General features: G+C 44.8%; 2 protein-coding genes and 1 long non-coding RNA gene across 3 annotated transcripts; 2 read left to right on the top strand and 1 right to left on the bottom strand.

The window, feature by feature from the left end:
* Positions 1-13,182: 13,182 nt before the first annotated feature.
* On the top strand, positions 13,183-14,482 carry LOC141020944 (uncharacterized). The gene is made up of 2 exons (XR_012180940.1): positions 13,183-14,038; positions 14,111-14,482. It is a non-coding gene; the product is annotated as an uncharacterized lncRNA (long non-coding RNA).
* Positions 14,483-17,723: 3,241 nt separating this feature from the next.
* Positions 17,724-21,939, bottom strand: LOC109739344 (cytokinin dehydrogenase 2-like). The gene is made up of 3 exons (XM_020298432.4): positions 21,199-21,939; positions 20,677-21,113; positions 17,724-18,664 (listed from the first exon to the last, which is right to left on the bottom strand). Exons 1-3 carry the CDS (start codon positions 21,818-21,820, stop codon positions 18,080-18,082), a joined length of 1,644 nt encoding a protein of 547 aa, XP_020154021.1. The 5' UTR covers positions 21,821-21,939; the 3' UTR covers positions 17,724-18,079.
* Positions 21,940-23,602: 1,663 nt separating this feature from the next.
* LOC109739343 (uncharacterized) lies at positions 23,603-24,466 on the top strand. The gene is made up of 2 exons (XM_020298431.1): positions 23,603-23,851; positions 23,984-24,466. Exons 1-2 carry the CDS (start codon positions 23,603-23,605, stop codon positions 24,464-24,466), a joined length of 732 nt encoding a protein of 243 aa, XP_020154020.1.
* The last annotated feature ends 47,623 nt before the right edge of the window (positions 24,467-72,089 follow it).

The raw sequence follows: 72,089 nt of genomic DNA, 5'->3' as shown, positions 1-72,089 counted from the left end.
TGTTCGATGATCCCATGGCTTGATGAGAATTAGGGTGAGTGGAGATGCCATCTAGTGTACCCCTCTCGGAGGCCGGAGGGTGAATCCCAAAGGGACTTTCCTCTTCTTCCTCCATAGCAACCTCTTCAGCTTCATCCCTCCTCAGATCTTCCTGAACCAACCTTATGTCTCCTTCTACATTGTTGAAGGGTGAGGAAGACATGACGTTGGTCTTGTTGAATCTGTCAGAAAACAGCAAGAAAAGGGAGCAAAGGATTTTCTCCATGATACGGTGGTTAACAGGGTCAGGAAGTATATATAGATTTTTTATCTCAGAGGACAAATATATGGAAGAAAAACGGAGTACGGGAGGTGTCCCAGGTGGGCACAACCCACGTGGGCGCGCGAGGCAAGCCTGGCGTGCCTTGGTGTCTTGTGCCCACCAGGGGACGCTTCCTGGAAGTTTCTTTATTTCCAAATTTCTAAAATATTCCAAAACTGACAAAAGATATTTTTCCGGATTTTTTCAAGTCCGTTTACTTACCGTATCATGTACCACTTTATTTTGATGATTCTGGAGTGTTTCGGAAGGACTCTTTTATGTGCTCTTCCGGTGTCAAAGTTTGGATAATATTGCTTTCAACATTAATAGGCGTACCTGAGATATAATGCTTTATTCGTTTCCCATTGACAACCTTCGGGTTAGTACCTTCGGAACTATTTATTTTGATGGCTCCAGACCGGTAAACCTCCTCGATGACATATGGGCCTTCCCATTTCGAGAGGAGCTTCCCTGCAAAGAATCTAAAACGGGAGTTGTACAAAATAACATATTCTCCGACTTTAAACTCACGCTTTTGGATTCTTTTGTCATGCCATCTTTTAACTTTTTATTTGAATAACTTTGCATTTTCATAAGCTTGGGTTCTCCATTCATCTAATGAGCTTATATCAAATAACCACTTTCACCAGCAAGTTTGAAATCATAGTTGAGTTCTTTAACTGCCCAGTATGCTTTATGTTCTAACTCAAGAGGCAAATGACAAGCTTTTCCATAAACTATTTTATAAGGAGACATACCCATAGGATTTTTATATGATGTTCTATAAGCCCAAAGTGCGTCATCTAATTTCTTAGACCAATTCTTCCTGGACCTATTAACAGTCTTTTGCAAAATTAATTTTATTTATCTATTACTAAGTTCAACTTGACCACTAGACTGAGGATGATAGGGTGATGGAATTCTATGGTTAACATCATACTTAGCAAGCATTTTACGGAAAGCACCATGAATAAAGTGTGAACCACCATCAGTCATTAAATATCTAGGGACTCCAAACCTTTGGAAAATAACTTCCTTAAGCATTTTAATAGAGGTGTTGTGATCAGCACTACTGGTTGGAATAGCTTCTACCCATTTAGTAACATAATCAACAGCAACCAAAATATGTGTATACCCATTAGAGGAAGGAAAAAGTCCCATGTAATCAAATCCCCAAACATGAAATGGTTCAACAGCAAGTGAATAATTCATAGGCATTTCTTGATGCTTACCGATATTACCTATTCTTTGGCATTCCTCACAAGATGAGACATACTTACGAGCATCCTTGAAGAGAGTAGACCAATAAAATCCAGACTGCAAGCAGTTCTATCTCCAGCATGATGCCCTCCATAAGCTTCGGAGTGACATTTCCGTAGGATTTGTCCCTGTTCATGCTGAGGTACACAACGTCTAATAATACCATCTACTCCTTCTTTATAAAGATGTGGGTCAGCCCAAAAGTAATGTCTTAAATCATAGAAGAATTTTTTCTTTTGTTGGTAAGTAAAGCTAGGTGGTAAATATTTAGCAACAATGTAATTAGCATAGTCAGCATACCAAGGAGTACTATGAGAAACATTTATTGCAGCTAACTGCTCATCAGGAAAACTATCATCAATAGGTAGTGGGTCATCAAGCACATTTTCAAGCCTAGACAAGTTATCAGCTACGGGGTTCTCAGCTCCTTTTCTATCAACAATATGCAAATCAAATTCTTGTAACAAGACAACCCAACGAATAAATCTAGGTTTAGCATCTTTCTTTTCCATAAGATATTTAATAGCAGCATGGTCTGTGTGAACAGTTACTTTGGAATCAACAATATAAGGTCTAAACTTTTCACAAGCAAACACCACTACTAAGAATTCTTTTTCAATAGTAGCATAATTTCTTTGAGCACTGTCTAGGGTTTTACTAGCATAATGAATAACATTCAATTTATTATCAACTCTTTGTCCTAGAACAGCACCAACAGCATAATCACTAGCATCACACATAATTTTCAAAAGGCAATTTCCAATCAGGTGGTTGAACAATAGGTGCAGAGATTAAAGCTTTCTTGAGTGTTTCAAAGGCTTCAAGACAATCATCATCAAAAACAAAAGGAATATCCTTTTGCAAAGGATTAGTAAGAGGCCTAGAAATTTTAGAAAAGTCCTTAATAAACCTCCTATAGAAACCAGCATGGCCAAGGAAACTACGAATACCTTTGATGTCCTTAGGACATGGCATTTTCTCAATTGCATCAACCTTAGCTTGGTCCACTTCAATACCTCTTTCAGAAATTTTATGACCCAAGACAATGCCTTCATTAACCATAAAGTGGCACTTCTCCCAATTCAAGACAAGACTTGTTTGTTCACATCTCTGCAAAACTTGATCAAGATTGCTTAAACAATCATCAAAAGACTTCCCATAAACAGAAAGGTCATCCATGAAGACCTCAACAATCTTTTCACAAAAATCAGATAATATAGCCATCATACATCTTTGAAAGGTAGCTGGTGCATTACATAAACCAAAAGGCATACGTCTATAAGCATAGGTTCCAAAAGGACAAGTAAAAGTGGTCTTTTCTTGATGAGGTTGAGAAACAGGTATTTGTGAAAAGCCAGAATATCCATCAAGGAAGCAAAAGTGTGTGTGCTTAGATAATCTTTCAAGTATTTGATCAATAAAAGGCAAAGGATAATGATCTTTTATAGTAGCTTTATTTAATTTTCTAAAATCAATTACCATTGTATAGCCTGTAACAATTTTTTGTGGAATAAGTTCATTCTTATCATTAGGAACAACAGTAATACCTCCTTTCTTAGGGACACAATGAACAAGACTTACCCATCTACTATCAGCTATAGGATAGATTATACCTACTTCCAGAAGTTTTAATATTTCCGTTCTTACCACCTCTTTCATCTTCGGATTTAACCGACGTTGGTGATCAACAACGGGTTTAGCATCAGGTTCCATATTAATTTTGTGCTGACATAGAGTGGGACTAATGCCCTTTAAATCATCAAGAGTATATCCAATAGCAGCTCGGTGCTTCCTTAGAACTTTCAATAGTCTTTCTTCTTCATGTTCTGAAAGGTTAGCACTAATAATAACATGATATATTTTCTTTTCATCGAGATAAGCATATTTCAAAGTGTTTGGCAATTGTTTTAATTCAAACACAGGATCACCTTTAGGTGGAGCAGGACCTCCAAGAGTTTCAATAAGCAAATTGTGTTTAAGCAGAGGACGTTGTTCAAAGAAAATCTTATCTATTTCATTTCTTTCATGCATATGTAAATCATTCTCATGGTCCAGCAAATATTGTTCTAAAGGATTAGTAGGTGGCACAACAATAGAAGAAAGACCAATTAATTCATCCTTACTAGGCAATTCTTTTTCATGATGATTTCTACTAAACTTGGAAAAATTAAACTCACGAGACTCATCACCAAAGCTAACACCAATAGTTTTCTTCTTGCAATCTATTAACTGTGTTCAAGAAAGGTCTACCAAAGATAATGGGACAAAAGTCATCTTGTGGGGAACCAAGAACAAGAAAATCAGTAGGGTATTTTATTTTCCCACACAAGACTTCAACATCTCTAATAATCCCACATGGTGATATGGTGTCTCTATTAGCAAGTTTAATAGTAACATCTATGTCTTCTATCTCTGCAGGTGTTATGTCTTTCTTAATTTCTTGATATAAAGTGCAAGGTATAGCACTCACACTAGCACCCATGTCACATGAACCATGATAACATTGATCTCCTATTTTAACTGAAATGACAGGCATGCCAACAACTGGTCTATGTTTATCCCTTTTATCGGGTTTAGCAATTCTAGCAGCTTCTGCACATAAGTAAATAACATGCCCATCCATATCTTCTTCCAAGAGATCTTTAACCATAGCAACATTAGGTTCTACTCTAATTTGTTCATCTGGTTTAGGTGTTCTAACATAGCTTTTGATAACCACAGTTGAAACTTTAGCATGTTCCTTTATCCTACCAGGAAAAGGGGGTTTCTCAATATAAGCAGTAGGAACAACTGGATCAACATTATAGAGTATAGTTTCTTCTTTAACTGGTAATGGTTCTTTAATTTCTTCTTTAATAGGTGGGTGATATTTAAATCACCTCTCTTTAGGGAGTTCAACATGAGTAGAAAATGATTCCCAAAAGGAGGCTACTATCTCGGAGTCAAGTCCATATTTAGTGCTAAACTTTTGAAAAGCATCGGTATCCATAATAGATTTAACACAATCGTACTTAAGCTTTATACCTGACTCTTTACCTTCGTCGAGTTCCCAATCTTCAGAGTTGCGTTTAATTCTTTCCAAAAGATCCCACCGGAATTCAATAGTTTTCTTCATAAAAGAACCAGCACAAGAAGTATCCAGCATGGTTTGATCATTACGAGAAAGTCGAGCATAAAAGTTCTGAATAATAATTTATCTTGAGAGCTCATGATTGGGGCATGAATATAATTAAGCCTCCCCCAAGATAGAGCGATACTTTCTTCTTCACGAGGCCAAAAATTATATATATAATTCCGATCACGATGGACTAGATGCATAGGATAAAAGTTTTGGTGGAACTCCAATTTTAAACGATTCCAATTCCATGATCCAATATCATCGCATAGCCTATACCATGCCAATGCTTTTCCCTTCAAGGATAAAGGGAGAACCTTTTTCATCACCTCATCTCCGGGTAAACCTGCAAGCTTAAACAATCCACAAATTTGTTCTACATATATCAAGTGCATATCAGGATGTTCGGTTCCATCTCCTACATAAGGATTAGCTAGCAGTTGTTCTATCATACCAGAAGAAATTTAATATTCAATATTTTCAGTAGGTGCAGTAGGTTGAGGGGTAGCTAATTGTGGTACCGGACGAGGTGATGATACCCCGAACAAACCCCTCAAAGGATTGTTTTCCATAGTAACAAGTGACAATAAATTTCAGCACACTATATAAATGTTTCCTTACCAAATTCCACTTACCAAAGGCGCTTCACTCCCCGGCAACGGCGCCAGAAAATAGCCTTGATGACCCACAATTATAGGCGATCAATTGTAGCTCTTTTCAATAAGTAAGAGTGTCGAACCCAACGAGGAGCAGAAGAAAATGACAAGTAGTTTTCAGTAAGGTAATGTCTGCAAGTGCTGAAACTGTAAGTAGCGAGTAGTTTGATAGCAAGATAATTTGTAACGAGCAAGTAACGATAGTAACAATAAGTATGCAGCAAGGTAGCCCAATACTTTTGAGGCAAAGTACAGGCCAAAACGGTCTCTTATGATAAGCACAGCGTTCTTGAGGGTACACGGGAATTTCATCTAATCACTTTCATCATGTTGGTTTAATTCGTGTTCGCTACTTTGATGATTTGATATGTGGGTGGACCGGTGCTTAGGTGTTGTTCTTACTTGAACAAACCTCCTACTTATGATTAACCCTCCCGCAAGAATCCGCAACTACGAGAAAAGTATTAAGAATAAATTCTAACCATAGCCTTAAACTTTTGGGTCCAATCGGTCCCTTACGGAATAGTGCATAAACTAGGGTTTAAGCTTATGTCACTCTCGCAACCCACCATCTATTTACTACTCCACAATGCATTCCCTTAGGCCCAAGTATGGTGAAGTGTCATGTAGTCGACGTTCACATGACACCACTAAGGGAATCACAACATACATACCATCAAAATATCGAACACATATCAAATTCACATGATTACTTGCAACATGATTTATCCCGTGACCTCGAGAACAAAAGTAACTACTCACAAATAATAATCATGCTCATGATAAGAGGAGTATTAAATAGCTTCATGGATCTGAACATATAATCTTCCACCAAATAAACCATATAGTAATCAACTACAAGATGTAATCAACACTACTAGTCACCCCCTAGAAACAATGTGTAGTTCCGGTAACAAGATTGAATACAAGAGATGAAGTAGGGTTTGAGATGAGATGGCACTGGTGAAGATGTTGATGGATATTGCCCTCCCCAAGATGGGAGAGTTGTTGGCGATGACGATGAGGATGATTTCCCCCTCCGGGAGGGAAGTTCCCCCGGCAGAACCGCTCCACCAGAGGGCAAAAGTGCTCCTGCCCAAGTTCCGCCTCGAGACGGCGGCGCTCTGCCCCGAAAGTCTTCCCCTTATTTTTTCTAGGTCAAAATGACTTATATACCAGAAGATGGGCATCAGAGGTGGGCCGAGGAGTCCACAACCCACCAGGGCGCGCCTGGGGGGCCTGGCGCGCCCAGGTGGGTTGTGCCCAGCTGGTGGCCCCCTGGTGATTATTGGCTCCAATATTTCTTAAATAATCAATAAAAAATCTCCGTGAAGTTTTAGCTCATTTGGAGTTGTGTAGAATAGGTGGCCTGACGTAGCTTTTTTAGGTCCAGATTTCCAGCTGCCGGAATTCTCCCTCTTGGTGTGTACCTTGCAAATTATGAGAGAAAAGGCATTAGAATTACTCCAAAAAGCATTATTATGGATAAAAAATTAATAAATAACAGTAAGAAAACATGATGCAAAATGGACATATCACAAGACCACTAGTTTCAAGAAAAGGGGCAAAGGGAAGAAGGGGAACTTCAAGAAGAACGGCAAGCAAGTTGCTGCTCAAGTGAAGAAGCCCAAGTCTGGACCTAAGACTAAAACTGAGTGCTTCTACTACAAAGGGACTGGCCACTGGAAGTGGAACTGCCCCAAGTATTTGGCGGATAAGAAGGATGGCAATGTGAAAGGTATATTTGATATACATGTTATTGATGTGTACCTTACTAATGCTCGTAGTAGCGCCTGGGTATTTGATACTGGTTCTATTGCTCATATTTGCAACTCGAAACAGTGGCTACGGATTAAACGATGATTGGCTAAGGATGAGGTGACGATGCGCATGGGAAATGGTTCCAAAGTCGATGTGATCGCCGTCGACACGCTACCCCTACATCTACCTTCGGGATTAGTTTTAGACCTTAATAATTGTTATTTGGTGCCAGCATTAAGCATGAACATTATATCTGGATCTTGTTTGATGCGAGATGGCTATTCATTTAAATCGGAGAATAATGGTTTTTCTATTTATATGAGTAATATCTTTTATGGTCATGCACCCTTGATGAGTGGTCTATTTTTGTTGAATCTCGATTTTAGTGATACACATATTCATAATATTGAAGCCAAAAGATGCAAAGTTAATAATGATAGTGCAACTTATTTGTGGCATTACCATTTAGGTCATATTGGTGTAAAGTGCATGAAGAAACTCCATGTTGATGGGCTTTTGGAGTCACTTGATGCTTGCGAACCATGCCTCATGGGCAAGATGACTAAGACTCCATTCTCTGAAACAATGGAGCGAGCAACTGACTTATTGGAAATAATAGATACTGATGTATGCAGACCGATCAGTGTTGAGACTCGCGGCGGGTATCGTTATTTTCTGACCTTCACAGATGATTTGAGCGGATATGGGTATATCTACTTGATGCAACATAAGTCTGAAACATTTCAAAAGTTCAAAGAATTTCAGAGTGAAGTGGAAAATCATCGTAACAAGAAAATAAAATTTCTACGATCTGATCGTGGAGGTGAATATTTGAGTTATGAGTTTGGTCTTCATTTGAAACAATGTGGAATAATATCGCAACTCACGCCACCTGGAACACCACAGCGTAATGGTGTGTCCGAACGTCGTAAGTGTAGTTTATTAGATATGGTGCGATCTATGATGTCTCTTACCGATTTACCGCTATTGTTTTGGGGTTATGCTTTAGATACGGCTACATTCACGTTAAATAGGGCACCATCTAAATCCGTTGAGACGACACCGTATGAACTGTGGTTTGGCAAGAAACCTAAGTTGTCGTTTCTTAAAGTTTGGTGCTGCGATGCTTATGTGAAAAAGCTTCAACCTGATAAGCTCGAACCCAAATCAGAGAAATGTGTCTTCATAGGATACCCAAAGGAGACTGTTGGGTACACCTTCTATCATAGATCCGAAGGCAAGACACTTGTTGCTAAGAATGGATCCTTTCTAGAGAAGGAGCTTCTCTCAAAAGAAGTGCGTGGGAGGAAAGTAGAACTTGATGAGGTAACTGTACCTTCTCCCGAACTGGAAAGTGGTCCATCACAGAAATCAGTTCCAGTGATTCCTACACCAATTAGTGAGGAAACTAATGATGATAATCATGAAACTTCAGATCAAGTTACTACCGAACCTCGTAGGTCAACCAGAGTACGGTCCGCACCAGAGTGGTACGGTAATCCTGTTCTGGAGGTCATGTTACTTGACCATGACGAACCTACGAACTATGAGGAAGTCATGATGAGCCCAGATTCCGCGAAATGGCTTGAGGCCATGAAATCTAAGATGGGATCCATGTATGAGAACAAAGTGTGGACTTTGGTTGACTTGCCCGATGATTGGCAAGCCATAGAGAATAAATGGATCTTCAAGAAGAAGACTGACACTGACGGTAATTCTACTGTCTACAAAGCTCGACTTGTTGCGAAAGGTTTTCGACAAGTTCAAGGAGTTGACTACGATGAGACCTTCTCACCCGTAGCGATGCTTATGTCTGTCCGAATCATGTTAGCAATTTCCGCATTTTATGATTATGAAATTTGGCAAATGGATGTCAAAACTGCATTCCTTAATGGATATCTTAAAGAAGAGTTGTATATGACGCAACCAGAAGGTTTTGTCGATCCTGAAGGTGCTAACAAAGTGTGCAAGCTCTAGCGATCCATTTATGGACTGGTGCAAGCCTCTCGGAGTTGGAATATACACTTTGATAGTGTGATCAAAGCATATGGTTTTATACAGACTTTTGGAGAAGCTTGTATTTACAAGAAAGTGAGTAGGAGCTCTGTAGCATTTCTAATATTATATGTGGATGGCATATTGTTGATTGGAAATAATACGGAATTTCTGGATAGCATAAAAGGATACTTGAATACGGAATTTTTCAATGAAGATAGAGAGAAAATGGAAGTCATGCCCTATGCCTCAACCATAGGTTCTATCATGTATGCAATGTTGTGTACCAGACCTGATGTGTGCCTTTCTATAAGTTTAGCAGGGAGGTACCAAAGTAATCCAGGAGTGGATCACTTGACAGCGGTCGAGAACATCCTGAAATACCTGAAAAGGACTAAGGATATGTTTCTCGTTTATGGAGGTGACAAAGAGCTCGTCGTAAATGGTTACGTCGATGCAAGCTTTGACACTGGTCCAGATGACTCTAAGTCACAAACCGGATATGTACTTATTGAATGGTGGAGCTGTCAGTTGGTGCAGTTCCAAGCAGAGCATCGTGGCGGGATCTACGTGTGAAGCGGAGTACATAGCTGCTTCGGAAGAAGCAAATGAAGGAGTCTAGATGAAGGAGTTCATATCCGATCTAGGTGTAATACCTAGTGCATCTGGTCCAATGAAAATCTTTTTTGACTATACTGGAGCAATAGCCTTGGCGAAGGAATCCAGATTTCACAAGAGAACCAAACACATCAAGAGACGCTTCAATTCCATCCGCGATCAAGTCAAGGAGGGAGACATAGAGATTTGCAAAATACATATGGATCTAAATGTTGCAGACCCGTTGACTAAGCCTCTTCCACGAGCAAAACATGATCAACACCAAGACTCCATGGGTCTTGGAATCATTACTATGTAATCTAGATTATTGACTCTAGTGCAAGTGGGAGACTGAAGGAAATATGCCCTAGAGGCAATAATAAAGTTGTTATTTATATTTCCTTTTATCATGATAAATGTTTATTATTCATGCTAGAATTGTATTAACCGGAAACTTAGTACATATGCCAATACATGGACAAACATAGTATCCCTAGTATGCCTCTACTTGACTAGCTCGTTAATCAAAGATGGTTAAGATTCCTAACCATAGACATGTGTTGTCATTTGATGAACGGGATCACATCATTAGAGAATGATGTGATGGACAAGACCCATCCGTTAGCTTAGCATTATGATCGTTTAGTTTTATTGCTATTGCTTTCTTCATGACTTATACATGGTCCTCTGACTGAGATTATGCAACTCCCGAATACCAGAGGAACACTTTGTGTGCTATCAAACGTCACAACGTAACTGGGTGATTATAAAGATGCTCTACAGGTGTCTTTGAAGGTGTTTGTTGAGTTGGCATAGATCGAGATTAGGATTTGTCACTCGGTGTATCGGAGAGGTATCTCTGGGCCCTCTCGGTAATACACATCACTATAAAGCCTTGCAAGCAATGTGACTAATGAGTTAGTTACGGGATGATGCATTACGGAACGAGTAAAGAGACTTGCCGGTAACGAGATTGAACTAGGTATGAGGATACCGATGATCGAATCTCGGGCAAGTAACATACCGATGACAAAGGGAATGACGTATATTGTTATGCAGTTTGATCGATAAAGATCTTCATAGAATATGTAGGAGCCAATATGAGCATCCAGGTTCCGCTATTGGTTATTGACCGGAGATGTGTCTCGGTCATGTCTACATAGTTCTCGAACCCGTAGGGTCCGCACGCTTAACGTTTGATGACGATTTGTATTATGAGTTATGTGTTTTGGTGACCGAAGTTTGTTCGGAGTCCCGGATGAGATCACGGACATGACGAGGAGTCTCAAAATGGTCGAGAGGTAAAGATTGATATATTGGAAGGTTATATGCGGACATCGGAATGGTTCCGAAGAAGATCGGAGATTTTTTGGAGTACCGGGAGGTTACCGGAACCCCGCGGGAAAGTTAATGGGCCTATTGGGCCAAACTGGAGGAGAGGAGGCAGGCCACGTGAGGAGGCGCCCCCCCCCCCCCCCTGCCCAAACCGAATTGAACTAGGGGAGGGGGTGCGGCCCCCTCTTTCCTTCTCCCTCTCTCTCTCCCTTCCCCTTTCCCTATCCATTGGAAGGAAGGAGGGGGCCGGATCCTACTTGGACTAGGAGTCCAGTAGGACTCCCCCTTGGCGCGCCCTCCTTGGCCGCCGGCCTCCTCCTCCCCCTCCTTTATATATGTGGCCAGGGGGGCACCCCAAAGCACAACAGTTGTTTCTTAGCCATGTGCGGTGCCCCCCTCCAGAGTTTACCACCTCGGTCATATTGTCGTAGTGCTTAGGCGAAGCCCTGCGCGGATCACATCACCAACATCATCGACACGCCGTCGTGCTGACGGAACTCTCCCTCGACCCTCTACTGGATCAAGAGCTCGAGGGACGTCATCGTACTAAATGTGTGCTGAACACAGAGGTGTCGTACGTTCGGTACTTGGATCGGTTGGATCGTGAAAACGTTCGACTACATCAACCGCGTTACTAAACGCTTCCGCTTTTGGTCTACGGGGGTACGTGGACACACTCTCCCCTCTCGTTGCTATGCATCTCCTAGATAGATCTTGCGTGATCGTAGGAAATTTTTTAAATTACTATATTCCCCAACATCCTTCTGAAAGGAGCGTCAGGCGTTACAGATGCCCAAGCCTCGGATAGCACATCATGGAAGCCCTCAAGTTTCGGCCAAAAGCAAAGATTTCAAATATGAGGCTTCTTGGCTTTCACACCCTGAATTTTTTTGCGGAGTGGAGAAAGCTTGGCATTCCTTTGTTAATGCCAAGGATAACTTGAGTGCTTTTCTGCTTAAGATTAAAAAGTTAAAAGGTCCAGGGTGTGAACATCTGAGGAGACACTATTCAGCAAAAAAAAGAACTCACGGAACGGTTAGAGATTTTGGAAGAAACCCAAATCATGTGTAGCACACAATATGCCAGGAAAATTTTTGTGCAAAGTTTTATTATGAAAATCTATGAAGAAGAGGAATTATTTTGGCAATAAAAAGCTAATGTAAAATGGTTACTACATGGTGACAATAATGGTTCTCCCGCAAAATTGCCGACGGTAGGAACAGTAGGAAATTGTTGTCATATGCTACTGATAAGTATATAAGTCTTTTTGGTAAAGTGGATGGAAACTGGGTGACCCTGAGTGGTGATATATGGGACAATATAGAAAAATTATCTGATAATGACACATTTAAACTTACAAAGAGTTCTCTGAGGTGGAAATCAAGCAAGTTATTGATAGAATGACTAATAAGGCTCCTGGCCCTGATGGAATTCCCGCTGAGTTTTATTAGGCTTGTTGGCCTATTATTAAGCATGATTTGGACTCATTCTTTGGATCTGAGCAGATTTAACTATGGGGTCGTTATCCTCTTGCCCAAAATTCCTGATGTTGACACTATCCGAAAACATAGACCTATATGTCTGCTACAGGTCTGCCTCAGTGACCAACTCGTTAAGACCAGTGTGACCGAGTCGCTACACGCCGCCTCCTTCATCGGCGGCAAAGGGAAGGTGAGAGGTGGGTGCGACAGAGCTATGTCCTTTGCCTACGCGGCCATGTACATGGCAGCAGAGGAAGCCGAGCGGCAGGCGGCGGCCAATCAGGGCTGTAGCGCCTACGCACCCATCGGCCGCCGAAAGGAGCATGGCAGCGATTCCACGACAACTGATTGGACGACGGCGTAGGTCTTACCGGACAGGGCGGGCATGCGTGCGTGGTTGCCATCAGCCGTCAGATCCCTGATTTAGTTTTTTCTAATTTTTTTTCAATTCTAGTTTAACTTGTTTGGTTTAATTGTAATATGTCGATCTTTGTCTGGTTTACACGAAAATTATTTGGTTTGTATGTAATTCATGCGGTTTGTTCAATCTACGTTGGACACGTGCATGCACGTTTCGGGCATGCGTTGGATGGCCGGTTCCTGTATCATGCCAAACACATCCATGAACGAATAGTGAGTCCAAACTACAGGACCGTGTTGGAGTAGCTGTGTGCCCGTGCAGCTGCACCCAGGGAAGAGAAAGAGAAGATTTGGGTGCACGGGTCGACTTTAATTACCTTCGGTATAGTACCTTTGCACTTGACCTGTTGCGCGCTTTCGCTCATAGTGTGCTGCGGATCCTCGTCACATCTAGTCAGCTATCAAATCGTCTCCAGCTGCTAGCTGGCTATATATGGAACAGTGAGACAGCACTGTATACCATGGGGAGACAGCGAGAGGCGAGCACCTTATAGACGTAAGTACCATCCGATTTGGCGCAGCGAGATACGGCAGGGAACCGGTGCGGTGCAGCTGTAGCAAGCTAGGAGGAGTTGGCAACGAGTGAAGTCTGAAATCAACCTTGTGGTTGTAGGCGTAGTCGCAGATGAACCCCGACCTTCAAATACCGGAACTCCGTACCCTGAACTCTCTAATCCCGGACTTTTTACTATTAAGCTCATTTTAGGCCAGGATCTGCTGACGTGGCAGCGTTTGAGGGTGGGATTCCAAATTAATAATGCCACCTGTGCTCGGGCGGTTCTCTTTTTAATAGCGGACGGGGATGAGGAATTTTTCTAGGGTTCGACGGCGAGAGAGTAAAGGGGGCTACTTCGATCCAGAGCAAGGCGACTGAGAGAGGGCGGCGGTTGTCGGCGGCCGCGGCATGTCGTCGTCGTCGATTGGTTCCGCCTGTTCACACGGCGGAGCGATTCGACGGAGAGGCGCTGCAGCTCGGTCGCCGGTGCCGTATCGTGAGCAGCCGATGGAGTACGAGCCGGCGGTTTTCTGCGGCCGCTGCGGGAGGAAGGCGCCGCGGTGGATATCATGGAGTGTGGCGAACCCTGGACGGAGATATTATTCATGCGTCGAAGCTCAGGTATGCTCTGTGCTCTGTCCTCCTATGCTCTGTTCAATTTCTTTGTCTTATAAACTTCTGTCTTTTGAACAGCATGGGTTCATACAGTGGCACGACGACCCAACATCTCCATTCCTGCGTGTATTGCTAGGAGATCTTCGAGATAGGGTACGGAGCTAGAGGATGATGTTGCAGCATTATGTACAGATGGAGATGCAGGTGCTGGTGCATTGCGTGTGGAAATGCAGAAGACAACAGAACAAACTGCAAGAGATAGTGGAGCTGGTGCATCAATTAGAGACAATTTAGTTAGGAAAGGGTTGATGTTGGTGTGTGGCTTTCTGATATTTGTATAAGGTTTAGTTCTAGGGATGATCTTATCCTAGTTCATTTGCTACAAATGGATGTGAGGCAATGTACTGTATTTTGTCAGGAAATGTATTGAATGAAATTCAGTTTGCAAAATTTGCCAGACAATGGACTGAATATTTGAAAGGCAATGTACTGAATTGAGTTAGCAAAAAAATTTAGGCAATGTACTGAATTTTGTAAGGCAATGTACTGAATTCAGTTTGGAAAAATAGTGAGGAAATGTACTGAATTTTCAACAGTGTACCCCGATTCAGTTTGCAAAATTTTGTCAGGTTGGAAGTGTCATTTTTTACAGCAAGAAAATAAATTGTAGAAGAGCAACATTTACTCATAGAGAATGTTCACAGTAATGAACTGAATTCATGCTCATTTTTGGCAGAACTAGAGAATCCATGCTCATTTTTTAACAGCAACAAAATTAACTGAATCCATGGTCATTTATGACAGCAACATAATTATCTGAACGCATGCTCACTTTTGACAGCAACAACATAAAATGAATCATGCTCTTTTTGGCAGCAACAAAATAAACTGAACTCATGCTCATTTTTGGCAGCAACAAATAAACTGAACCCATGCTCATTTTTGGCAGCATTGAAATAGAACAAGTTCTCAGGTTTAGTTCCCATAGCACTAGGCATACCTTGCTCTTTTGTGCTGTAGTGGTCGTCGGCGGCCGCCGCGATCATCCGCTCGTCGCCGTCGCTGCCGTGGACGAGGAACAGAGTCGCCTCGTGGGAGAGGAAGGGGCGAACTGGAAGGAGGGGGTCAGCGAGTTGGTCCGGCTCGACCAGGTATAGCCTCAGGCCCCACCCGCAGGTGCTGACTCAGCCGGTTCCCAGCCACGTACAGATCCCACCGTTTGGATACGCACATAAGGATAAAAATGTCCGGGATCAGATAGTTCAGGGTATGGAGTTTCGGGATTTAAAGGTCGGGGTTCATTTGCGACTACGCCTATAACCACAAGATTGATTTCAGATTTCACTCGTTGGCAACTTGGCATCACGTCGCATCGGTCGATCGCGCGCGTAGACGTTCAGATGCAAATTGCGTTCCTTTGGCCCGTCACATCTTGCTGCGGGTCAATCAATCTAGTCGGTCCAGTCGCTCGTGTCGCACGATCTTTTTTTTTTTTAGAACCCGTCGCACGATCTCGTCATGCGTGAAACCGTCTAGCCCGCCAGCTAGCTTATCAACATTTTTTCTTCAGAGAATTTCAATTTCAATAAGGACACTACAAAGAACACTAGGACATCTCCAACGCTGGCCCTCAAACCTCTCGCAACTATTCGGATCGCAGAAGTCATCCAACACAGTCCTTTATCTGTCTGTAGCGTGGTCCGCACGCGTTTTCTCTCACAAACTAAAGACAAAAGTGGGAAGGATTGCTGCCGTCCGGACCAATCCCAAGGCCGCTTCTGACCGCCCTGGCCCACCAAAAATAGCTCCCTCCTCCCACGCGCTCCCCCCTCCCTCGGTGCCACCTGCCCGCATTCATGCATGCCGCTATAAAAGCGCGTCGCGCCACATTGAAGGCGGCTCAGAACGGACGTGACCTCTCGCTGCCTCCGCCGTTGAAGCCGCGCACCGGCCAAGGGCGCTGCCTGCTACACGCCCGGATGAACACGCCTCCTCGCTGCATTCAAGCGCCTCCATTAAACCCGCGTGAAGTCGAGAAATCTACTTCGGCCACACGTCCATTCAGGAGCGAGCCGGCATTAAATGCAACGCCGGCCGAGCTCCTCCCGCCCACCTTCTATTTAAATGAGGCCAGACGCCGGGCAAAAATCGCACCACTCTACCGCTCTCATCTCCTCCTTCACCATTTTCTCCATTCTTTCGATGGCATCTGACGAGCCAGAAGAGCTGCTCTCCAGCATAAAAGCCGTCTGGGTCGCCCGCCGAGCGAGGCAGCTCACTGCTCCACCTCCCTCGCCTAGCCCAACGGAGCCAGTTGCCGCCCAAGTTGGCGCGTGGTTCAACAACTCGTCGCTCGAAGCCAGCTCGCGGAGAAGTGGCGAGTTGCTCCATCCCGACACGGCGGGGGGCACAACGGCACGGGCATCGTTGCTGTCGTTGACCACACAGCGTCGTCCCGCGCCTCCCATGTCTGTGGTCGCGCCTACTGCGCCTGTGCCCGCGCTTCCCGTGCCTGCGCCCGGGCCATGCAGGCAAAGACAGAAGCCAAGTGCACGTAGATCGGCGAATCGGTGGCCAGCGCGTCCGCGTCTGTCGGGATCATTAAGGAGAAGTAGAACACGAAAGGCCGCCGCCGCTTGGGTCCCATGAAGGCCACCCCGAGGCTAAGCCGGTGTACACAGCCGGTGTCTTGCCCGGTTTTTCTTCAGTGCGGACCATCATCGACCCCACATGGGCTCCACGGAAGCGGAGCGTCTCCTTCCCCTCCCGCTGAAGCATCAGCCGGGATTTCCACCCTGATGAGCGGCGGGGAAGCGAGTCGTCCTTTTGCGTTGAAGCATATATATACCTCCGGGGCTCCCGGCAGCCCGGTGATCGGGCTGCCGGACATGAGGAAGACAAAAGAATCTGCGGGCGACCAATTTGATTAGGTATTAATTATACCTACAGAGCCGGACTAGCACTACTTTGTCAGCTAGCACAATTTGGATTTCGAGTCCAATGCGCTAACGCTTTCTTTAGTTCTTGCTCTTTCTCTGGGCTTTGACCGTGCCTCCCGAACAATTTCAGTACATATGTCACAAGACGATTCCACATATATATCGAGGTTGGAATGGGATCGGGTGTTTTCACGTCTCACTTATTTGATGTAAATGTAATGAAATCCATCATGTTTTTATGGAAACCTGGTCGTGTTTCCATGAATTTTAGCCGGTTGCTTCGAGTTATTGTCTATGCGGCTACGGTTGGATGACGCATCCCCTATCCGTTGACGAATGCGCCTGAGGAAATTTGCGGGTCCCGTTGGAGATGCCCTAAAGAACGTTAGTTTATGACCGAACAGTGATCATAACTGATAAGAAAAAGTAGACCTCTGTAGCTGGCCGGCGTTAACGCAGGCGGGCGGAGACAGCTAGCTGCCTGTTTGCATCTGCATGCCTCAGCGCTATAGCTGGCCGGCTACGGTCTGAATGCGGTCATGGACTTTGACTGGTCGCTGTCCCGTTGCTTTCAGAGGCAGGCAGCACATTCACACCCGAGATCTTGCTTGGATCCGGCTATATCCGTCAAGCAACTGATCGGCGATGATGATAGTACAGCGCGTATCACTGTGGGTGTCGCATGATAAGTTTCGATCGACGCAGATTTGTCTTAATCAGTTCGACGCATGCGTACGTTTTTCCGGAATAAATTGTTTAGATGAGATGCTTGGTTTCCTTCCTTCGGGAGAATTGGTACCACACTATTCCAAGGAAGGAACCGATACATTTGATCGAGCGTCTTGATTAACTTGCATGGAAACCAAATATATACCGAGACATAACATGTTCTATCACATACGCCATCCATGCCATGATTGCATGACATACTAATAATTAATTAACGTCGACATAACATGCAATAAGCAGCTACCAGGACTGCGCTAACTAAGCTAGTATACCAACCTGCAGTAAACTCAAACCATATCCGGTCCTTCTGACATTTCATGATAACAACAGGCTCTAGCTAGGTCGGGAGTCCGGACCCATGCATGGATCAGCTCCGCGATCAAGCCAGCGGGGAGGTGAAAATTCTCTGGCCACGGGACAGGATCGCCTTGGGATCATACTTCCTCTTCCGCTCCACGAACCTGGCCCACTTGGCCGGACCAAAGTGCTTCTTCTCCCACCCGGCCTGGTCGGCGTAGTACGACAGGTACTGCACGCATCGTATCCCGGCCTCCTCGCAGAACCGTAAGATCTCGTCGTTCTGCTTCACCAGGCGCGCAAGATCACCATCGGACACGGCCGACCGGAGGATCCCAACCGTGTAAAACACCTCCTCCTCCTCCGGGAACACCGCCGACATGTCGCCGTCCCACCTGTTCCGGTTCATGGGGTAGACGAGGACGGGTCCCATGGCGCCGGTGGTGCCGCGGCGGAGGATGCCGTGGAAGACGCCGGCGGCGAAGTCGAGGACGCGGGAGCGCGGGAGGAACAGGTTGAGCCAGGGATGCGGCACGTCCCATTGACCGGCGGCGCGGAGCTTGAGCTCGCCGTCGCGCACGCGGTCCAGGAACTCCACGTACGACACGTCATGCACGGAGGCGAAGCCCCGCTCGTACCGCAGCTCACGCAGTAGCGTCTCCAGCCTCTGCATGTATATGCATGCACCAGTCAATAACTTTTCACACTGTTTCCCTAAAAAAAATTTAACTTTCCACAGTGAACAGTTTTACGCATGCATGCATATCCATATGCATATGCATGAGACTATCGGCCGGCGTGTCAATGTAGTAGTACTACATTATGAAAAGGGTGTGTCTAGGGGAAATACACTTTGGTTCTTGGTCGTATATGCATCTTATATGGAATTTTTTTAACATTTTAACAAAAAATCAAAATAGGTAAGAACTATTTTAACAAAAAAAGTTAACTTACTTTTGCACTAGTATATAAATTTTCAAGAAAAACCAAAGTTGACTTCACAACAAAAAAGAAAAAATTATTTGCTATTATAGGTCACTATTCTCACTATTTTAGCCAAAAAATTGTCTTTTTTGAAAAGAAGTCAAAGGGAGATTTTCTTTTTGTGGATTTTTTTCTCACGAGTACAATAAAATGTCAAATTATTTTTAACTTTTTGTTGAATTACTAGATTTTTTTTTCATATAGGTTGTAGATGTCCCCATAGACCAAAAATCTGCCTCCATGTGTCTAGGTCAAGTGATATACTAGTATACAAGAAGAAAAAGGAAAAAGCCAAAAATAAAATTTTCGTACGAATCTCCATGTATTTTTAGAAGATAGCATCGATTTAGACATAACGAAGTATCAGTCGACGGAGACTTAACAAAACTGTTATGAATTTAAGGACGTGCCACCATTATGCTGACTTTTTCAGGCATCTACTCCGCAAGAGACCAGGACAAATACCGTACAAATTATTAAAAGGTGAACGAGCGAGTTTTACTTTTTGAGCAATTGGTGGCGGGCACAGTGTGACGTGTATATGCATGGAAGTGGTAGAGCATGTAGGCCAGGCATCTGCATGTAAGGTCGCTGTCCCATCCCATACATCGGATCTAGCTTGTTCGTGCGCTAGCCTACTAGGTGTACTGGCTAACAGATATAACACTCCATGGAAATACTGTTGATCGATTCTCAAAAGCTTATATGTCGACATGGATGCACTTATATAATTCTGGCAAAGGTATATTTTCTACTGTTGTGAGAGGCTTATGGATCTCATAATATAAACTCGCAACTCACAGTGGTCATCGTAGTGAGCCTTTGGATCAACTCAATGCAAAAAAGAGTATGCATTTACCATTGTGCAATTATAGCTTTAGAATGAGAAACTGTGTGCATACTGCTTTATTGTTTTCGGCTAAAAGAAAAGTTTTTTAATAGGTAACTAAAAGAAAAGTTTCTGCACATATGATTTGTACCACCTTAGCAGTCTTGATGATTCGGCCCTCATGTCCAGGAAGTTAAAAACTTGCTCCTTCCTTTCTTGGAAGTTAAAGTGGCGTGGAATGGTCGTGATGCCAATAGAGCCGCTGATAAGCTAGCTAAGTTAGGTTTAGGTGAGAGTCTTTGTAAAGTTTGGTTTTCTGTACCCCAGAGCACATTCTGGAGTTTCTTTTGGACGACATTCCTAGTTTCAGTTAAGGTGAAATAAAGCGGCGGCATTGATCCTCAAAAAAAAAGAAGCAGTCTCGATGATGTGGAACTTAGCGGATTCCTAATAAATTCGTTACCAGAAATCTAATCATAGATTGGCATTGTTTTATTTTAGCTCCCGTCATCTCTCTATATAAATAGCCTGCACACGTTTTCTAAAATGCCACACGTGCTGTACTGCAATTTTTACCTGTGTTTTTTATGAAGTTTGGAAAACAGTGAGAAAGCAACAAAAAAATATTTTTCCGACGGAAAAGGCAGTGAGATGCGCATTTCCAAGGGCAGGGAGAGGCTAGGCCAAGTACGTACTACGACGTTGGTGGTGCACGGATCTGCATGCAAGCTTGAGCCATGCACGCATGCATCCACGTCATAGGAGGCCAAAAGTCACGATCCCATGACTCGATGGGTCCCATGTAGTTTACCTTTACCAGCGCTACACGACGGGCACCCGCACCGACAAAGGTGGTCGTTTATTACCTTTTCGACGTCGGGCTCGCCGCCGGCCGTGCCGCCGTAGTATAGAGCTCCCTCAAGGCAGTAGAGGACGCCGCCTGCCTCCTCGGTGAGCTTGGCGACGCGCGCTGCGGCGTCGGGCTCCGAGCAGAAGGACGATGACGACGGCGACGGCGAGCGCCAGCTCCCGATCAGGCCCTTGTCCGCGAGGACCGTGCCCTCGACGTAGTCCATGAGCCCGGACAGCGCGTTGGCACGCTCGACGTCTATGAGCTGCTCCTGGTCGCCGGTGAGTGCGGCGGCGCCCGTGTACAGGAGGCGCACCCAGCGCGCCCTCGTCGGCGCGGGCACGAGCGGTATGCGCGCTCGCGTTATGACGCCGAACTGCCCAAGCCCGCCCAGCACGGCGTCGAACAGGTCGGAGTTCCTCTCCTTCGAACACGTCACCATCTCTCCGAGCCCTACATATTTACAAGTAGTCAAGAACGTAAGTGAACGTGCTGTCATCAATGAAGTATGAAGCGTGCATGTACGCAGCGTACTCACCGGTGATGACGTCCAGTTCTTGGACGTTGGAAATCTGGGGGCCGTAGCGGAAGGCCTGGCCGCTGATGCCGGCGTTGGAGAGCGTGCCGCCGACGGTGAGATGGAGGTAGTCGGTCCACGAACGCGGCGTTAGGCCGTGCGCGAGGGCGGCGTGCAGCACGTCCACCCAGAGCTGTTCGCCGCCGGCGTCTATGTACTGGCCTTCAACCGACACGGAGAGGCGGGAGGCAGTGGAGCCTCCGCCGAGGCGTCCGAGCGACGGCATGTCGACGACGACGCCGTCGGGCGCGGCCGCCTGGCCACGTACGGAGTGGCCGCGTCCCCGGGCGGACACCGGGAACGGGAACGAGCGCGCGCACGAGGCGCGCAGCAGCGCGGCGATGTCGGCGGGGCACGACGGATAGAGCACGGCCGCCGCCAGCGCGACCGTCACGTTGCCGAAGTCAGTGGACGCGAGCGCGGTGGCCTCGGCGTCGTCGCGGATCAGCGCGGCGACGCCGAGGTCGCGGAGCTCGTCGCGGAAAGGGGAGGCCGGCGTCCACGCGAGCGCGTCGGCGTCAGCCCGTGCGGTCTGGACGGTCTGCAGGAAGCAGCCGAGCACGAAGAGAGCAGCCATGATCATCTCCTGCGTGTGTGTCTTAGCTAGAGTGATCGATCGATCGATCTCTGTGTTTTTGTGTCTCTTCTCTTGCGGGGGGTGGGCTATAAATAACCGGCGCGCGCCGTGCCTATGGTGCCTATGGAGAGAGGCTGCGATCGAGTGTGGCAGACAACTTAGCTAGCTAGATGGCAGGACCGACGACTTGGGGTTGGGGGAGCGAGTGTATGAGATCGAAAGGACAGAGACTCAAAGATTCTTGCTTGATTGTGCCGTACGTACTTTACGATCATGGCATTATGTACGTACAGTGAATGGACGAACAGTAACAAAAGAACACAAGATACGTCTACAGATCTTCCAAATCTATGCTGTAAGAATTTGTACCCGGCCGATCATTTTTCTTTCAAAAACAATACAGATGCGAGCGCTTATAGATACACAAATACACTTACCCCTTGAACGCACGCACGCACACAGGGGCGGAGACAGGCCTATAGCAAGTGGGGGCATTAGCCCTAGGCCTAGTAACAATGGAACTTGTAATTTCTCCCTAAAAAGTACAAAAAGAACTTCAAAGTGCATCATTCAAGGTACTTAGCCCTAGGCATAATCCGATGCTAGCTCCGCCTCTGCACGCACATCCTACCTATATAAGCACCTTCAAGAGACTGAGTCGGCATATCATCTTAAGATTTACGAAGTCATTGTGCGCCTCGCTGTCGACAAAAATGTCTCCTCCCATTAAAAACGCATCATCGGAAATTCTGAAATACATCCAGGAATAATGCGAGCACCAGGATTTGAATCCAGGTGAACCAGGGATACCAGTATCCCTCTAACCATCCAACCACGGGTGTAATCTTAACTATGAACCCAGAACCTCAAATTTTGAGGCTCATAGGCTAGCTAATATGTTGCCATCCTACCGGTGGGCAGATACTATTTTTCGATCCTGCTTACGTAAGTACGTGTGATGGTACAAAATTATTTCTTTCTTTTGAATGATCTCACACATATATGAAATGCTTTTGGCCCGAAAAAAAGAAGAATGATCGCACATGTAAATATGTACGTGCAGCGTGTAGGCTGTAGCCAGCAGCCCACCAAGACAAACATGCATGTACGTGAAGAAAAAACTGATCGACTACGTACGTACGTATGCCGCAGCAAGAAACGCCAAAACAGTATGCGGCGCAAGCAAGCTGACAAGAACAGCAAGGACAAAGCTCCAGCATCATCATGAGAAGGTACGAGGAAGTAAACACAAGCATATACTCCCTCCGTTTTTAAATATAAATCTTTGTAGAGATTTCATTAAATGGACTACATACGGAGCATAATGGACGAATCTATGCTTAAAATGCATCTATATACATCTGTATGTGGTTCATAGTGAAATCTCTATAAAGACTTATATTTATGAACGGAAGGAGTATATTTGTACATGCATATGGTTGGGCGTGTTGCATGATGCATGCATCGCGACTTCTCAAGTCACAACACAATTGCGTAGTAGTACTACTATGAATTTGAACGCATTAATGCATACACCATACGATCAACTACTTCCATTGACAATCCTGCAAATAATTAACCGGTCGAGTTATAGCGTGATTTAGAGCATCTCCAACACGGTGCTAAATATATTGCGCACGGGGAAACAAATGTTTTAGCACGCGTGGAGCGGTTACGCGCGCTCCAGCGGGCGCGGGGGATTCGGTGCGCGGCAAAGTATCGCGCGTGCACGAAAAACTGCCCGGCGCGTGGTAGTTTTGGCGCGCGGCGTCCGGCGCACTCTATAAAATGCACGTGTCCGAGCCATCAACTGCACACTCGAGCGCCCCGCCGCCCCCTTCTTCCCCCGCTGCCCTCTTCTTCCTCGCATCCGGCGCCCCCCCTCCCCGCCCCCCGCCGCCGCCGCGCCCTTCTCCCGCCACCTTCTCCCCCGCCGCCGACATGCCGCCGCGCCGCTGGAGTAGCTCCGGCTACCGCGGCGTCCGCGTCCACTCTTCCGAGGACCCAACTCCGTTGCATTGCCAGAATCCATGTTCTGTAACATAGTCGAGGTTGAATCTAAAGGATCTACTGTTGGATAAATACCCTTGGAAGCTAATCCTCTGGAAAGTATGGTAGTTGGGTTCGGCATTTTTAGAAGATTTTTTTATGGGTGCGTTCTACGTGTAGATCCGCTCCGGTGGCGCACGTCTCGGTCTCGAGACGTTCGAGAACGCGCACGAGGCCACCCGCGTGTACGACGCGGCGGCGTGGCGCCTCTCAAGGACACACTCGCTGATGAACTTCGACGACGTGTGGACGTGCGAGCAGGCGCAGGAACTCGCGGCTCCGCCGCGGCTAGTAACCAACGGCGACCGTCGGGAACACCGTAGGCAGCAGCGGCGCCTCCTCATCGTTGAGCCAGACGAGCAAGCCATGGCGGAGTGGCGACAGCGCTACCCGGAGGACGTCGCCGACGAGAACGCCTTCTGGGCGAAGAGGAGGGTAAAGCGGCGCGTGAAACGGGCGGACATGCGTCAGCGGAAGGCACTGGCGATATCGCAGTACGACCTGGGACAGGCGTCATTCTTTGACGACAACGATCCTCGGTGGGAAGACGAGTTTCTGTCGACGTCGGACGACACCAGCGAGGAGGAGGACGACTCGGAGTAGTTTCCGGTTTAGTTGCACCGTAGTTTTTATCTATTTGTATCGGACTAGTTTGTGGTGTTTGGTTGAACTATGCTATTCGTATCGTTGAATTTCATCTATATGTTGTTTCAAATATCGTTTATATGTGTTCTGGTTGCTCGCGCACGGCGATTTTTTACAGCACCTATTGGAGCGGCTCGCGCGCGCAATATTTTTGTAGCGACCGCTGAACTGCCACGCGCAAAAACCGTTACTTCCGCACTGTAAAAGTTGTTTTAGAGCGCCTGTTGGAGATGCTCTTATGTGTCAGCAAAGCAAGCCACAAGGCGGTGTGGAAGAAGACCGGTTCAACTCATGGTCCTCGAGTTCGGCCCACTCATCACGCTAAGCTTTTCCAGTGAATCGCGGGCCTAAACTGAGTCTGTTAGAGCATCTATAGCCGTGATGGGCAATTCCGGGCCCTCAATCATCCGCGGACGGGCGCGTCTGCAGGTACTGACCGCGCACTTCTCAAATCTCATCGTCCACATCTGTGTACCTCATAGCTGATACCCTATATATATACTAAGCATGCAACGTGAACTAACGTAGATCAACTAATAGACATAGAATTGGACGTAGAAATGTACATTTCGATCATCGACGAATCTCCAAAAGATCGCCAAAGTTCACATAATTTACATAAACGACGGGCAAGTTTAAATTAGATTAATACAAACTTGAAATTAAAGACCAAGATGGTGGAGCTTCACCACTTCCTCGCCGGGCTTTTGCCCTTCCGGTTGCCAGCGCAGCTGTAGGCGTCCGCGGCTGGTGGAGGGTCTTAGTCGTCCGAGGAGGAGGTGCAGTTGTCACGGTCGCCGTCGTCGGAGTCGGAGAGGACGATGAGCCCCTTCATCCGACAGACCGCCCTGTCTTGCTCCCGCTTCAACTTGGCGACCCGAGCGTTCTCCGTTGCTGCCTCCTTTGCCTCGCGCTCCTACTGCTCAATAGCAAGCAGGAGCGCCCTGGCATTCTACCATCGGAGCGGCGAGCGTCCGTCTCCGCCGTCGTGAGGGACCGGCGGTAGACCCATGCGAGGAGTTACGCGTCCTCGTCAAGGTCCGCCTCCATCCCGCGGCGGAGGTGTTGGGGAACGTAGTATTTTAAAAAAAATCCTACGTTCACGCAAGATCTATCTAGGAGAAGCATAGCAACGAGCGGGGAGAGTGTGTCCACGTACCCTCATAGACCGAAAGCGGAAGCGTTTAATAACGCGGTTGATGTAGTCGAACGTCTTCACGATCCAACCGATCCAAGCACCGAACGTACGGCACCTCCGTGTTCAGCACACGTTCAGCTCGATGACGTCCCTCGAGCTCTTGATCCAGTTGAGGCCGAGTGTGGGTTCCGTCAGCACGACGGCGTGGCAACGGTGATGATGAAGTTACCGGCGCAGGGCTTCGCCTAAGCACTACGACGATACGACGGAGGTGTGTAACTGTGGAGGGGGGCACTGCACACGGCTAGGAACAATTGATGTGTCTTCTAGGGGTGCCCTCCCCACGTATATAAAGGAGGGAGAGGGAGGGAGGCAGCCTAGGGCGCGCCCAAGTAGGAGGAATCCTACTTGGGCCCCTAGTCCAATTGCCCCCCTTACCATATTTCGATAGGGGGGGGGGGAGGAAGGAGGGGGAAGGGGAAGGAAGTAGGAGTCCTACTTCATACTTTCCTTTTCCTCCTCTCCTTTCCCTTTCTCCCCACGTGGCTGGCCCTATAGGGGGCGCACCAGCCCTTGTCGGCTGGTGTGTTCCCTTGCTTGGCCCATTAATGTAGCGACCCGACCCGAATGGATCAAGTCTCTGTGCTTAAGTGTCATCCCTGGATCGGTATGCTGACACACACAGTACTCGAGGATTTATAACAGAGGTAAATCACATGTATAAAGTAACGTAAATACTATTACCTCAATCCAAATAGCGGAAGTAACAAGGTTGTGGATTCCCATCAACACCAACGGCAAAGTTGAGTGTAGAAATCGTAACCCTAACGAATCACTTACTCGTCGTAAGATATCCTGCAACATGAAACGTTGCAGCCCGAAAACGGGTCAGCACATGGAATATGCTGGCAAATTCACACCATAGAGAAATGATGAACAAAGGCTATCACTACATGCATATATGGCTGGTGGAAAAGCTCTATGGTTATAACGTTTTTGCGAAAAGCCAATTTTTCCCTACTGCAAAGGAATAAATTTTATTTAACTATCATGGTGGTTGTGAAACATTGAGAAGGTACCTCCAACTCAATCCCAATTAAGTATCATCATTAACCCAATAATATTAATTAAAGTAACATGATGAGATCAACGGGATAATCCAAGAACTAGATACTCAAGATGTCCATAACCGGGGACACGGCTAATCATGATTAGTTTGTACACTTTGCAGAGGTTTGTGCACTTTTCCCCACAAGACTCGATCGCCTCCGTTGGATTTCTCGCACTACATGGTGTTTGAGAAACGGATGATCGAGACACAGTCTTTCCGAAGAGGTCCCCTTAACCGATAGATAGGCCGGTACACCTACAATTCCCTACATCTGCTAGCCCATCATGGAAAGGTTTCCCACAATTTACTCAACTATGCTAGAGCCCATAATAGCTTGCGGCTGCACATGGAAGTTTCCAGCATGAATAATCTTATGATCCCTTTGAGCCTGGGTGGCGGTCCATAGGATGATCACACGGGTACTCCGGGATATCCAAAAATACAGGCAACACTGGGTTCTCCAGGTGCCTCAATCCACCCAGATGTTTATTTAAGTAGCCACCTTAAGTTGAACCATTAATTAACAATCTCACATCTGTCATGGAAATTCACTCAATCCCAATCCACGTCTACGAGCATAGCATAGCAATATAAGCAAACGTAGAAGTAACTCCCAAAGGTTTGATAATAAACAGGGCAATAGGTTCCTACCTCATCAACTACTTCCCAATACCCACATGTTATCAATCCTACTCATGCAATGTTTGAGGGTTGAATCTAATGCATAAAAACTGGGTATGAAAGGGATATGATCAAAGTGTGAACTTGCCTGCAATGTTGATGAAGATGATTCACACTCAAAACTCTTGATAGATCTACTCGTCACACTCCGGTCAATCTATCGTAAGCAAGCAGTAGTAACCACACATAAGCAATCACTCAAAAGATCGAGAAAAACGAAGAAGACACTTCGGAAAAACATCAAAACCAAGCAAATAACTCTTGCAACATAAAACAATTTGTAACAGTACCAAAATTATGTGAATTTGGCGTTATCAGAAAGTTTAGGTCAAGAGCTTCGATATGCAAAAAGAATCAACTCAAACGGAGGTACGGAACTTAAGTTACGATCAAAAGAAGTTTGAATACAAATCTGTTTGAACTCAAATTTTAAAACTTTAAAAAACATGTTTAAGTTGTTTTACTGGATAGAGGAGATCATAACGAAGAAGTGGGTGTTGGTTTCGTTGGATTTGGACAAACGAGTAAAAAGTTATGAGTGTTTGAAAACCAGGGGCTATTATGTAAGAAAAACAAATTGCTACTAGGTCCCTGGCCGAAAATAACAGAAAAAGAAAAAACTAAATAGTGAACGTTCGTTTTCTAAACCTAACCAGCGGACGTTCGTTGTTTAGTAAAACCTAAAAAAAAAAGATCTAGTCCAGGGTTTTTTTTTAAAAAAAACCGAACTTGAAAAAAAACCGGATTGGACCGGCGGGTTATACCGGTTCAGCAGCGGTCCGGCGCCGGCGGGGCGGGGCAGTGGCGACGGCGAGCTCCGGCGCGGCGGCTCGGCTGCTTCGGGTCGAAGCACGGGGAGGCGCGACGCGGCGAGGTGAGGAGGATGGCGGCGTCGTCGGCGGTCCTCGGCGACGGGTCGAAGCGCGGCGGCGGCGGCGGATCTCGTCGGGGCGGGCTCCGGCGAGGGCGGCGGTTGCGGCGGGGAGGAGGAGAGAGAGGTCGGGGCGGCGGATCTTGCCTTATAAAGGCCAGGGGAGGGGCGGGTGTTGCGTGGGCGAGGGGGCAAAGGAGTCCGGCCGGACTCCGGCGGCGGCGCTCCCGTGCGGGAGTCGGTCTCCTGCGGGAGATCGGGGACGGGGCGACGGGCGAGCTGGGCTGGGCCGCGGCCTGGCCTGGGAGCTGGGCCGGCCCAGTCGGAGGGGAGGGGTTTTTTTTAAACATTTTCCAGGCGAACAAAATAATAAAGAAAACCAAATAAATAAATATATTACATAGGCATATAATATACCAAAATTTTCAGGAAAAGATTTCCTACAACGTGAACATTTTTACAACGCCAAATAAAATTCACACAAATTTTAATAAATCAAACAGTGCTGCTGCCTTATTAAAATCCAATAAAAATCATTTTAAAAATACCAAAATGATTTCAAATTTATTTTTCTCCAATTTTCTGATGTAGGGAATCATGTTACCTATTTTCTGTATATTTTATTTTTGGAGAAAAATAATTTGAATAAAACTCAAATAACTCCAATATTGAAAAATAATTGCAATGGGACTTTGAATAAATCCTTTGAAACTCCAAACTCATATTTCATTTGTTTTGAAGAAGTCATTTTATCTTCTCTCGTGAAAATCTTTGAGTTGCATAAAGTTTCAGAAATGGGAAATATTTTCAAATGAAATTCAAATATTTTCAACACCCCTTGTTATTTAAATAAATGGAAGAAGTCATGTCATCTTCTCTCCAGGGTTTTGTGGTGAAAAGAATTTGAATTCATGGAGATCATAAAAGCAAAATGAAAGTTTGGGAAAGTCCTTTTATTCCCTCTCATTTAACTTTCAAAAGATTTCGAATTCCACTCACTTTCAGTCAATCAATCAAACAATCAATCCAATCTATCTGTTTATTATAACATTCCAAAATTTAGAATTTTGGGATGTTACAATTAAGCCCATATCTTTGCCGGGGGTTGCCCGGAACCACTTCCGGTGACCCGGTATCACCCGGAACACTTCCGGTGTCCAAATACCATCGTCCTATATATGAATCTTTACTTCTCGACCATTTCGAGACTCCTCTTCATGTCCGTGATCTCATCCGGGACTCCGAACAAACTTCGGTCATCAAATAACATAACTCATAATACAAATCGTCATTGAACGTTAAGCGTGCGGACCGTACGGGTTCGATAACTATGCAGACATGACCGAGACACATCTCCGGTCAATAACCAATAGCGGAACCTGGATGCTCATATTGGCTCCTCCGTATTCTATGCAGATCTTTATCGGTCAAACCGCATAACAAACTACGTTGTTCCCTTTGTCATCGGTATGTTACTTGCCTGAGATTCGATCGTCGGTATCCTCATACCTAGTTCAATCTCGTTACCGGCAAGTCTCTTTACTCATTCTGTAATGCATCATCCCGTAACTAACTCATTAGTCACATTGCTTGCAAGGCTTATAGTGATGTGCATTACCGAGAGGCCCCAGAGATACCTCACCGATACTCGGAGTGACAAATCCTAATCTCGATCTATGTCAACTCAACAAACACCATCGGAGACACATGTAGAGCATCTTTATAATCACCCAGTTATGTTATGACGTTTGGTAGCACACAAGGTGTTCCTCCGGTATTCAGCAGTTGCATAATCTCATAGTCAAAGGAACATGTATAAGTCATGAACAAAGCAATAGCAATAAAACTAAACGATCATTATGCTAAGCTAACGGATGGGTCTTGTCCATCACATCATTCTCTAATGATGTGATCCCGTTCATCAAATGACAACACATGTCTATGGCTAGGAAACTTAACCATCTTTGATTAACGAACTAGTCAAGTAGAGGCATACTAGGGACACTCTGTTTTGTCTATGTATTCACACATGTATTAAGTTTCCGGTTAATACAATTCTAGCATGAATAATAAACATTTATCATGATATAATGAAATATAAATAACAACTTTATTATTCCCTCTAGGGCATATTCCCTTCAGTCTCCCACTTGCACTAGAGTCAATAATCTAGTTCACATCGCCATGTGATTTAACACCAATAGTTCACATCGTCATGTGATTTAACACTCTATAGTTCACATCGCCATGTGACCAATACCCAAAGGGTTTACTAGAGTCAATAATCTAGTTCACATCACCATGTGATTAACACTCAAAGAGTACTAAGGTGTGATCATGTTTTGCTTGTGAGAGAGGTTTAGTCAATGGGTCTGCCTCATTCAGATCCGTATGTATTTTGCAAATTTCTATGTCTACAATACTCTGCAAGGAGCTACTCTAGCTAAATGCTCCCACTTTCAATATGTATCCAGATCGAGACTCAGAGTCATCCAGATCGGTGTCAAAGCTTGCATCGACGTAACTCTTTACGACGAACTCTTTATCACCTCCATAACCGACAAATATTTCCTTAGTCCTCTAAGGATAATTTTGACCAATGTCCAGTGATCTACTCCTAGATCACTATTGTACTCCCTTGCCAAACTCAGGGTAGGGTATACAATAGGTTTGGTACACAGCATGACATACTTTATAGAACCTATGGCTGAGGCATAGGGAATGACTTTCATTCTCTCTCTATCTTTTGCCATGGTCGGGCTTTGAGCCTTACTCAACTTCACACCTTGCAACACATGCAAGAACTCCTTCTTTGACTGTTCCATTTGGAACTACTTCAAAAACTTGTCAAGGTATGTACTCATTGAAAAAATTTATCAAGCGTCTTGATCTATCTCTACAGATCTTGATGCTCAATATGTAAGCAGCTTCACTGAGGTCTTTCTTTGAAAAACTCCTTTCAAACACCCTTTATGCTTTCCAGAAAATTCTACATCGTTTCCGATCAACAATATGTCATCCACATATAATATCAGAAATGCTACAGAGCTCCCACTCACTTTCTTGTAAATACAGGCTTCTCCAAAAGTCTGTATAGAACCATATGCTTTGATCACACTATCAAAGCGTACATTCCAACTCCGAGATGCTTGCACCAGTCCATAAATGGATCACTGGAGATTACACACTTTGTTAGCACCTTTTGGATTGACAAAACCTTCTGGTTGCATTATATACATCTCTTCTTTAAGAAATCCATTAAGGAACGCAGTTTTGACATCCATTTGCCAAATTTCATAAAATGCGGCAATTGCTAACATGATTCGGACAGACTTAAGCATCGATACGAGTGAGAAAATCTCATCGTATTCAACACCTTGAACTTGTCAAACACCTTTTTCGACATTTCGAGCTTTGTAGATAGTAACACTACTATCAGTGTCCGTCTTCCTCTTGAAGATCCATTTATTCTCTATGGCTCGCCGATCATCGGGCAAGTCCACCAAAGTCCACACTTTGTTCTTATAGATGGATCCCATCTCAGATTTCATCGCCTCAAACCATTTTGCGGAACCTGGGCTCATCATCGCTTCCTCATAGTTCGTAGTTTCGTCATGGTCAAGTAACATGACCTCCAGAACAGGATTACCGTACCACTGTGGTGCGGATCTTACTCTGGTTAACCTATGAGGTTCGGTAGTAACTTGATCTGAAGTTTCATGATCATCATCATTAGCTTCCTCACTAATTGGTGTAGGAATCACATGAACTGATTTTTGTGAAGAACTACTGTCCAATTCGGGAGCAGGTACAATTACCTCATCAAGTTCTACTTTCCTCCCACTCACTTCTTTCGAGAGAAACTCCTTCTCTAGAAAGGATCCATTCTTAGCAACGAATGTCTTGCCTTCGGATCTGTGATAGAAGGTGTACCCAACAGTCTCCTTTGGGTATCCTATGAAGACATATTTCTCCGATTTGGGTTTGAGCTTATCAGGATGAAACCTTTTCATATAAGCATCACAACCCCAAACTTTAAGAAACGACAACTTTGGTTTCTTGCCAAACCACAGTTCATATTGTGTCGTCTCAACGGACTTAGACGGTGCCCTACTTAACGTGAATGCAGCTGTCTCTAATGCATAACCCCAAAACGATAGTGGTAAATTGGTAATAGACATCATAGATCGCACCATATCTAATAAAGTACGGTTACGACGTTAGGACACACCATTATGCTGTGGTGTTCCAGGTGGCATGAGTTTGTGAAACTATTCCACATTGTTTTAATTGAAGGCCAAACTCGTAACTCAAATATTCGCCTCTATGATCAGATCGTAGAAACTTTAATTTCTTGTTACGATGATTCTCCACTTCACTCTGAAATTCTTTGAAGTTTTCAAATGTTTTAGACTTGTGTTTCATCAAGTAGATATACCCATATCTGCTCAAATCATCTGCGAAGGTCATAAAATAACGATACCCGCCGCGAGCCTCAACACTCATCGGACCGCATACATCGGTATGTATTATTTCCAATAAGTCAGTGGCTCGCTCCATTGTTCCAGAGAACGGATTATTAGTCATCTTGACCATGAGGCATGGTTCGCAAGCATCAAATGATTCATAATCAAGTGATTCCAAAAGTCCATCCGCATGGAGTTTCTTCATGTGCCTTACACCAATATGACCTAAACGGCAGTGCCACAAGTACGTTGCACTATCATTATCAACTTTGCATCTTTTGGCATCAATATTATGAATATGTGTATCACTACGATCGAGATTCAATAAACCATTTATATTAAGTGTATGACCATAGAAGGTTTTATTCATGTAAATAAAACAACAATTATTCTTTGACTTAAATGAATAAACTAGTGCAATAAACATGATCCAATCATATTCATGCTCAACGCAAACACCAAATAACATTTATTTTAGGTTCAACACTAATCCCAAAGGTAATGGGAGTGTGCGATGTTGATCTTATCAACCTTGGAATCACTTCCAACACACATCATCACCTCTCCCTTAACTAGTTTCTGTTTATTTTGCAACTCCTGTTTCGAGTTACTACTCTTAGCAACTGAACCACTATCAAATACCGAGGGGTTGCTATAAACACTAGTAAAGTACACATCAATAACATGTATATCAAATATACTTTTATTCACTTTGCCATCCTTCTTATCCGCCAAGTATTTGGGGTAGTTCCGCTTCCAGTGACCATTCCCTTTGCAGTAGAAGCACTCAGTTCCAGGGTTAGGTCTAGCTTTGGGCTTTTTCATGGAAGTGGAAACTTGCTTGCCATTCTTATTGAAGTTCCCTTTCTTTCCTTGCCCTTTTACTTGAAACTAGTGGTCTTGTCAACCATCAACACTTGATGCTTTTTCTTGATTTCTATCTTCGCCGATTTCAGCATCGCGAAGAGCTTGGGAATTGTTTCCGTTATCCCTTGCATATTATAGTTCATCACGAAGTTCTAGTAACTCGGTGATAGTGACTAGAGAATTCTATCAATCACTATCTTATCTGGAAGATTAACTCCCACTTGATTCAAGTGATTGTAGTACACAGACATTCTGAGCACATGCTCACTAGCTGAGCTATTCTCCTCCATCTTGTAGGCAAATTACTTTGTTAGAGGTCTCATACCTATTAACACGGGCATGAGTCTGAAATAGCAATTTCAACTCTTGGAACATCTCATATGCTCCATGTCGTTCAAAACATTTTTGAAGTCCTGGTTCTAAGCCATAAAGCATGGTGCACTAAACTATCAAGTAGTCATCATACCGAGCTTGTCAAACGTTCATAACGTCTGCATCTGCTCCTGCAATAGGTCTGTCACCTAGCGGTGCATCAAGGACATAATTCTTCTGTGCAGCAATGAGGATAATCCTCAGATCACGGACCAAGTCCGCATCATTTCTACTATCATCTTTCAACTTATTTTTCTCTAGGAACATATCAAAAATAAACGGGGAGCTACATCGCGAGCTATTGATCTACAACATAGTTATGCAAATACTATCAGGACTAAGTTCATGATAAATTAAAGTTCAATTAATCATATTACTTAAGAACTCCCACTTAGATAGACATCCCTCTAGTCATCTAAACGATCACGTGATCCATATCAACTAAACCATGTCCGATCATCACGTGAGATGGAGTAGTTTTCAATGGTGAACATCACTATGTTGATCATATCTACTATATGATTCAAGTTCGATCTTTCGGTCTCAGTGTTTCGAGGCCATATCTGCATATGCTAGGCTCGTCAAGTTTAACCCGAGTATTCTGCGTGTGCGAAACTGGCTTGCACCCGTTGTATGTGAACGTAGAGCTTATCACACCCGATCATCATGTGGTGTCTCGGCACGACGAACTGTCGCAACGGTGCATACTCAGGGAGAACACTTATACCTTGAAATTTAGTGAGGGATCATCTTATCATGCTACCGCCGTACTAAGGAAAATAAGATGCATAAAAGATAAACATCACATGCAATCAAAATATGTGACATGATATGGCCATCATCATCTTGTGCCTTTGATCTCCATCTCCAAAGAACCGTCATGATCTCCATCGTCACCGGCATGACACCATGATCTCCATCAGCTTGATCTCTATCAACGTGTCGTCACATGGTTGTCTCACCAACTATTGCTATCGCATAGGGATAAAGTGAAGCAATTATATGGCGCTTGCATCTTATGCAATAAAGAGACAACCATCACTAGTGCAGAACTGGGCTATAGCACCGGTTCGTAAGGCCCTTTAGTGCCGGTTATTATAGAACCGGCACTAAAGGGCCACCACATGGCACGTTCCAGCGCCGGGGGCGGGGAGACCTTTAGTACCGGTTTGTAACACCAACCGGTACTACAAGGTTTGGGGGTTTTGGTTTTATTATTTATTTTTCTTTAATTTTGTGTTTTCCATTTAATTTAGAGATTGTTTTTACATTATAATGAGTTATTAAATCGCTAGGTGAAAGACCCGCGGATTAGTTTTAAGCGGATGGATCCTAAGTGATCAAGTAATATGGGTCGATTATTGATAATCCATATTACTTGATCACTTAGCTATAGGATCCATCCAGTTGAAATTAATCCGCGGTTATTTCATAAATGATATAATAACTCATCATCATCGTCATCATCATATTAATATAAAAACTCTTGCATCATATCATCACCAACAACACTAGCTAATAATCATCATAGTCATTACCACTATTAATTTAATCATCATAGTCATTACCGCTACACCGCCAACACTAGCGTAAAGAAGAAACATTCAATTGTACCAGAAGCAAAGATATCATGGAGTTCAACATGGTCATGAGATTATAAGCGTTCATAAGACCACAAAAGCAAATCACACTTTGAGATAGATTAAGTTCAGGACGAAGAACACGGGCATGAGAGGACAAAGTACTAAGAGCAGGAACTAGCTAATCACTCCTGCTGCTCTCTCTCTCAGGTAAAATAGCATAGAACATGTGTAGCTCTCCTGATTCATCATATTGGAGCATGCAGATGAACCTGTCTCCTAATTGCGGGCTGCGCTTCTAATTGCTGCCACCTAGTACTTCTCTGCGACCGTTCACAATTTTACTCCAGTCTTTCACTATTAAGCATTCCTCGGTTTTAGAAATCCTGAATGCACTCATGTGCAATGTAGGATGTCTTGGCCGTAAGCTAACCATTGACATGCGACCTTTAGTCCCGATCCACTGAGGCACAACTATCATCGGGAGTCCCTATTGAAGAACATCGTATAGTAACATACTTAGCAATGAAGTTTAGCTTGAAAAATAATGTATGCAAAAGATGCACTGAGGACAAATATTAAAAATCTTACCATCTTTCCTAAATAGATGTGAACGTAGTTCAATACGATCACTATTGGTCGCACGTTTTGAGTACTAAGATTTTCAAATTCAGGAAAATAATTTCTCTTGACAGCATCAAGATCCTCAAGCCATGAAACATAATGACTTATCTCCTCGCAGTTTAGTTCAGCCCCGGGACAGTGGACGGTCCTGTCTACCGAGCGCTGGACATGTTTGCTTGAATGGAAATAAGCTTTCATCAATAGAAATTAGTTGTCAACTATTTTTTAATAAACAATATCGAAGACATAAATATATGGTTGAGAAACTCACATAATGGTAGAACTGGAGGCGTCTGCACATCGACCCAGATGTCTCTATTACCTTCAATATCATCTTCCGGACGAATATCAAATGTGATAACTGTTGGGGGTATAACTATTAGGTATGACCCGCCCAGGAGGGACCGGGTTATACGAACGGCGGTTTAATTGTCATGAAGCCCATGAAGGAATCAAAGATGGCGGTTCATGAGGATGACTTATGAAGAGCCCAAGTCCCAAAGGCGGCTTAAGGCCCATAGGTGTAAACCGCCATATATGCATGACTTGTATTGTAAGGAAAGTGTAATTAGTTACCGGGCCGGACACGTTTATAAGCCGGCCGGGACTCTGTAAGACACAGGGCGTCAACCTATGTATATAAAGGGACGACCCAGCGGCAGTTGGGGGCAAGAGAGAACATATCGAAAGCTAGGTCAAGCGTATTCGCTCCCTGGTAATCGAGGCATAAGAAATACCACCTCAAACTGGGTTAGGCCTTTACCTTCACCGCAAGGGGTCGAACGAGTATAAACTCCCATGTACTTTGTCCCATTTAACCCCTTTAAGCTAACCTAGTGCGATGGCTCCACAACGAAGTCCTCACACTAGGACATCTGCCGTGAAAAATCCACGACAGTTGGCGCCCACCGTGGGGCCAATGCACGGTGGTTTCGAGTTCTTACAGGGCAACTTTGAAGGGATCAAAGGATTTGTCATGGGCCGGATGACCAAGAGTCGTCGCGGAAAGCTCAACATCGACGACGCAGGCTGGGGCCCCGAGGCCGGCTCAGTCGAGTACGGGTACCGGGTCTCCTTTGGCGGAATTCACGTCTTCATCAGCAAGATCGGCGAACCGGGCCCTGAGCTGGACACCTGCACCGACATCATCGAGACGGCTCAGCGTGCACGACCCGCCCAAGTTCAACCCGCCGTGAAGCGCGCCTTCGTGGGATTCATCCATGGGGGAGAATTTGAGGAAGGATCCATGTCTGGCGGTGAGACAGCCATCTATTCTGATGGTGAGTCGTCCATGGGCAAGACTACTTCGTTGTATCAACTGCAGGATGGCAGGCTTGGGGGTTGTTCCAATGGCGACAGTATTCCGGACCCCTATGAGGCGCCGAACCGGGTCGCGATTTTCATGGCCGGTACGCAGTCAGTGCAGAATTCTTCGACTGCAGCGGTAATGATTTCCGGGTCAGCAGCGGCGATGGCGGCCGGGGCAGGAGGCCCTGCGTGCCCGCCGGCTCAGGTCTTGTCTGACTTATTATACACTTCGACATTGTTGACAACAGAGGTTAACCCGGCAAACAAACTTGGCATAATGCGGAAGTTGCAAAACTACGAGATGAGATAGCTCGAGCCAAGGAAGATCTGGCAGCGGAGGACGCGAGGATGGATGCGGAACGAGCCGCTTTGGATGCTCAAGTGCAATGAATCCAGGTTGATTCTTCCGGCTCTCGTTGGATCAGAACGCTTCAAACAAAGTCTTGAGGAGAAGGCACCGAAGTCGTCTGCCTTCGGTTTACGAGGCGAGGAACCTCTTCAACACACCTGGTGCAGGGACCAGTGACCCGCCAGGGGTAAACCGGGCAGTAGCCGCGCCTGGGACGGGAGCGCCGGCTCAACCATGCACGACGGACCCGCCCCGTCAGAATAATATCCCACCACAACATGTGCCAACACCACCGGGTCATTATTCTAACCCGTTGGATAACATGATCGCTGCGGCATCGTGATTGGCGGCTCTCCCAGTTGAAGGCGAGTCTCCAGTTGCGGTTGAAACATGGAGGGCTCGAGAGCTTCTTCAGACAGCATTAGTGTAGCAGGAGGCTTATTCTTACAGTCGTGAGAGGATCCATTCAACCCCTTACCCAAGCTGGAGTTATAGCAGACACATGGACTCCCCGGTGGTGTCAAGCAGTGAGCAGCATCGTAACCCGCCCCATGGACATGACCCGCCCCGTAATACCCAGGCTCTGATGGATCAGGATAGAGCATGTAGGGAGGCCGAGCTGGCGGCTCAGTACGCGGCTCATCAACCATCTCCGGTTTATCCGACAACTTCGGTGGAGGCAGGCGTGACCTCTAGAAGCATGGGTGTACCATGCTTAGTGTCGGCTCTGCGTAATGAGCGTCTGCCCAAGGATTTCAAAGGACCTCGTAAGGTGCCCAACTACACAGCCGACTTACCCCCTGAGGCGTGGATCGAGAGTTACGAGATGGCCATGGAGCTGCTGGAGGTCAGCGATGCCGCGTGTGCTAAGTATTTCACCATGATGCTGGATGGGACGACCCATACTTGGCTAAAGGGACTACCTGCCAATTCAATTGGATCGAGCTGAGTTGAAGGCCCGGTTCATCCAGAATTTTAAAGATACATGTAAACAGCCCATGTCTATTATGGATTTAGATGCCTGTGCCCAAGAAGAGGGCGAGTCAACAACCCACTGGGTGCGCCAGGTCAAAGCCATCCTGCACTCATTGGATAACATTAATGCCGGCTCAGCGGTCTTAATGTTGGAGAAAAAATGCCGTTTTTTGCCTCTTGAACGGAAGCTAGGGCGACTCAAGCGCCACTGCAATGACATGGGGGAGCTGATGGCAGCTATGATTAAATATGCCGACTCTGATAGTACCAAGGACCCCGAGTCTGATGATGAAAAGACGGGGAAGGGAAAGAAGAGTGGCAACACCAAGGGCCAGTATCATAACCCGGTGAGTCAGGGGGGCAATGGTAAGCGCAAGGCCGATAACAGCTCATATTTTGTGGCCAATACCAACGTGCAGAATAATGGTCAGCGTTGTAAGGGAAAGCCACCTCCTCGGGTAGGAGGGTCAGGTATAAATTTTGAGCAGATGATGAATGAGCCTTGCCCAAAGCATGGTATGCGGGAAAGGCTGTCCAGTCACCTTTGGAAAGACTGCCAAATTATGAGGGAGTTCAAAAATTCAAAAAATTTCCAGAACAATCATGGGCCAGGCGGCGGCTCAGGTTCTGGCTCTCATGGTTCGGGTTATGGTGGTGGCAGTTCTAATTCCGATTTCCAGGGTCACCCAGGCAATCAAGGCAATCAGAGTGGTTATCGTCAACAGTCCGGTGAGGGAAATCAGCAACAACAATCTGGGTATCAGAGTAACCCGAAACAGTTGAATAGTGGGCAGTACCACGTCTTCACCACAAGTTTATGCAAGCGGGATCAGAAGCTCCATAAAAGGGCAGTGAACGCTGTTGAGCCGGCGGTTCCCCGTTAATTGCGATGGTCTGAGCAGCCAATTGACTGGAGTCGTGAGGATCACCCGCCCCGAGTTGATAATCCGGGTTACTTGGCATTGGTGGTGGCGCCTCAGGTTGGAGGATATAAATTCACTAAGGTACTCATGGACGGAGGTAGCAGTATCAATATCCTTTATTATGAAACTTTCTGTCGGATGGGTTTGACTGATAAAAATCTTAAGCCGTCCAACACTGTCTTTCACGGTGTGGTGCCTGGTAAGTCGGCATACCCGGTTGGTAAAATAGCCCTCCAGGTTGCTTTTGGCGATGATTATGATTCCAGATCCGAGACGTTGACCTTTGAAGTAGTCAAGATTCAGAGTCCATATCACGCTATGTTTGGACGGCCGTCTTATGCCAAGTTCATCGCGCGGCCTTGTTATGTTTATCTGCAGCTCGAAATGCCGGGTCACAAGGGGACTATCACAGTGCATGGAAGCCGGAAGATAGCTTTGGAGTATGAAGAAGGTGATGCGGCTTATGCTGAGTCTGTCTGTGCAACACAGGAATTGAAGTTTTATAAAGATAATGTTGACCCGGCAGATATGACATCTTTGAAGAAGCCAACTATGAAACATGATCCGGTCTTAAAGTTTAAGTCGGTGGATGACACCAAGCTAGTTGATTTCGTTCCTGGCGATTCATCCAAGCAGTTCAGCATCAGTGCTAATCTGGATCCGAAATAGGAAAGCGCGCTCATCGAGTTCATCCGTGAGAACCGGGACATCTTTGCATGGAAACCTTCTGACATGCCAGGTGTACCGAGGGAACTGATAACCCACAAGTATAGGGGATCGCAACAGTTTTCGAGGGTAGAGTATTCAACACAAATTTATTGATTCGACACAAGGGGAGCCAAAGAATATTCTCAAGTATTAGCAGTTGAGTTCTCAATTCAACCACACCTGGATAACTTAGTATCTGCAGCAAAGTATTTAGTAGCAAAGTAATATGGAAGTAACGGTAACGATAGCAAAAGTAATATTTTTGGGTTTTGTAGTGATTGTAACAGTAGCAACGGAAAAGTAAATAAGCGGAGAACAATATGTGAAAAGCTCGTAGGCATTGGATCGGTCATAGAGAATTATGCCGGATGCGGTTCATCATGTAACAACCATAACATAGGGTGACACAGAACTACCTCCAATTCATCAATGTAATGTAGGCATGTATTCCGAATATAGTCATACGTGCTTATGGAAAAGAACTTGCATGCCATCTTTTGTCCTACCCTCCCGTGGCAGCGGGGTCCTAATGGAAACTAAGGGATATTAAGGCCTCCTTTTAATAGTGTACCGGACCAAAGCATTAACACGTAGTGAATACATGAAGTCCTCAAACTATGGTCATCACCGGGGGTGGTCCCGATTATTGTCACTTCGGGGTTGCCGGATCATAACACATAGTAGGTGACTATAGACTTGCAAGATAGGATCAAGAACTCACATATATTCATGAAAACATAATAGGTTCAGATCTGAAATCATGGCACTCGGGCCCTAGTGACAAGCATTAAGCATAGCAAAGTCATAGCAACATCAATCTCAGAACATAGTGGATACTAGGGATCAAACCCTAACAAAACTAACTCGATTACATGATAAATCTCATCCAACCCATCACCGTCCAACAAGCCTATGATGGAATTACTCACGAACGGCGGTGAGCATAATGAAATTGGTGATGGAGGATGGTTGATGATGACGATGGCGACGGATTCCCCTCTCCGGAGCCCCGAACGGACTCCAGATCAGCCCTCCCGAGAGGTTTTAGGGCTTGGCGGCGGCTCAGTATCGTAAAACGCGATGAATCCTTCTTTCTGATTTTTTCCTCCCCGAACACGAATATATGGAGTTGGAGTTGAGGTCGGTGGAGCAACAGGGGGCCCACGAGGCAGGGGGCACGCCAAGGGGGGCAGGCGCGCCCCCACCCTTATGGACAGGTGGAGGCCCCCCTGACGTGGATTCTTCTTCCAGTATTTTTAATATTTTCCAAAAATAAGTTCCGTGGAGTTTCAGGTCATTCCGAGAACTTTTGTTTCTGCACATAAATAACACCATGGCAATTCTGCTGAAAACAGCGTCAGTCCGGGTTAGTTCCATTCAAATCATGCAAGTTAGAGTCCAAAACAAGGGCAAAAGTGTTTGGAAAAGTAGATACGACGGAGACCTATCAACTCCCCCAAGCTTAAACCTTTGCTTGTCCTCAAGCAATTCAGTTCTTAACTGAAAGTGATAAAGAAAAACTTTTACAAACTCTGTTTGCTCTTGTTGTTGTAAATATGTAAATCCAACATTCAAGTTTTCAGCAAAGATTATGACTAACCACATTCACAAAAACTCTTAGGTCTCATGTTTACTCATGTCAGTAGCATAATCAACTAGCGAGCAATAATGATAAATCTCGGATGACAACACTTTCTGAAAACAATCATAATATGATATAATAAGATGGTATCTCGCTAGCCCTTTCTGAGACCGCAAAACATAAATGCAGAGCACCTTTAAAGATCAAGGACTGACTAGACATTGTAATTCATGGTAAAAGAGATCCAGTCATAGTCATACCCAATATAAATTAATAGTAATGGATGCAAATGACAGCAGTGCTCTCCAGGTGGTGCTTTTTAATAAGAGGGTGATGACTCAACATAAAAGTAAATAGATAGGCCCTTCGCAGAGGGAAGCAGGGATTTGTAGAGGTGCCAGAGCTCGGTTTTAAAGCAGAGATAAATAATATTTTGAGCGGCATACTTTCATTGTCAACATAACAACCGAGAGATGGCGATATCTTCCATGCTACACACATTATAGGCGGTTCCCAAACAAAATGGTAAAGTTTATACTCCCCCTCCACCAACAAGCATCAATCCATGGCTTGCTCGAAACAACGAGTGCCTCCAACTAACAACAGTCCCAGGGGGAGTTTTGCTTGCAATTATTTTGATTTAATTTGCATAAAGCATGGGACTTGGCATCCCGGTGACCAGCCATTTTCTCGTGAGTGAGGAGCGGAGTCCACTCCTCTTGAGAATAACCCGCCTAGCATGGAAGATAAGGACAACCCTAGTTGATAGATGAGCTATTCGAGCATACAAAACAGAATTTCATTTGAAGGTTTAGAGTTTGGCACATACAAATTTACTTGGAACGGCAGGTAGATACCGCATATAGGAAGGTAGAGTGGACTCATATGGCATAACTTTGGGGTTTAAGGGATTGGATGCACAAGTAGTATTCCTGCTTAGTACAAGTGAAGGCTAGCAAAAGACTGGGAAGCGACAAACTAGAGAGTGACAATAGTCATGAACATGCATTAAAATTAATGAACATTGAGTGCAAGCATGAGTAGGATATAATCCACCATGAACATAAATATCGTGAAGGCTATGTTGATTTGTTTCAACTACATGCGTAAACATGTGCCAAGTCGAGTCACTTAAATCATTCAAAGAGGATACCACCCCACTATACCACATCACAACCATTTTAATAGCATGTTGGCACGCAAGGTAAACCATTATAACTCATAGCTAATCAAGCATGGCACGAGCAACTATAACCTCTAATTGTCATTGCAAACATGTTTATTCATAATAGGCTGAATCAGGAACGATGAACTAATCATATTTACAAAAACAAGAGAGGTCGAGTTCATACCAGCTTCTCTCATCTCAATCAGTCCATCATATATCGCCATAATTGCCTTTCACTTGCACGACCGAACGATGTGAATAATAATAAGAGTGCACGTGCATTGGACTAAGCTGGAATCTGCGAGCATTCAATAAACAGGAGAAGACGAAGCAATATGGGCTCTTGGTTAAATCAACAATAATGCATATAAGAGCCACTTCAACAATTTAATTATGGTCTTCTCCTATCGACCCCCAAAGAAAAGAAAAGAAATAAAAACTATTTATACGGGAAAGCTCCCAACAAGCAAAAGAAGAACGGGAAATCTTTTTGGGTTTTCTTTTTAATTATTACTACTATAGCAAGAAAGGTAAACTAACTAAAAGCTACACTAATTTTTTTGTTTTTCTTAAAGTTTTTCAAACACACAAGAAGAAATCAAGAAAAAGAAAATAAACTAGCATGGATATTACAGTGAAAAAGTATGAGCACCGACATCTAGCAATGAATGTGTGAACATGAATGTAATGTCGGTGAGAAATACGTACTCCCCCAAGCTTAGGCTTTTGGCCTAAGTTGGTCTATTGCCATGGCTGGCCTGGCGGATATCCATAGTTATAACCGGGGTCGTACTGAGATGCAGCGGCTATTGCCTCCTGAGCTGCAGCATGGCGGCGAGCTGCCTCCGCCCTCCTCTCGTACTCATCTGCCTCCTCTCTGGTAATAACATGTCTTCCTTTTGCCTGATAATCAAAGAAGGCAGGAGCAGGGAGAGTAATATGGACAGCACGACGTCTGTCAAAGATTAAGCGATACTGGAGGGACTGCTCGTTCCTCTCAAGAAAATGATGATGAACCATGGCATTATAATCTAAATAAACATTAGGCAGCTCAACATCATACTCACGTATAGGTACCTCAAGAAAATTAGCTAGACGGGTTGCATAAATTCCTCCAAAGAAATCTCCATTAATTTTATTATTATGCAACCTACGTGCAACAATAGCTCCCAAATTATAAGATTTACCTCCTAACACATCACTCCTAAGAATACTGAGGTCAGGGACACACATGTGACATGCTTCATCCTTACCATTTATGAACCTACCTATGAAGAGAGCAAAATAATGTATAGCAGGAAAATGAATACTCCCTATGGTAGCTTGTGTTATGTCTCTAGATTCACCCACAGTTATACTGGCAAGAAAATCTCTAAATTCAGATTTGCGAGGTTCACGAGGACTACCCCATTGTGGAAGTTTGCAAGCAGTGGTAAAATCCTCGAAGTCCATGGTATAAGAATTTTCATAAAGATCAAACAGGACAGTTTGATAATTGCGTGAAGATGAGTATTCAAACCTCCTTACAAAGGAACTAGTGAGATAGTGGTACTGACGGCACTTTTCTGCCTCGAAGCTCACAAGATCAGCGTTACGCAAATATGCGTTAAATTCTTCCTTGGTTTCTGCTCGATCCATAAAGGTTTCTGAAGGCCATTCACAAGGCCGCACTGGGGCGTCCCTTGGTGGTTCATCATCAGCATCACGCATTTCAAGCCTAGGTCCTTGCTTCCTTGATGGACCACCTTGGTACATTTTCCTAAACATATTTCTTCCTCTGCAAAATTTCTGAAATTTTTAGTAACTTCAAATAAAAGTGAACCAAGCTCAACATAATTGATAGCAACTACTCCTACAAGTGCCTAGAGACTATATCAAGCATTAGAACTACTTGGAACCATATAAATTTACATGCAAGCTCAAGAACATGGTCACCTAGGCAGCACAAATTTGCAATGAATAAAGCACTAGAACAAAAACTAATTGGACCAATGGAGGAGTCACATACCAAGGAACAATCTCCCAAAGCAGTTTTGTGAGAGGTGCTTTGAGCAAGGAGATCAAAAATCGCAGCAAAATGAGCTAGAACTCGTGCTTGAGCTGGATGGTGATTTTTTTGGGAGGAAGAAGAAGTCTGTGGGTGCAGGAATAAGTGGAGGGGAGCCACCGTGGGCCCACGAGGCAGGGGGGGCGCGCCCAGGACCCTCGTGGCCAGGTGCTTGCTCCCCCTGCTTTGTTCTCAGTGCCAGATATTCTCAAATATTCCAGAAAAAATCATATTAAATTGGCAGGGCATTTGGAGAACTTTTATTTTCGGGGTATTTTTATATTGCATGGATAATTCAGACAAGGTTGATCAAGGAGGGTACAGAAGGTTGTGCCTTCTAGTTTCGTCTATCTCATGCTCATCAAAAGGAATCCACTAACAAGGTTGATCAAGTCTTGTTAACAAACTCATTCCGAATAACATGGAACCGGAGAAATTTTGAAAAGCACTATGTTACCTCAACGGGGATATGCACATCCCCAATAATAAGAATATCATATTTCTTCTTGACAGTAGGAAGAGGAAATTCAAAACCTCCAAAAATAATCGATAGAATTTTTCCAATAGAATTTATACTGTGGACTTGAGGTTGTTTCCTCGGAAAGTGTACCATATGTTCATTACCATTAACATGAAAAGTGACATTGCCTTTGTTGCAATCAATAACAGCCCCTGCAGTATTCAAAAAAGGTCTTCCAAGAATAATAGACATGCTATCGTCCTCGGGAATATCAAGAATAACAAAGTCCGTTAAAATAATAACGTTTGCAACCACAATAGGAACATCCTCACAAATACCGACAGGTATAGCAGTTGATTTATCAGCCATTTGCAAAGATATTTCAGTAGGTGTCGACTTATTCAAATCAAGTCTACGATATAAAGAGAGAGGCATAACACTAACACCGGCTCCAAGATCACATAAAGCAGTTCTAACATAGTTTCTTTTAATGGAGCATGGTATGGTGGGTACTCCTGGATCTCCTAGTTTCCTAGGTATTCCACCCTTAAAAGTATAATTAGCAAGCATGGTGGAAATTTCAGCTTCCGGTATCTTTCTTTTATTAGTGACAATATCTTTCATGTACTTAGCATAAGGATTCATTTTGAGCATATCAGTTAATCGCATACGCAAAAAGATAGGTCTAATCATTTCAGCAAAGCGCTCAAAATCCTCATCATCCTTTTTCTTGGATGGTTTGGGAGGGAAAGGCATGGGTTTCTGAACCCATGGTTCTCTTTCTTTACCGTGTTTCCTAGCAACAAAGTCTCTCTTATCATAACATTGATTCTTTGATTGTGGGTTATCAAGATCAACAACAGGTTCAATTTCTACATCATTATCATTGCTAGGTTGAGCATCATCATGGACATCATCATTAACATTATTACTAGGTTCATGTTCATTACCAGATTGTGTTTCAGCATCAAAAATAGAAATATCATTGGGATTCTCAGGTGGTTCAGTAGTAGGTCCACTAGAAGCATGCAAAGTCCTATCATTTTTCTTTTTCTTCTTTTTAGAAGGACTAGGTGCATCAATATTATTTCTCTGAGAATCTTGCTCAATTCTCTTAGGGTGGCCTTCAGGATACAAAGGTTCCTGAGTCATTTTACCAGTTCTAGTAGCCACTCTAACAGCAAAGACATTATTCTTACTATTTAATTCATTGAGCAAATCATTTTGAGCTTTAAGTACTTGTTCTACTTGAGTGGTGACCATAGAAGCATGTTTACTAATGAGTTTAAGTTCACCTTTAACTCTAGACATATAATCACCCAAGTGTTCAAGCATATAAGCATTTTGTTTTAATTGTCTACCAAAATAAGCATTAAAATCTTCTTGCTTAACCATAAAATTATCAAACTCATCCAAACATTGGCTAGCAAACTTAGTAGGAGAGATTTCAGCTTTATCAAATCTATAGAGAGAATTTACCTTTACTACCTGTGTCGGGTTATCAAGACCATGTGTTTCTTCAATAGGTGAAGGATTAAGATCATATGTTTCTTCAACAAGCGGTAAATTTAGACCATGTATTTCTTCAATAGGAGGTAAATTCTTAACATCTTCAGCTTTAATACCTTTTTCTTTCATAGATTTCTTTGCCTCTTGCATATCTTCGGGACTGAGAAATAGAACACCCCTCTTCTTCGGAGTTGGTTTAGGAATAGGCTCAGGAATTGGCTCAGGAAGTGTCCAATTATTTTCATTTGTCAACATATTATTCAATAGAATTTCAACTTCATCCGGTGTTCTTTCCCTGAAAACAGAACCAGCACAACTATCCAGGTGGTCTCTGGAAGCATCGGTTAGTCCATTATAAAAGATATCAAGTATTTCATTTTTCTTAAGAGGATGACCAGGCAAAGCATTAAGTAATTGGAGAAGCCTCCCCCAAGCTTGTGGGAGACTCTCTTCTTCAATTTGCACAAAACTATATATTTCCCTTAAAGCAGCTTGTTTCTTATGAGCAGGGAAATATTTAGCAGAGAAGTAATAAATCATATCCTGGGGACTACGCACACAACCAGGATCAAGAGAATTAAACCATATCTTAGCATCACCCTTTAATGGGAACGGAAATATTTTAAGGATATAAAAGTAGCAAGTTCTCTCATCATTAGTGAACAAGGTGGCTATATGATTTAATTTAGTAAGATTTGCCACAACAGTTTCAGATTCATAGCCATAAAAAGGATCAGATTCAACCAAAGTAGTTATATCAGGATCAACAGAGAATTCATAATCCTTATCAGTAACACAGATAGGTGAAGTAGCAAAAGCAGGGTCAGGTTTCATTCTAGCATTAAGAGATTGCTGCTTCCATTTAGCTAATAACTTCTTTAGATCATATCTGTCATTGCAAGCTAAAATAGCTCTAGCAGCTTCTTCATCCATAACATAACCCGGCAGATAATGTTGAGTCTGTCTGTGCAACAGAGGAATTGAAGTTCTATAAAGATAATGTTGACCCGACAGAAATGACATCTTTGAAGAAGCCAACTACGGAACATGATCCGGTCTTAAAGTTTAAGTCGGCGGATGACACCAAGCTAGTTGATTTCGTTCCTGGCGGTTCATCCAAGCAGTTCAACATCAGTGCTAATCTGGATCCGAAATAGGAAATCGCGCTCATCGAGTTCATCCGTGAGAACCAGGACATCTTTGCATGGAAACCTTCTGACATGCCAGGTGTACTGAGGGAACTAATAACCCACAAGTATAGGGGATCGCAACAGTTTTTGAGGGTAGAGTATTCAACCCAAATTTATTGATTCGACACAAGGGGAGCCAAAGAATATTCTCAAGTATTAGCAGTTGAGTTGTCAATTCAACCACACCTGGATAACTTACTATCCGCAGCAAAGTATTTAGTAGCAAAGTAATATGGAAGTAACGGTAACGATAGCAAAAGTAATATTTTTGGGTTTTGTAGTGATTGTAACAGTAGCAACAGAAAAGTAAATAAGCGGAGAACAATATGTGAAAAGCTCGTAGGCATTGGATCGGTGATAGAGAATTATGCCAGATGCGGTTCATCATGTAACAGTCATAACATAGGGTGACACAGAACTAGCTCCAATTCATCAATGTAATGTAGGCATGTATTCCGAATATAGTCATACGTGCTTATGGAAAAGAACTTGCATGACATCTTTTGTCCTACCCTCCAGTGGCAGTGGGGTCCTAATGGAAACTAAGGAATATTAAGGCCTCCTTCTAATAGAGTACCGGACCAAAGCATTAACACATAGTGAATACATGAACTTCTCAAACTATGGTCATCACCGGGAGTGGTCCCGATTATTGTCACTTCGGGGTTGCCGGATCATAACACATACTAGGTGACTATAGACTTGCAAGATAGGATCAAGAACAAACATATATTCATGAAAACATAATAGGTTCAGATCTGAAATCATGGCACTCGGGCCCTAGCGACAAGCATTAAGCATAGCAAAGTCATAGCAACATCAATCTCAGAACATAGTGGATACTAGGGATCAAACCCTAACAAAACTAACTCGATTACACGATAAATCTCATCCAACCCATCACCGTCCAGCAAGCCTACGATGGAATTACTCACGCACGGCGGTGAGCATCATGAAATTGGTGATGGAGGATGGTTGATGATGACGATGGCGACGGATTCCCCTCTCCGGAGCCCCGAACGGACTCCAGATCAGCCCTCCCGAGAGGTTTTAGGGCTTGGCGGCGGCTCCGTATCGTAAAACGCGATGAATCCTTCTCTCTTATTTTTTTCTCCCCGAACATGAATATATGGAGTTGGAGTTGAGGTCGGTGGAGCAACAGGGGGGACCACGAGGCAGGGGGCGCGCCCAGGGGGGCAGGCGCACCCGCCACCCTCGTGGACAGGTGGAGGCCCCCCTGATGTGGATTCTTCTTCCAGTATTTTTAATATTTTCCAAAAATAAGTTCCGTGGAGTTTCAGGTCATTCCGAGAACTTTTGTTTCTGCACATAAATAACACCATGGCAATTCTGCTGAAAACAACGTCAGTCCGGGTTAGTTCCATTCAAATCATGCAAGTTAGAGTCCAAAACAAGGGCAAAAGTGTTTGGAAAAGTAGATACGACGGAGACGTATCAGGAACTCGTTGAGCACGCTCTTAATATTGATCCGAAGTTTAAGCCGGTCAAGTAGTTTCTTCATCATTTTAACGAAGAGAGGCATAAAGCCATTGGTGAAGAACTGGCCCGGCTCTTGGCAGCTGGATTCATCGCTGGAGTTTTTCATCCTGAGTGGTTGGCTAACCCGGTGCTAGTACTTCAGAAGAATGGCACTTGGCGTATGTGTGTGGATTACACAGATCTAAACAAGGCTTGTCCGGTTGATCCCTTTGCTCTCCCCCATATTGATCAAATTATTGATGCTACGACGGGTTGTGAGCGTTTGAGTTTTTTGGATGCTTATTCTGGTTACCATCAGATCAAAATGGCAGTTAAGGACCAGGAGAAAATGGCTTTCATTACTCCGTTTGGAGCCTTCATCTATGTGTCGATGCCTTTTGGGCTCAAGAGTGCCCATGCAACTTACCAGCGGTGTGTGCAAAATTGCCTTCATGATCAAATTGGGCGTAATGTACATGCTTATGTGGATGACATTGTGGTGAAATCCAGAAAAAAGGAAACCCTGATTGATGAAGGAGACCTTTGATAATCTCTGGGTTTATAAGATGATGCTTAACCTGGCCAAGTGCATTTTTGGTGTACCAGCTGGTAAGCTTTTGGGTTTTTTGGTTTCCAACAGAGGCATTGAAGCTAACCCGGAGAAGATCAAGGCCATTACTTCCTTGGCTAAGCCGGCATGTGTCAATGATGTTCAAAGTCTGGCAGGTCGTATTGCGGCCTTAAGCCGGTTCATAAGCCGGTTGGGTGAAAAGGCTATACCGCTGTACCAGATGATGAAGAAAACAGATCACTTTGTCTGGAGTGATGCTGCTAATGAAGCATTTGAGGACTTGAAGAAACAGTTGGCTGAGCCGCCTGTTCTGGCTGCTCCATTGATAAGGAGCCTTTACTATTATATGTGGCTGCCAATAGCCGAGCTGTTAGTGTTGCCATTGTGGTGGAAAGGAAGGAAACATGCAAAGAATATCCGGTTCAACGGCCGGTTTACTACATCAGTGAGGTCCTTATTGAATCGAAACAGAGGTATCCACATTGGCAGAAGCTTCTGTATGGGGTTTTTATGGCTAGCCGGTAGCTTAAGTAGTATTTTCTGGGTCATCCTATCACTGTGGTTAGTTCTGCCCCCTTAGGGGATATCATTCAAAACAGAGAAGCCACAGGTCGTGTAGCCAAGTGGGCCATTGAGTTTGGGCCTCATGGTTTAAAGTATGTGCCCCGTACAGCCATCAAATCTCAAGCACTTGTGGATTTTACCAATGACTGGACAGAATTGCAGATGCCTGAGGAGAAGCCGGATAACACATATTGGACTATTCACTTTGATGGGTCCAGAAAGTTGGAAGGCTCGGGGGATGGAGTTGTATTAACTTCCCCACGAGGTGATAAATTTTCTTATGTTCTTCGGCTGATGTTCCCTTGTACTAACAATGCAGCTGAGTATGAGGCCTTGCTCCATGGTCTTCGGATGGCTAAGGAGATGAGTTTAAGCCGGGTGAGGTGTTTCGGCGACTCAGATCTTGTGGCTCAGCAAGTTTCTGGCACTTGGGATTCCAAGCATCCACTCATGGCGGCTTATCGACGAGAGGTTGATGCTACCGCGGGTCCCTTTAAGGGTTATCAAGTTGAACATGTTGATCGCGGGAAAAATGAGGCGGCTGATGCTTTAAGCCGATTAGGGTCTCAACGTAAGCCGCCGCCACCTAACACTTTCCTGGATATTCTGCATAACCCTTCTGTTAAATTGCCTACAAAGGAAGATCTGGCTATTCCTGACCCGGAAGCACAATTGGTGGCAGCTCTTCATGCGATTCCTGATTGGACAGTTCCATATTTGGCTTATATGACCCGGGGCTAGTTACCTGAGGATGAAACTTTGGCCAGGCAGATAACCTGGCGGTCCAAGTCAATGACTATCGTTCATGGAGAGTTGCATCATCGCAGTGTCACAGGGGCGTTTCAACATTGTGTTTCTCCAGAGGAGGGCCGTGAGATTCTGTGTGAGATTCATGAAGGTGATTGTGGCCATCCTGCCGGTTCTAAGTCTCTTGTGGCTAAGGCTTTTTGTCATGGGTTTTATTGGCTGACGGCTCACGCTGATGCGGAGGATCTAGTCAGTAAATGTGATGGTTGTCAGAAATTCTCCCGACGAGCTCATGTGTCGGCTCAAGAATTGCGGATGATTCCAATTACTTGGCCGTTTGCTGTCTGGGGGCTCGATATGGTTGGGCCTTTCAAAAGGTCCAAGGATAAAAAGACACACCTCCTGGTGGCAGTTGACAAATTTACAAAGTGGGTCGAGGCAGAGCCGGTCAGTAAATGTGATGCGGCGACAGCGTTTCAATTTATCAAAAAGGTGATTTTCCGTTTTGGTATTCCCCACAGTGTCATAACTGATAATGGCACTAATCTATCCAAGGGTGCTATGAAAGAATTTTGTCAACGTGAGCATATCCGGCTTGATGTATCATCAGTGGCTCACCCTCAGTCTAATGGTCAAGCCGAGAGAGCTAATCAAGAGATCCTGAGAGGTATCAAGCCCCGGCTTATGGTTCCATTACAGAGGACGCCGGGTTGTTGGGTGGAGGAATTACCTTCCGTGTTATGGAGTATTAATACTACCCCCAACAGATCTACGGATTACACGCCCTTCTTCATGGTTTACGGAGCAGAGGCGGTTCTCCCTAGTGACATCCTCATGACTCGCCCCGTGTGGCGGCTTATGTTGAAGCTGATAATGAAAGAGCACATCAGGATGCACTTGACTTATTGGATGAGGAGCGTGATCTTGCGGCGGCTCGTTCAGCGATTTACCAGCAAGATCTGCGCCGTTATCATAGCCGCCGGGTTAAAACCAGAACTTTTCAAGAAGGCGACCTCGTGCTCCGGCTTATCCAAGATCAAACTGATATGCACAAGTTATCCCCACCTTGGGAAGGACCCTTTGTGGTCAGCAAAGATCTGAACAACGGATCGTACTACCTTATCGACATTCGAGACCACAAGGACTCACGTAAGTCGGAGGAGGAGACCTGCCGGCCGTGGAATATTGCTCATCTTTGGCCTTACTACACTTGAGCCGCCGGCTCTTACAATGTACATATCTTGACAATGTATATATTATGATGATTATAATAAAGCCGGCATCCCTGATAAAGCAGGGCCTCTGTCATTTCGTTTCCAAGAGTAACGAGTCTTTTTCATTCTAATGGTCACTGGGGGCTTCCTGCTCATATTTGAAGCATAGCTGTGAATATCCCTCTTGATCGGCACAATGCCACACTTCTAATGGTCACTTGAGGGCTTCCTGCTCATATTTGAAGCATAGCTGTGAATATCCCTCTTGATCGGCGCAATGCGACAATTATGGTCACTTGGGGGCTTCCTGCTCATATTTGAAGCATAGCTGTGAATATGCCTCTTGATCGGCGCAATGCCACAATTATAGTCACTTGGGGGCTTCCTGCTCATATTTGAAGCATAGCTGTGAATATCCCTCTTGATCGGCGCAATGCCACAATTATGGTCACTTGGGGGCTTCCTGCTCATATTTGAAGCATCGCTGTGAATATCCCTCTTGATCGGCTCAATGCCACACTTATGACCGCGAACCACTTGGCGGCTTCCTGCTCATATTTGAAGCATAGCTATAAATATCCCTCTTTGTCTGGCTCATACGCCATGAAATCCTCGGAGCTTTAGGCTTGGCGGCCTATGAAAGCCTCGTTTTCTCGCTTTGATTTATTTTTTGAACATTTTTTGGTTCATCTTGGTATCATATTGACATATGATTTAACATGATTTAGGCTATGTAGCCTCAGTTCTTACAGCTCGTATTTGAGTATATTTGAGGTTTATGATAACCCGGCCTGGCTTTGGACGATAAGTCGCCAGCATATGATGATATTAAATACTCGGAAGTATTGTCTTCTAAGTTTTGGGTTATCACCCTTAGTGCCTTGATATGGTAAGCCGACAGTTTAATCACATATCACATTTATGATATTTTTGATTATATCTAATTATGATTAAACCGACCCTGGTTATGCACTGTTTTAGTCACCAGTGGTTTTATATGGGGTATTATGACCCGTCCTGCGGTAAACCGCCAAGGCACTTGTGTTTACTTGTGTGGCGGGTAATGATTAATCTCATCTGCATAAATCGCTGTCATCATAAGCATAAAACGGTAGCTTTTCAAATGGCGGGTCAAACAATGTTGCGCAAAACGAAAACGTGCACGATGGCACGACAGATCAAAGTTTCACTAGCCTATTACATGACTCAGTGAGTCAATAAAGATCGATTGTTTTCAAAGGATCAAATATATGACCCGCACGGCGGATCACTCTTCTTGGCCTTGCTAACTTGAGGCTTCGGGATCATCCTTCTCCAGTTCTTCGTCCTCCTCCGCCGTCTGGAAATTTGGTGATGCCCAATCGATGCCACATAAGGCTTGAAATTCACCTTCATCATCTATAAGATCGGTCAGATCAACTTCAGGGGCGAAAGTGTGCTTACAGATTGGGGGGATTAGATCCATCACTTTATAAGCCGACGTGGGCATCTTCTGATTCTCCATGTTGTAAGCCGGGTGGTATTTTGACAGATCCATTTCATTTGCAATCAGACTGGCCAGAGACATATTTCTTTCACACAGGAAGCAAAGTCCTTTAGATCAAATGAAGTGCCATCTTCTTTCAAGCTTGGATATCCAGTAGCTACCTCAGACGGGTCTAGCTCTGGTAACCATGCCTTGGCCCGGCTTAGAGCCGTCACGGCACCGGCTCTTACAGATAATCGTTTCATCTCGTCCATCCTCGCAGGCAGCACAGAGAGATTTTTCAAGACGTCAATCAGGAGAGTAGGTGCTTGATTAGTTGGAGAAATTGTGGCCAGTGCATGCTGAGCTCCAGTATATAGCTGTTCAACAAGTGTGTAAATGACCTTAAGCTTCACAAGCATATCCTGGTTAAGATTGCTGCTCATGGGACCTGAGTAATAGCCATAGATTGGTTAGAGGCGGTTTAGACCATCAAGAGATTCAATATTTATGATTAGCAAGGCGACTCACCAAAGATAGAAGAAACCATCTGGGATACATGGTGTTTTAAACCGGTGAGCTCAGTGGTCCCCTCTTGAAGAGCCGCCTCCGCTTTTTCAGCTCGCTGCGTCAAAGCAGTTTTCTCTTCAGCCCAGGCGTTTCTTTCAGCCTCAAACTAGTCTTCAATTTTTCCATTTCAACCACGCTAAATTGGAATTTTGAATTGGCTTTCTGGGTCTCAGATTCTTCATTCTCCAGCCGGGTCTTTGCATCAGCCAATTGTGATTGAAGCTCGGCAGTGGCGTCCTGTACAAGCACAGAGTTGCAAACACATTCATATCCAGGTTATAGGAATATAAGTCCCAAGCACTTTGCAAGCAAGAGTACTTGGCACTTGGGGGCTAATGCATATCGCTTGCGTCTCCTTACTACTTTATGATAAACCGATTGTGCCGTAAACAATCACATCCGGTTTATGGGGGCTATACAGGTAAGCTCTCCTTTATTAACAAAGGTGAACATGACCGGCTCATTCATGCTGATTAAACCGGCCCTTGGGGACTACGGATGCAATGATTGTTTAAAATCCGGTTTAACTCTAATGGTGAAAGGCGGCCTTGGAAGGATTCTACTAAAGATGCTCATGGTTATTGTAAGTCTACATCATATTCAATTTTATCATACCCAGTAGACTTGGGGGCTGGCAGGATGTACATAACTCAGGATGTACAAACTTATTTAAGCATTCATACCTCATATTTTTGATGCATCTGCTTCACCATATCAATTTCAAGATTGCGGCTGGTGTGTACTTGGTTGAGGTAGGCAGAGAGTACTTCGCTACCATTCAATTGAGAATAGTGGGCGACATCAAATCTCACTTTCCGCCTTTCAATGACCTCTTGTTTGGCGGAGTGCTTAGCCAAGACAGTGATTTCCCGGTTCTTTAAAGCCGGTGCTAGTGATCATCACATCTTCATTATGCTCTTCTGACGGTTTAAGTGGGCTTGATGATTCAGTGTTCAAAGGATTGACATCTGTGTGGTCATGGGAGAGATCAGGAATTTCTGGCGGAACATCATGGGCAGGTTCTTCTGGTTGTTTCTCAGAAACGTCTGATGCTGGAACTTGCTACTCCGGTTCAATGACTTTACGATCTTCAGCTGGCTTGGTCACCTTTGCCTTCTTACTAGGCTTTGCTTGTCCACCGCACGGGTTATGACAAGTCAGTACAATTATAAAAGCATAAGGTAGAGAATAAAAAGTAATTGTTGTTACCCAAGGGCAGTTTTGAAAGCCGGCAGCTGGGTCTGTGATGAGTCACCGGAGGAAGAGCGAGAAGCCTCCTGGTAGTTTGAATCGGAAGAATTAAGTGGCTGGCGAATGAGACCCGCCAGTGGGTAAAAAGAGTTTAAGTTCGGAAGGACCTCGTTTCGGCGTTTCCGCAGAACTGGAGAATTCAGTAAGCTGGAGGATAATTCTTCACCTCTACTGGTCCGAGTCTGTTGCCGATTCTCATGCTGCTGATGCTTCAAAAGAAAGTGAGGATCCAAATGAGCTAAGGGGTGTGAAAAGCTTACTTTCCGGGTTACTCGTCGAATTTTCTGTCTTGGCAAAGGTGCTGAGCCGGAGGATATAATAGTTACCTCTTCTTCAACTGCTTGGCTGGCCCCCATGTCATCCTGATAATAATCAGTGTCAATAAGATAGTTGAAAAAGGAGCCAAGGGAGTCAAGGGCTACCTCCGACTCAGAGCTGTCATTCAGTTCAAACATCCCGAAGCACTTGATTTCTTCTTAGTTTTCTTGGCGGTTTTCTTGGCGGCTTTCTTGGCAGCCCTGGCCTTTTTGGCAGCTTCATGGTCATATTTCTTTTTCCAGAAATCAGAGTCAGCCTGTGAAAGTCAGCAAAGTTGAGTTAATAAAGTATTAAAATGATGAGGTAAAGGTAAGTAAGTTGGAGACTCATATCCGGTGGTGGGTTAAGTTTGCAGAAAGGGTTCAGACCCACTTTGCTGCAGTCTTTCGGATCTTCATTTAGAAGGGTCTTTGTCATTTCATTGATGGCCTCGTCTGTTAAACGCACGGAGCTGTGGCGCGGTGGATCTTTTATACCGCCCGTGTAAGTACACATTAAGCAGGGTCGGCAGCTCAAGGGTATGATCCGCCAAGAAACCCAACACCGAACCAAGTCAATGCCAGTTAACCCATTTCCCAGCAGAGCCTTGACCTTTGCAATGGTAGGAGCAAGCTTTGCACGTTCAGTAGTGGTAAAATTTTCAGGAAGACGATGCTTTGGGTCAAGACGCTGGACACGATAACCCGACAGTGGATTCTCGTCAGCCGGAGAAGTATCTTTGCAGTAAAACCAGGTCTGGTTCCAATCTTTGGGGTGACTCGGCAAGCAAGCATAGGGGAAGATAGCATCTCTTCTTTGTTGAATTGAGATTCGGCCAATTTCTAAGCTGGGTCGGTTTGTAAACTCGTTTTGGCGGTTCAACTAAAAATATTCCCTAAAGATTTCAACACTAGGCTCCTCTTGAAGGTATACTTCGCAGAAAACTTGAAAATTGCAAATGTTTGACACGGAATTGGGTCCAATGTCTTGAGGATGGAGTTGAAAGAAGTGCAGAACGTCTCGAAAAAATTTCATCCGGGCGGTGAGAAGCCCCAATTCATGTGATATGTAAAAACAATGACCTCATCATCCTTTAGCTGAGGTTTTTCTTCGTCTGGATTGGGGGCGCGCCAATGCATAATATTTTTTGCTGGCAGATAGCCGATTTTGACAAAGTCTTTGAGTGTATTCTCAGTGACAATGGAGGGAACCCAGTTACATGAGGTGACTGTCTTTGGCGGCATTGTGAAGAAAGAAGCCTAAAAAAAGAAAAGTTCTGCCCGTTTAAGTTGGTTCATTAAGCCGGAAGTAAAATGCTACAACATACATTCAGAGTGGCGGCTTAAATGGGGCCTAATGACATATGGCTAGTAATAACCGGTGATGTAAGCCTCCATGGCCAGATTGATATCTATCAAAAGTGAAATCTGCTAAGTGTTGAATAAACAGGTTTTACAGACTGAGCAGGTGATTTCGATCTAGCGCTGTGTGAAAAAAGAAAATAAATTTGGACCTAAATATTGCAGCAGTGGAGGAACTAGCGCATTGGCAATTTTTCTGCATCTAAAGGGTATGTTCAGTGATTAAGGCAATGATAGAAACAGGTTCTGCATATTGTAAAGGCCAGTTTTGGACAAAGTAAAGATTAAACAGAAGCGTGACGAAGAACGATGATGAAATCATAAGAACTGAAGAAACCCTAATGGAGATCTATGTGTTGGGGAACGTAGCAATTTCAGAAAAATTCCTACGCACACGCAAGCTCATGGTGATGCATAGCAATGAGAGGGGAGAGTGTTGTCCACGTACCCTCGTAGACCGAAAGCGGAAGCGTTATGAAAACGCGGTTGATGTAGTCATACGTCTTCACGATCGACCGATCCTAGTACCGAATGTACGACACCTCCGCGATCTGCACACGTTCATCTCGGTGACGTCCCACGAACTCATGATCCAGTAGAGTGTCGAGGGAGAGCTTCGTCAGCACGACAGCGTGATGCCGGTGATGATGAAGCTACCGGCGCAGGGCTTCGCCTAAGCACTACGACGATATGACCGAAGTGGATTATGGTGGAGGGGGCACCGCACATGGCTAAGAAATCAATGATCAACTTGTGTGTCTATGGGGTGCCCCTTGGCCACATATATAAAGGATGGAGGGAGGAGGAGGCCGGCCCTCATAGGGCGCGCCCAAAGTGTGGAGTCCTACTAGGACTCCCTAGTTCTAGTAGGATTCCACCTCCCACATGGAATAGGGAAAAGGGAAGGGAGAAGGAGAAGGAAGGAAGGGGGTGCCCCTTTTCCCTAGTCCAATTCGGGCCAGTCCATGGGGAAGGGGCGCGGCCACCCTTGAGGCCTTTCTCTCCTTTCCCGTATGGCCCATTAAGGCCCAATACGAATTCCCGTAATTCTCTGGTACTCCGAAAAATACCCGAATCACTCGGAACCTTTCCGATGTCCGAATATAGCCTTCCAATATATCGATCTTTATGTCTCGACCATTTCAAGACTCCTCGTCATGTCCCCGATCTTATCCGGGACTCCGAACAAACTTCGGTCATCAAATCACATAACTCATAATACAAATCGTCACAGATGTTAAGCGTGCGGACCCTACGGGTTCGAGAACTATGTAGACATGATCGAGACTCATCTCCGGTCAATAACCAATAGCGGAACCTAGATGCTCATATTGGTTCCTACATATTCTATGAAGATCTTTATCGATCAAACCGCATAACAACATACGTTGTTCCCTTTGTCATCGGTATGTTACTTTCCCGAGATTCGATCGTGGGTATCTCAATACCTAGTTCAATCTCGTTACCAGCAAGTCTCTTTACACGTTCCGTAATGCATCATCACACAACTAACTCATTAGTCACAATGCTTGCAAGGCTTATAGTGATGTGGATTACCGAGAGGGCCCAGAGATACCTCTCCGATACACGGAGTGACAAATCCTGATCTCGATCTATGCCAACTCAACAAACACCATCCGAGACACCTTCAGAGCAACTTTATAATCACCCAGTTCTGTTGTGACGTTTGATAGCACACAAGGTGTTCCTCCGGTATTCGGGAGTTGCATAATCTCATAGTCTGCGGAACATGTATTAGTCATGAAGAAAGCATTAGCAATGAAACTGTAATGATCATAATGCTAAGCTAACGAATGGGTCTTGTCCATCACATCATTCTCCTAATGATGTGATCCCGTTCATCAAATGACAACACATGTCTATGGTTAGGAAACATAACCATCTTTGATAAACGAGCTAGTCAAGTAGAGGCATACTAGGGACACTTTGTTTTGTCTATGTATTCACACATGTACTAAGTTTCCGGTTAATACAATTCTAGCATGAATAATAAACATTTATCATGAAATAAGGAAATAAATAATAACTTTATTATTGCCTCTAGGGCATATTTTCTTCACTATGGTGGAGAAGATAAGGTGCTTACTGGAACCAATGAGCAATGGAGAGGCGCCATAGTTTTCTCTGGTCCCGTTCAGGTCGATGCAGCGGCCGAGGTCGAGGACGACGATGAGCTTCGCGGCGGCGGCAGTGCTCAGACGTGCAGATGCATCGCGGAGAGAGGTGGAAGACGAGAAGGAAAGAGGGGAAAATGAAAAGAGGGCTGCGTGACCCTATTTATAAGGAGAAGGTAACAGGTGGGCGCGAAAAACGAGGAGGCCAAAAAATGATTATCCAACTAATCGGACGCCTCGATTTTTGGGATGGTTATTAAAGATAGGGATATTTGCATTCGTGCCCCTAGTTGGGTCACGCTCGACTGATTTGCCCCTATTTTTTTAATAATTGCGGTTTTGCCCAGCTCACTTCACTCGCCTTGTGTTTTTGCCCTTCTGGGGCGGTTTCGACCAATCACGGTTCGCCACATGGCGACTGCTCACTGGTCGGAACCGTGCCGGAAGGCAAAAACACAAGGCGAGTGAAGTGAGCTAGGCAAAACTGCAATTGTTGAAAAAATAGGGGCAAATCAGTCGAGCGTGACCCAACTAGGGGCACGAATACAATTGTTCCTTAAAGATAAGGATCTATTAGATATGCTAGGTATTGTGCGAAATTAATGGCAGATGACGTCATGGCATTTTTCATAATTTCAGGAGATGACGTCATGGCGGGTTACAATATCTTGTGAGAACAGGTGAAGAAGGATTTTTTCTAAGTGTTGAAGATTGACATGAACAAGTTCAAATCAACCTGGGGCCTAATGTTGGGGATATAACTATTAGGTATGACCCGCCCAGGAGGGGCCGAGTTATACCAACGGCGGTTTAATTGTCATGAAGCCCATGAAGGAATCGGAGATGGCGGTTCATGCGGATGACTTATGAAGAGCCCAAGGCCCAAAGGTGGCTTAAGGCACATAGGTGTAAACCGCCATGTATGCATGACTTGTATTGTAAGGCAAGTGTAATTAGTCACCGGGCCGGACACGTTTATAAGTCGGACGGGACTCTGTAAGCCGCAGGCGTCAACCTATGTATACAAAGGGACGACCCGATGGCGGTTGGGGGCAAGAGAGAACAGATCGAAAGATAGGTCAAGCGTAGTGGCTCCCTGGTAATCGAGGCATAAGCAATGCCACCTCAAACTGGATTAGGCCTTTACCTTCACCGCAAGGGGCCGAACGAGTATAAACTCCTGTGTCCTTTGTCCCGTTTAACCCCTTTAAGCTAACCTAGTGCGATGGCTCCACGACTAAGTCCTCACACTAGGACATCTGCTGTGACAATTCCACGACAATAACCATGTCAGGCTCAAATGCATAAGCCTTGCATAGTGCTTGCCAAGTTTTGCATTCAAAATAGGCGTAGGTGTCTGCATTTTATAATTTGATGTCGAAAGTATAACCATGCTCGGTCTTCATGTAAACTCTCTTTACCTACATACTTTTGTTAGGACTGAAAGCTATCTTATCCAAGACAAAAATTCTTGCATGGCAGGGGATACGCTAGTAGTATAGTAAAAATTAAAATTATAAGTTGAAGCAAATGAAGCATAAGTCATGCTTAATTACGAAAAAGACTTGTCGTTGTGGCTTACTGTATCCACTTCGAAGGTCTCATCCAGCTTGATGCTGAAGCGCCTATGATCATCTACGAAATTTCGGTCGCACAGGCCGCGCTCATCTTCACAGTATTCGCACATAACGAAATCATTTTCGTCGTCAGACATTTCCTATGTTCATAGTTGAAACATTAATTGATAAACACTTACTAGTTCTATTAATTCAACTAGTTTTATTAATTCAACTAGTTCTATTAATTCAACTAAGCACTTACTAAAAATAAACTAGTTCTATTAATTTTCTTACTAAAAATAAAGTAGCTAGTTCTATATAGTAAAATTTTAATTAGATGATCAAATCTCATATACCTAAATTTAATATATCTAATTCATCTAACATTAATATATCTAAATCATCTATAACTAAAATCAGTATAAAAAACTAACTCATCTAACATTAATATCTAGCTAACTCATCTAACATTTGACATTAATATCTAACATTTCTATCTAATTCATCTAACATTTGACATTAATATCTAACATTTCTATCTAATTCATCTAACATTTGACGTTAATATCTAACATTTTTATATATATAATCATCTAACAATTGACATTAATCTAACATTTATATAAACTAAAAGTAGAAAAACTAAAGAACAGAAAACGGAAAATAATTAAGAAAAATATGTCTCTCTGTGTGTATTGTGTGTACATGTGTGTGTGTGCACTGTGTGTGTGAGGGACGCCGGCCATGGCGCGGCGGGGGGCCGAGGCGGTCTTACAGCGCGGGGGCGACGGCCGGCGATGCGAGGCGACGGGGGGCAGTGACAGGCTGGGGCGGCAACGGGGACGGGCTGGGGCGGCGACGTACGGGGGGCGGCGACGGGGACGGGCCGGCCAGGGGCGGTCCGCGCGGTGGCGACGGGGACGCGGGCGCGACGACGAAGAAGCATATGAAGAAGAAACTAACTGAATTTTTCGTAAGTGCTATGTTTATAGGAAGGACCTTTAGTACCGGTTGGAGCCACCAACCGGAACTAAAGGCCTATTTTGGCCAGGCCAAGCGGCGGGAAGCGCACCCCTTTAGTACCGGTTCGCGGCAGCAACCGGTACTAAAGACCACCCCTTTAGTACCGGTTGGAGCCACCAACCGGTACTAAAGGTGTGCATTGGCGCAGGTGCGGTGCGGGCAAGTTTAGTCCCACCTCTCTAGCCGAGCGGCGCCCGCACCTGCTTATAAGCCCCGCCGCGGCAGCTGTCTCGAGCTCCTCTCTATTGCAGGCCTTCTGGGCCTACCTCTGCTTGCATACCATGTTGGGCCTACTGGGCTAGCGGACCTGCATCCTGGCCCAACTACAGGTTGGGTTTCTAGTCGTATGCAGACCGCTGTGGCCCAGTAGGCTGGCTTTTTTATTTCTTTTTTTCTTTTCTGCTTTATTTATTTTCTTTTATTTTTTTATGAGTTGTTTTTGGCTGTATTTAGAGTTTCTTTATGAATATTTTTGCTTTTAGGTCAGAAAAATATAAACTTTCTGTTAGTGCCATTAGTTTTCAAATTTGAATAGTTTAAATTTGAATTATTTGAAATTTGTGTGAATCACTAGTTTGTGAATAACTTTACTTTAAAAATAGATTTTTAATGATTCTTTTTTCTTATGTTTAATATTAGTGTGTTTTATCATTATGTTCAATTTGGTAATACTTAGGTTATTTAAAAAAATGAAATGCCTTTGTAACAGATGAGTTTTCGTCCAAAACCCTGATACTTCGAAAGAGATTGACCATTTTGTACACGAAATACATCCAGTTTTTGCGGTAACCCTCTCTACTTTTTTGCACATGCTATGTGGGTAAAATGATGATACAATGCCAAGTTTCAACCTTTTCAGAGTTCATTTGTAGTGCTTTTCAATTTCAGGGTCATTTAGCTCAAAACAAATTAGTAAATGCATGAAAAATAGCAAAGGAAGGCAGAAATGGTTGAAAGTCGATGACGTGACTTTGAATGGTGCATACTGAACGCACAAAAATTCTGGAGTTGTAATAAGTTTAGAAAAATGAAATGCCTTTGTAATAGATGAGATTTCTTCCGAACCCCTGATACTTCAAAAGAGATTGTCCATTTTGTACACGAAGTGCATCCAGTTTTTGGCGTAACCCTCTCTACATTTTTGCACATGCTATGTGGGTGAAATGATGATACCATGCCAACTTTCAGCCTTTTCAGAGTTCATTTGTAGTGCTTTTCAATTTCAAGGTCATTTAGCTCAAAAAATCAGTAAATGCATGAAAAATAGCAAATGAAGGTAGAAAGGGTTGAAAGTTGATGACGTGGCTTTGAATGGTGCATACTGAACGCACAAAAATTCTGGAGTTGTACTAAGTATAAAAAATGAAATGCCTTTGTAACAGATGAGTTTTCGTTCGAAACCCTGATACTTCGAAAGATATTGTCCATTTTGTACATGAAGTGCATCCAGTTGTTGCCGTAACCCTCTCTACTATTTTGCACATGCTATGTGGGTGAAATGATGATACCATGCCGAGTTTCAACCTTTTCAAAGTTCATTTGTACTGCTTTTCAATTTCAGGGTCATTTAGCTCAAAACAAATCAGTAAATGCATGAAAAATAGAAAATGAAGGCAGAAACAGTTGAAAGTTGATGAGGTGGCTTTGAATGGTGCATACTGACTGTACAAAAAGTCTGGAGTTGTAATAAGTTAGAAAAATGAAATTCCTTTGTAATAGATGAGTTTTCGTCCAAAACCCTGATACTTCGAAAGAGATTGTCCATTTTGTACCTGAAGTGCATCCAGTTTTTGTCGTAACCCTCTCTAATTTTTTGCACATGCTATGTGGATGAAATGATGATACCATGCCAACTTTCAACCTTTTCAGAGTTCATTTGTAGTGCTTTTCAATTTCAGGGTCATTTAGTTTAAAACAAATCAGTAAATGCATGAAAAATAGCAAATGAAGGCAGAAACAGTTGAAAGTTGATGAAGGGCGCAATGGAGCCCCTGGCGAGTCAAGTCGTACCAAAGTGTACGGGTGGAATCGATAAAAATAGTGAAATATAATGAAGGAGTAAGCCAGTGCCACATAGGTTGGGCCGCAAACTATTTCCATTATAATCTGATTGATACGTCAAAGCGTATTTGTAGAAATAATGCGATAAGCAACAGGGCTATTTAACATGCCTAGACCTAGGGGAAGCTGCGTGCGAGTCCTGACAACAGGCAAAGTGATTGTCAAGAAGATCATCTAGATATTCTGCCACACGTCTAAGCTGCTTGTTTCCTTAGTATATTTATCCTTCGAAAGGATCGAAGATTAGACCGTCATGAGGGGCCTGTGCAAAAGAAACCTGAAAAGGATAGAAAGAAAAGGGAGTGTATGAGTGCCCAGATAGGGTCGAGCCGTATTGTGGACCATGATCGAGTTATGCCTCCCTCTTTGCCCATGGTATTTTTAGTGCGTAGTTATGTATGCGCAGTACGTATGCCGCAATTTGGTCGGGACTGAGACGGAGTCCGAATTGCTAGTAGAACTCCCGACGAGCTGGACTGTCATGTTGTGGAGTCACTACTAGGGAAAAGTCTATACACAGAATCTTACCAGTAGCGTGTTTTAAAATAAGGCGTTGCTGCTATATAGCAGCAGCGCGCTAGAGCAGAACACACCGCTGAAATATAATTAGTAGTAGCGCGCTTCCTCAAAGCCGCGCTACAGCTATAATTCCCCTGACCCCGCCGTGAAGCTAGTTTTAGCAGCACCGCGTTAGCGCGAAGAGCGCTACTGCTACAAATCATAGCACTAGCGCATTCCAATAATACCCGCTACTGCTAAGTTTACTAAAAAAATTAGTCCCACCTCGCTCCGCGAAGAGGGTTTCTACCACCTTAAATATGTTACTTCTCAAACTATCACAAGCACTTGGTCTTCCCTGAACTCTATGAGTAAAATTTGTGGCCGCAATATGAGTCTTCCCCAGTTACTAAACCGGTGAGGACTCATGTTGACAAATCAGATTGTACACAAAAAGATCATTGCTGATCAATGTATTTTTATGTCTATTTTTACATGCTGGCACATTGCAGTAGTGCGTTCTTTGTGAAAGGCGCTACTGCTAGGTCGTTTAGCAGTAGCGCCTTTCTCTATAGCGCGCTACTGCTAAGCCATTCCATCTCCCACCGCCCACTCTCCTCTATCCGATCCACTCACACTCCGACTCACTCGATCTCCCCCTCAACCCCCCCCCCCCCCCGCGCCGGTCCTCCCCCATCGCCCCTCATCCCTCTGCGCCGCCGTCGCCTCCTCCTCCTCGCTGGACTCGGAACCGCCCTCCTCCTCCGTCCTCCCTCCACTCGCCGCTGGCCGGCCCCTTCTCGCTCTGCCTTCCTCCTCCGTCCTTCCTCCACTCACGGCCGGCCGGCCCCTCCTCGCTCCGCCTTCCTCCTTCGTCCTACTCTCTTCTCCCTCCTCGAGTCGCCCCTCCTTCTCCCTCCTACCTCCTCCATCCACAACCCCTCCTCCCTGCTACATTTTGATTTAGTAGGCTAGTTCATATGCAACATTTTGATTTAGTTGATTTAGTAGGCTAGTTGATTTAGTTGATTTAGAACATTTTGATTTAGTAGGCTAGTTGATTTAGTTGATTTAGTAGGCTAGTTGACTTAGTTGATTTAGTATGCACCATTTTATTGTTATTTTTTCTGTACATGGATAGCTAGATGCTTTTGTTTTTTCTGTAATAGGTTATTTTTTGGCAAAATGTAGGTGCCAATTTAGTTAAATTTGCCACTTGATTTTTTAATCAATTATCTTAGGCAATAGGGGCCAAATTAGATGAAATGTCTTGGTAGGTGGTACCCTGATTTGGTAGATATTTGTGAAAAGTTTTTTCGGCAATAGGTGCCACCGAAATGCTTTGGTAGGTGGTACCTTGTCATCTAATATGTTACTAGATCTTAGGATTATAATTGTCCATCAAATTGCTTCTCGCGGAAGAACCAAAAATATCACATGCTACTGTTTTTCTTTCCTATGAAGTGGATCGTTAATCCTTTGCTCATATTGCTTTAGGAAAATGGCGTCACCACCACCACCACCATGTCGACTGTGCAAGTCAAGGTGCGCCAGCAGCCTTGCAATTGGCAAGCTGTTCGGCATCTACTTAGAGTCGAGTTTTCGTCATGCGGCGGTATGAAATTAGACGAAATGTAACAACTATTTTATTTTTAGTGTTGGCATTACTGCATTGTGTCATTTTGCTTTTTTTACATAGATCGTCCCATGCAATGTGAGGTTGAAATTCAACAAGCTGACAGAAGACACTGTGACATTTGAGGCTCCTGGGGAGCCTTACACTATGGAGGTCGAGAAAGGACACAATATGTCGCAGATTAGAGGAGATGGATGGGTCCGTTTCCTCGCCCGCATGCGTCTTACTGGTGGTGAGTTGATCAGCTTCTCCTTAAGAGCAGAAAGACCCAAGCTGGCTGTCATTTATATCAACCTGGTGGAAGATGATGAAGGTGACGAAGATGATGAAGATGGCGAAGATGATGAAGATAATGAGGACCCACTCGATGAAGATGATGAGAACCCACTTCATGAAGCCATCGTAGCTCAAAGAATGAGGCTGAGCGAGGAGTAGGTGTGCAACCTATGGGACATAATTCCGCCACGTGATGACTTTGTCGGGGTGCCATTCGTGACCCGCCTGACAAGTACCATGGTCGATCGGCATGAAATGGTATGTTATACTGACTGTAGTAATTTGATGATATATATATGTTTTATTGTTATACTTACAAATGCAAATTATCCGATGATATGCTTAGTGAATCCGATGATATGCTTAGTGTAGAGTCCAATGATATGCTGTGTGGAATCTAGTCGATGATATGCTTTAGTGTAGAGTCTGATCACATGCTTATTAGTGTAGAATCCAAGGAACTATTAATAGTGTAGATAATCCATATATACTTATTAGTAGAACTCATGCTTAATTAGTACACATGCGTAGTACTGTGTCTTTTGATAGTGTAGAAATATATACTTAATAGAAATATATTTGCAAGAGTATGTGCGAGGCTATTTATTAATTGATATGTTTTTCTTATTCATAATTTGCCAAAGAACCTATCTGTGAGTTGTGGTATCGAGCCTGATGAAGAAGGCTCAGCTGGACTACGCCTTACCGCAAGGGGCTCCGTCACCACCTGTACTTACTGCATGGAAACAGACGGTCGCACACACTTAAACTCGGTTGGGTGGAAGAGATTCCTCGTTGGCAAGAATCTTTGTGTTGGACATGCCATCCTAATTACTATCAGGAACACCCACCGTCCAGGCTTTAGGATGATGATTGTCGTCGATATCATCTAGAACTACATATGATGATCGTCGTCGATATCATCTAGAAGTACATATGATGATCGTCGTCGATATCACCTAGTACTGTTTGAGGATGCATGCTGACTATATATGAAATTGTTATCTAGTACTCCCTCTGTTCCTAATTACTCGTTGTGGTTTTAGTTCAAATTGAACTAAAACCACGACGAGTAATTTGGAACGGAGGGAGTACTACCCAATACCTATAATGCTTTATGAAATTGATATCTGGAAATTGCAGATATCTAGTAGTACCTAGTATCTGGAAATTGCAGTTTATCGAAACTAAAAAGGGGTAGGAAGCGGGGGGAAAATGATGAAAGTTATAACAGTAGCGCGGGGCTAGGAAAGCGCTTCAGCTAACTAATAGTAGCGCGTTCTGGAAAAGCGCTGTTGTTATAGTCAATAGTAGTAGCGCTGGTACAGACCGCGTTACTACTAACAGTTAGCTGTAGCGTCATAGTAGTAGCGCGGCTGCCCGCGCTGCTGATAGCCTCAAAACCCGCGCTACTACTAGGGTTTTCCCTAGTAGTGAGTAGTCCGGACTCGTTTAATAGTGTCCGGTGGCTTGGCCGCCGGATTGATGTTATGCTTGATAAGGCCGCCCTGTACTTCCGCTACCAGGGCCGCGGTGTGCCTCGGTACGAAGGGAGCGTTCCATGTTTCCGTTGACTATTATGACACCACGTGGTCCGGGCATCTTGAGTTTGAGATAGGCATAGTGTGGCACCGCATTGAAGCGAGCAAATGCTGTTCGTCCGAGCAGTACGTGATAGCCACTGCAGAAGGGGACGATGTCAAAGATCAGGTCTTCGCTTCGGAAGTTGTCCGACGATCCAAAGACGACTTCCAATGTGATTGAGCCCGTGCAACGGGCCTCTACACCTAGTATTACTCCTTCAAAGGTAGTTTTTGTGGGCTTGATCCTTGACGGATCGATGCCCATCTTGCGGACTGTGTCCTGATAGAGCAGGTTAAGGCTGCTGTCCCCGTCCATGAGGACTCGCGTGAGGTGGAATCCATCAATGATTGGGCTGAGGACCAGTGCGGCTGAGCCGCCGTGACGGATACTGGTCGGATATTCCCTGCGATCGAAAGTGATCGGGCAGGATGACCATGGATAAAATTTTGGGGCGACTGGCTCTATCGCATAGACGTCCCTGAGTGCGCGTTTGCGCTCCCTCTTGGGGCTATGAGTAACGTATATCATGTTCACTATTTTGACTGGGGGGGGGGGGATTTCTTCTGTCCCCCTGTGTTCGGTGGTCGGGGATCCTCGTCATCGTCCTCAATTGGCAACCCCTTCTTATTCTTGGTATTTAACTTACCGGCCTGTTTAAAGACCCAACAGCTTCTGTTGGTATGATTGGCGGGTTTGTCGGGGGTGCCGTAGATCTGGCATGGTCGATTGAGGATTCGGTCCAAGCTGGATGAGCCCGGATTGCTTCTTTTAAATGGCTTCTTCTGCTGACCGTACTTGGAGCCACTAAATACGGCGTTCACCGCCGTGTCATCGATATTGTCACCGTTGTTTCGACGCTTGTGCCTGTTGCGTTGGGGCTTGCCGTTGCTATTTCTGGCTTCAGAGGTGCCAGGTTCGCTTGCATTGTTGCTACTACGGGCTAGCCAACTATCTTCGCCCATAAGTGCCGTGAGGGCTGCCATCGACTTCGGCTTTTCTTGGCCAAGGTGCCGGGCGAGCCATTCGTCGTGAATGCTATGCTTAAAGGCCGCTAGGGCTTCGGCATCCGGGTAGTCAACGATCTGGTTCTTTTTAGTTAGGAACCTAGTCCAGAATTTCCTAGCCAATACTCCGGGCTATTGAACTATGTGACTTAGGTCATCGGCATCCGGAAGTGGGACGTATGTACCCTGGAAGTTGTCGCGGAAGGCGTCTTCCAAGTCCTCCCAGCTGCCAATGGAGTTTTCTGGCAGGCTATTTAACCAGTGCCGAGCTGGTCCTTTGAGTTTTAGCAGGAGGTATTTGATGGCATGAAGATCATCACCGCGAGCCATATGAATATGGACAAGCAAGTCCACAATCCATACTGCGGGATCTGTTGTTCCATCATATGATTCGATATTCTCGGGTTTAAACCCTTCTGGGAATTCGTGCTCCATTACCTCGTTAGTGAAGCGGAGAGGGTGTGCGGCGCCTCTATATCGGACCAAGTCGCGACGTAGTTCGGATGAAGTCCGTCTGCGGTTTTTGGCCTGGATGTGGTTACGCTTGTCGCGCCCGGCTAGATAGCCGTCATCGCGCGTCGGGGCACGCCCCCGTGATCCGTAGATCGATCTGGTCTGACCTGCTCTATTTTCCAAGTCCTGCCGTAGGTCATACGTATATCCCTGAGCTGTTGCGTCTCTACTTTTACGGCGAGGTAGTATGGGCTGTTGTTCGGCTTGAGTTGCCGTTTTGTCACGGCCACGTGGTGGTCGGTCTGCCGCGTTACGCGCTGATGGTACGGGCTCTAGCACCTCGTCATCGAATTGAGGTAGCAGCTTACGCTTCGGGTAACTCTTGGTTGGGCGCCTGAGGCCGTATTCCTCGGCTGCCAGGACATTGGTGCACCTGTAGTTGAGCACATCTTGGTCAGCTTGAAGCTGCTGTTGTTTCTTTTTCAGGCTCCTTGCAGTGGCTATTAGCCGGCGCTTAAGGCTCTCCTGCTCAAGGGGTTCCTCAGGCACGATAAAGTCTTCGTCGCCGAGGCTCGCCTCATCCTCGGATAGTGTAAGATAATTACTATCCTCCGAGTCTTCATTTGCAGCCTGTTCATCAGGGCCAATTTGCCCATCTTCCCGATCATCCTGTTTGGAGGTTGGCTCAACGAGGTCTTCTTGGTCTTCGGCGTCGTCCGGAGTATTGTTGTCTCCGGTGCCGGTATTGCTGTCTTTTCCACGGTGTGATTTAGAGCGGCGCCGCTGACGTCGGCGCTTTGGTTGTATCTCAGGAGGTTTATCCTCAACTGGATCTTTCTCGTTATCGCCGTTACCCTCTTTGGGTGCATCTACCATGTACACATCATATGAAGAGGTGGCCGTCTAGCGTTCGGTAAACGGTGAGTTTTGGGGCTGCTCTTCTCCGGCATCGTCGTCCATACCGTCGATGTCTTCGGAGCCGTAAGCGAGCATGTCGGTTAAGTCCTCGACAGTGGCTATGAAGTGGGTGGTGGGTGTGACGTAAAATTCCCCGCTCTCAGCCCCTAGTCCGGGCTGGGCGTAGTTCGGACGTTGCCCCTCTGTAATGACGAGGGATTGCATTAAGTCCAGAGCCTTGCTTAAAGGCGAGGTTTGGCCAGGGAGAAAAGAGTCCGTGGAGTACGGCGGGAAGAAAATGATGGGGAACGTAGTAATTTCAAAAAAATTCCTACGCACACGCAAGATCACGGTGATGCATAGCAACGAGAGGGGAGAGTGTCATCCACATACCCTCGTAGACCGTAAGCGGAAGCGTTATGAGAACGCAGTTGATGTAGTCGTGCGTCTTCACGATCAGACCGATCCAAGTACCGAACGCACGGCACCTCCGAGTTCAGCACACGTTCAGCTCGGTGACATCCCACGAACTCCGATCCAGTAGAGCTTCGAGGAACAGTTCTGTCAGCACGACGGTGTGATGACGGTGATGATGATGCTACCGACGCAGAAGCACCGCTACGATATGACCGAGGTGGATTATGGTGGAGGGGGGCACCGTACACGGCTAAAAGATCAATGATCAATTGTTGTGTCTCCAAGGGGTGCCCCCCTCCCCGTATATAAAGGAGTAGAGGAGGGGGAGGGGGCCGGCCTCCTATGGCGCGCCCCATGAGGAGTCCTACTCCCACCGGGAGTAGGACTCCCCCCTTCCAAGTAGGAGTAGGAGAGGGGAAGGAAGGGAGAGAGGGAGAGAAGGAAAGGGGGGCCCCCGCCCCCCTTCCTTGTCCAATTCGGACTAGAGGGGGAGGGGGCGCGCGGCTGCCCTGGCCGCCCCTCCTCTTCTCCCACTAAGGCCAATTAGGCCCAATATACTCCCCAGGGGGTTCCGGTAACCCCCCGGTACT

Source organism: Aegilops tauschii, chromosome 3, assembly GCF_002575655.3.
Source record: "Aegilops tauschii subsp. strangulata cultivar AL8/78 chromosome 3, Aet v6.0, whole genome shotgun sequence".
Lineage (NCBI taxonomy): Eukaryota > Viridiplantae > Streptophyta > Magnoliopsida > Poales > Poaceae > Aegilops > Aegilops tauschii.
Note: the sequence above shows the minus strand (reverse complement) of the source record. Positions and strands in the feature narration are given on the sequence as shown.

Coding starts and splice junctions, on each gene's coding strand:
- LOC109739344 (XM_020298432.4), bottom strand. CDS start 21,820: ATGATCATGGCTGCTCTCTTCGTGCTCGGCTGCTTCCTGCAGACCGTC. Junction 21,114..21,198: donor AGAACTGGACGTCATCACCG/GTGAGTACGCTG, acceptor GTAAATATGTAG/GGCTCGGAGAGATGGTGACG. Junction 18,665..20,676: donor GCGAGCCCGACGTCGAAAAG/GTAATAAACGAC, acceptor ATATACATGCAG/AGGCTGGAGACGCTACTGCG.
- LOC109739343 (XM_020298431.1), top strand. CDS start 23,603: ATGCACGTGTCCGAGCCATCAACTGCACACTCGAGCGCCCCGCCGCCC. Junction 23,852..23,983: donor ATTGCCAGAATCCATGTTCT/GTAACATAGTCG, acceptor TTCTACGTGTAG/ATCCGCTCCGGTGGCGCACG.